This window comes from Saccostrea cucullata, unplaced genomic scaffold, assembly GCF_032062105.1.
Source record: "Saccostrea cucullata isolate Sc308-1 unplaced genomic scaffold, CSIRO_AGI_Scuc_v1 ctg2295, whole genome shotgun sequence".
In the NCBI taxonomy this organism is placed as follows: Eukaryota; Metazoa; Mollusca; class Bivalvia; order Ostreida; family Ostreidae; genus Saccostrea; species Saccostrea cuccullata.
Window position 1 is genome coordinate 13,546 of NW_026941244.1, and position 72,089 is coordinate 85,634.

The 72,089-nt window shown below is 33.2% G+C and overlaps 3 protein-coding genes across 3 annotated transcripts; 1 reads left to right on the forward strand and 2 right to left on the reverse strand.

Moving 5' to 3' along the window:
• Positions 1–6,579: 6,579 nt before the first annotated feature.
• On the reverse strand, positions 6,580–29,927 carry LOC134257484 (uncharacterized). The gene is made up of 8 exons (XM_062740094.1): positions 29,802–29,927; positions 25,742–25,819; positions 25,385–25,613; positions 18,296–18,403; positions 18,082–18,187; positions 17,898–17,986; positions 16,450–16,590; positions 6,580–6,670 (listed from the first exon to the last, which is right to left on the reverse strand). The coding sequence occupies exons 2-8, from the start codon at positions 25,793–25,795 to the stop codon at positions 6,606–6,608; spliced, it is 792 nt and encodes a 263-aa protein (XP_062596078.1). The 5' UTR covers positions 25,796–25,819; positions 29,802–29,927; the 3' UTR covers positions 6,580–6,605.
• Positions 29,928–49,195: 19,268 nt separating this feature from the next.
• LOC134257486 (uncharacterized) lies at positions 49,196–56,197 on the forward strand. Its single transcript, XM_062740097.1, has 3 exons — positions 49,196–49,401; positions 55,452–55,695; positions 56,048–56,197. The coding sequence occupies exons 1-3, from the start codon at positions 49,354–49,356 to the stop codon at positions 56,170–56,172; spliced, it is 417 nt and encodes a 138-aa protein (XP_062596081.1). The 5' UTR covers positions 49,196–49,353; the 3' UTR covers positions 56,173–56,197.
• A 3,859-nt stretch (positions 56,198–60,056) lies between these two features.
• Positions 60,057–61,343, reverse strand: LOC134257487 (uncharacterized protein K02A2.6-like). Its single transcript, XM_062740098.1, has one exon. The coding sequence runs from the start codon at positions 61,341–61,343 to the stop codon at positions 60,057–60,059; it is 1,287 nt and encodes a 428-aa protein (XP_062596082.1).
• Between the last annotated feature and the right edge of the window lie 10,746 nt (positions 61,344–72,089).

The following is a 72,089-nucleotide window of genomic DNA, read 5'->3' on the forward strand; positions in this document are numbered from 1 at the left end:
ATACTCATATAAAGAGTCACGGGATCTGTGCATTTGTTTAGATCTAGGTCATATCCTTTAGAGAATCCCCTTATGTAACTGTGGATGCCAAATGGTGACTGAAACCAAACTAACTTCACATTGCTTTACATTAATGCTTAGTTTTAGAATTTCAAAAGTTAAAAATCTTATATGAATGTGTCCATTTACTTTCTGTTGAAGATTAACACTCCATGCTAGTTTTTAATTAAGATTTTAATGATATTGTACAATTTTTCAAATTTAATCTAGTAGCTAAGTTTGCACAATCTGAGAAAGAATTTAGTTTAAATAAAACTTTCACAAGCACAGTGATGTCACATAAAATATATACTATAAGGATTAGCAAAAGTCCAACTAAAGTCATTCAAAGAACCTAAACTATTGCATCATGTTCATTGTCAACATCGTAATACAGAAAGATCATGAAAATTGAAAAATAGACTTATTTATTCTAGATTACACTTACTGCATTTAGTTCAAAAGTGAAGAAATTATCCAAGACTGACATAAATACAATTCCAACTGACAACTATTAGTTAAAAATCCTTTAAATAGAGCAAAAAGACACATTGACTTAGCTCATGACCATGAATCCCTCCAATCTAATATTCAAATAAAGAAAATTATCATTGAGCATGCTCAGTAAAAAGCCGTGAGATATAAATAAATAGTTCGAAGCAAAACCCGCCTGAGTTAAAAACCGTCTCCCTTGGACACGGATTCCGTGCCTCCTCACGGGTTTCTGTGAGTGAGGATTCCTCACTTTCATACCCGGAAGCCGTGTCCGTGTCTTTGACATGCAGAACCCGTGCGGCTTTTTAAAAACCTGTGCGGATTCCGTGTCTTAGCCGTGCCCAAGCCGTGTCTATTCCGCCTCGTACTTTCGTACGGGATAAGCCACTGGGAAATTTTGTACAAACTTTTCATATGTAACAATATTGCAAGTTCATAGTATTGCTCTACATGTAAACAGCATGGACATCATTTACTTGATATACAGATGTGATGAAATAATTAGGTACTCTAGTTAGTGTACGGTTAGTTTTACCCCACATGTATATATGTTTTTTCTCATTAAAAAAAAAACTAGTTAAAAACATCAAAACTTGTATATAAGGTAACAGCTAATAGCTATTTAAAACGACTTAGTGAAATCATTATACACAAACATATTTAAGTAAAATATGAAAATTAATTTCATCAATACATGTATTTGATACCGAATGGTACTGTTTGATACTTTTTGATAGATTTTTTCCTGAAATGTGAAATACTTTATTAATAAAGTATTTTACCTGTGTGTGAAATTCTTATACCTTTACAATTTTAGTAGCCTAGGCTTAGAGTAAAATAACGCAGGTGCATTATTGTCAAGTTTTGGTTGAAAGTTTAATACCCATAACATGCAGTTTTGTAAAAAGACACATGAATTCCAAATTGGAAAATTTTGTAAAAACACTACCAGATTACAAATTGAAAGATATTTTTAGCTCATCTGAGCTGAAGTAGAAAGGGAGGGGGGGGGGGTTAAGGTGGGACACAATAGGTGATAATTTTTTTTACCAAGAAATATTAAAAAAAACCTTTTTTTTCTCAAGAACAGAAAAGTCATGTTTAGTCATATTAATTTGGAGGCATCATAAGGTAGTAAAAGTTGTACTGGTTCAAATGAAGGCCCCCAGGGGATGGGCTGGACCATAAGATGTGAGGGGTTGTCAAATTAATAAATAAAAAAAAAATCATCTGCTCAATGACAGCAAAGCCAGTTGTAATATTGATATGGAAGCATCATCAGGTTGTTTAAAATTCAAGCCCCCCCCCCTCCCCCCAATGTAAACTCACAATATTGAAGTGATTTTTGCTTTTTATTTCTCTAGCCAGTGTGCTAAGGTGAGCAATGTGGCCCATGAGCCTTTTGTTTTTCTGTACTATTTTCGTGATGAATGCATCAGTATTTGAATATTTGATCATAAAGTAGAGCATGCATGTAACGGAAAATCAAAAACACCTATCTTGATACAGTCCCTTATACTTAAACTTTTACTATCTATGCTTATTTCTAATTTGACAAACACTGTATCGTGTACAAGTATTTGAGTTAATTACGGGTATGCTAAGAATCATTAACTTTTGAAATAATTAGGCTTTCAGATATTGATTTGTTTCACAGTGTCCCATGGGACGTGGGTCATAAAAATTGTTCTTTGAGACAATCCCTAGAGTATTATTTGCATATATTTCGCATAAATCCTACTTTATCACCATCCCTAGAGTTTTAAACAACTTTAAATTATTTTATTTATTGTAAAAGTAAATTGAAGAATATGGAAATAAAACAACACAATTTATTTTGCCGAGGTATTTTCAATGACCCCCCCCCCCCCCCCACAAAAAAAAATGCCATTCACCAGAGTTTGACACACACCCTTAAAAAATCTAGGCCGATGACCTATTTATTTTTTGGCATTATTTGCTACTAAATTATCTTGTTAACATTTTATCTTAATATGAATAAAAATTCTATTGTAGAATTTTTTTAATTATCACTTTAATTCCACAAACTCGCTATATCCCATTACTTCCTATAGTAATAATCGATTTCCGTTGCCTACTTTTGAAACGCTCCCTAACAAAAATCTATATCGATGACCATATACATGTATTTTTTTATCGATTCTAGCTCATAAAAAGTCACTTTACCTCATATTAATGTTAGAGTAAAATTTCTATTGTAGAAATGAATTAGGTCCGTAGTCGTTAACATATAAAAACTCTAGAAAAATATATAAAGTCAAAAGATGTATTTTATTATAAATAAATATTTATTAGTTTAAAAAATATGTGTATTGCAGAAATGTGCTACTATATGTAACAAGGGAGACAACTTTAACCACTGTAAACAAAGCTCTTTTTAATTTAAACAAGCATATTAAAATTAATAATTCAATTTGTAAACATTCCAGGATTTACATTTCACTATTTATTGAAGATGTAAGATTAGAAAATTTAATATATATACATGATTTATGTTTAAATGTAGTGTTAACTTCTCCTTTACAAGATGTTTGAAACAATAGAGGAAATAATCTATGGAGAGTAGTTTTATTGCAACATAAAATATCTTATTATCTAAAAGTTAAACTTTTGTTGTTTGACTTTGTTAAAAGATTTTTTTCTCCTTTGGTCAATATTGATTCTATTAGTGCAATCTACTTCACTGGTAAAAATACAAGTAATATAGATTAGAACAATTTTAAAAAATGTTTGATTGCCCTCTCTCGACCGACTGACTGAAATGGGCCGTCTCAAAACTCTTTGTTTTACATTCCAGGACATGAAATTTTTTATATCTCTTATCTCATCAACAAATATGTTAAATTTTCTTGGACAAGGATTTTACAAATAAATTTACCCTGAGTCTTGAGAAGCATTATTTGTTTATTAAATTGCTTATTTGCAGTAAACAAGCATTATTTTAAGGTGGCCTTATTCTTGACCTGTGTACACGTGTGTGCATTAAGAATTGAAAAGAAAATTTTTTACGAGGTTTTTTTTCTCTGAGAAAAGGTATTTTTCTAATAATTTCATGAATTTCAATAATGAGAAGTTAAGTACTTAATTCACATATTGAATAAGATTTCTTAATATCTGACGCTATAAGCATTCTGCCCGCCTTGTCCCCCATCTTCTTTACTAACCGAGATATTTTTTGTTGTCGATGATTTATTTAGCAACTTTCCGTATGAAGTAAATTAAAAAAAATGTTTGTGTTTTTTTTTTTTATTATTTAACTGCATAATTATATTTATTTACATGTAATGTTATATTGTATCGTGCCTATAACTGCAATACAAACATTTACCAATGAAAAAATCCAAGCCCTGACAAATCAAAAACTCTAGCGTTGATTTTAAATCGATCTTTAACAAACTCGAAACTATGTTGTTCTTAACAAATTAACCAATTCTTTTATTCTTAATTAACATTTATAGCTGCGGATTAGTTTTTCTTTTTTCAGATACTTACTGTATTAATTTTTTTTAAAGAAAACATTAATTAAATTTTTTTATTACATTTATTTTAACCTTTGAAGTGAATCCTCGACCACAATCCCTGTTGCATTTACATGCAGTACATAAAATCTAAGTTTCCTAGATAGGAAAAACTGCATTGGAATCCGTTTATATCCATATATTGAAGAAGAGGCGGAGTGCCACACCGTGAACATCCTTTTTCGTAATAAATATAATAAATCATAAATGAATTTGTAAAAAAAATTCTTTGTTTTTAGATTGGCATTATTAAAAAAAATATAAGAGTTTTTTTAATTTAATTTTAATAATCGTGTAGTACTAAGGCATTCACAGTTTTCACAGTTGTGATGGCGGATGCGTCACGTGACTAGTAATGGCTTCGCTCAGCTATTGTGACGTAATTGCAGGAAAAAGTTGTGTATATATTCCTATGTAAAACTTTGATCGGCCATGTTGGCCCCACCCTAGGCCCAGGGGTCCTGATTTGAACAAACTTGAATCTACACTACCTGAGAATAATTCCACATGAGTTTCATCTTTTCTGACCCTATGTTTCTTGAGTAGAAAAAATTTAAATATTGTTCCTATATATTCCTATGTAAAACTTTGATCGGCCATTTTGGCCTCACCCTACCACCAGGGGTCATGATTCAAACAAACTTGAATCTACACTACCTGAGGATGATTCCACATGAGTTTCATCTTTCCTGGCCCTATGGTTCTGGGGAAGACTTTTACTGGATAAGAAGATTTTTTTTGAAATGCCATTAATTTTTCTCTATTTCATAATTATCTCCCCTTGGGAAAGGATGTGGCCCTTCATTTGAACAAACTTGAATCCCCTTCACCCAAGAATACTTTATGGCAAGTTAAGTTGAAATTGACCAAGTGGATCTTGAGAAGAAGATTAAAATGTAAAAAGTTATCGACGACGACGACAACAACAACGACAAGTTTTGATGGCCTTCGGCTCAGGTGAGCTAAAAAGTATATAAATGAAACTGATATTTTTTCAAGTTTAAAAAAAGGAAAGAGGGGGGTGCATGGAGTGTATCTTTTCTACATTGTTTTCTTTTGAAATACCAAGGATTCTTTAAATAATACGATAGTAATCTTCCTTATAAAAGCGCATAGTAAATTGTCAATAGAAGTTATTATATATATCATAATCTTTGGAATTCTGTCAGCAGTTGATTCCCCGGGCCCGCACGGGATTTAATCTAGTGCATTCCTTTGAAACGGCGACTTTAAATGTCAATTACCCAGTCTCAGATATGACCCTTTTAATTTCACACAGACTTTCTCAAATACGTTGATAATATGACAATATGCAAATACAAAGTAACCCCACTAACATAGTGGAGCGCCTCTACCGAATCGACCCGAATTTACCCAATCAACAGGTTACCAGTTTCAGGCGCGGATCAAGGAATTATGTAAGAGGGGGCACCAAAGTAGGTAATTGGACTCTGGCACCTGGATTGTAGAGATTTTGTAGCATTAAAATGAGGTCTTCCAAGTAGACAAATTTACATTTTCTATACGAAATAGTTATTTACATTAACTTTGACAATTTTTGGGGGGCGCCGGGTGCGCCCCCATAAATCCGCCACTGAGTTAAAACGTAAGTGACTGAGTATTGTCAACTCGTACACAACATTTCAGGGTTTATGTATGTGTTTGTTTGATTATCCGTATTTTCCAACGTCCTTCTCAAGATGTTATACAAAAAAAAGGTGAATATCAGAAGAGGAAAATCCACTTTTAACAAAAACCAAAGTGCATATCATCCCGGTGGGGGCAAAGCATGCACAACTGGGCAATTTTTCTCATTTCTAGCAGGAAATATATCATATTTGCTCTAAATTACAGTAACTTGCCTATATCTAAGTAGACTTTACAGTTGCATACGATATACACTAAATCCGAAAATGTCCAGATCAATAAATACACCACCTTGCAAAAAAAAACTTTGCTCAAGAACAGGGAATCCTATAAGTCACAATGTTAAAGAAATACCCACATGTATTGACGTTTTAAATGTGTTCACATTTAAGTTGGGTAGATTTGGGTAACGGGAGATAGGAATACATTAGGGAAAAGAATCCTTCTGTTGAAAAACAGCAAAGTTATGGTTACAATGTAGTAATATTGATATGGAAGCACCCTGAAGTAGTGTAAATTTAAGTGTGTGCACACCTCCCTACCACCTGTTCAATACTGAACTGGCTTCTTCCTAGTCAGGGAGCGTGGTCCACTTCTTAATAAATTTTAACCGAAATCCCTTCTTTGGAGTAAAATCTCCTGTATAGTGAAGTAGTCTTTACGCCCACTATCCCGGGAGAATAAAAGAATAAAGAACTACTATGTATAGAAGTCAACTATATGTATACATTTATTAAGAAAATATTCTTATGGTCTTATCTTAATTCCATTGAATTAAACTCCATGATAGTACATTTAGATTAATATCAATTTATGCTTGTCATATTAAGTATATCTTAAAGTAAACGCGTAGAAGCAGAAAAAAACTCTTTTGCTATATGATTGTTATATCAACACTTTCTCACCTCTAAGAAGCAAAGGAACCTCTACTTTTTCTTCAAAATCTGAAACTACGTTAAAAAAATAATAAAAGATGCTGAATGGTATCTACAAGAAATGTTAACTAAAATGAGTATGATTCAAAATTATGTAATTAGCAATCAGCCTGATAGTAAAATAATCTTAAGTAACGAGATTTGTTTGTTACATGAGGCATAAGCTATCATTATTTTTATTCCGCCGAAATAAGGCTGAAATACCACTGACTCCGCACAAAACACCAATAATCAATCAGTCAGTGCGGTCTCATTAAATCATTGAATTCATTTCAAAAGGATGCAAAGTCGAATGTTAAACTATCGACACTTATGATAGAAATACCCTAAGCAAATATTTTAAAGAAGAATTTAGAAATAGTTATTAAAATTAAAATAATCATCCTTTCATTCATCAATACCTTGTTTACTTATGTATTCAAGGACCCAATATATTTTTACTATGTAGCAGATTTTAAGACAACATTATCAAATCAAAGAATAAAAACTAGAGGTAATGTGAGCAATGAGCTTACTGAATGATACCCCCACCTCATAGTTGTAATGACAAAGTCCATGTTTACTGTGGCCGGAAAACCAAAAATATGTTTCGGATCAAAAAGTAAAATAGGAGGTACACAATGGCAATATGTGAATAAGGGAGTTGAGGATAAAAGATGTGTACCCCAAATCGTAACAGACAGGCTGACGATCGGGCGTACAGCTAGACGGACGTACAGAAGGACGAACGGACGGACCGATTACAGTATACCCTCCCACTTTTCAAGCAGGGGTATAGAAAACCAAAGATACTTAAAGCATTGTGCTCACTATTAAATGGTAACCCCGCCTACCATATGAATATAGTTGGAGTGTCCATGTTTTGTTGTGGGAAACCCAAAATATGTGTCAGATCAAAACGTAAAATATAGAAGGTGAACAATGACAATATGTAGAGAATAATGAAGAATATGTAAAAGTTTCATCAAATTTCATTCAGTTGTATTAGAAGAGTTGCGGATAAGAAATGGGTACCCCAAGCGTAAGAGACGGACAAAACCTCGCGTTTTTAAGCAAGATTATAATAACAGTGTATTACCTTTCAATCCACTTTTATTCGATACAACTTAGAATCACGACGAATCAATTGGAAAATAAAAACATTTGACGTCTCATTTTGAAGGGAGAAGTAAGTTGTTCTTATTCCGCAAAAAGTACTAAAGAGCTTGTGGTTAGAAAACAATTGTAAGCGAAAGAAGATCGTAAAACCCAGTAATTTTTTTTCGGAGGCAAATTAATGTTAGTAGTAATGATTTTATATTGATTTTGATATAAAGTTTTTTTTCTAATAGATGCTTTTAAAAAGCTTAAAATAACTTTAGTAATAAACTTCATTTAAAAGAATTGTATGTTTATTTAGGGAAGAACAACAACCAACCCCTCCTCATATTCTTTTCGTTATTTTTTTGTATATTTTATACATGACAATATCTAGTATCTTTATACGTATGTATATTTTGATCAAAATCCTTCAAATCGAATTGGGAAGGAAGTTTTGAAAAGTTATCCCCTTTTTGTTGATATCGAATACAAAATAATTTCAACAGAGTAACTATAAAATTTCTTATTCCATCAAAATTTTCTACATGTTGCTAAATTACCATTTACTATTTCAAGGACAGAGAAACGAATATAAAAACATGTAGATAAACTGCTGCCTTTCATATTTTAATGTCGTTTTGTACAATATTGTTTTCATAAATAGTTTTGAATATTTGATTGTACAGAGATCTTTCTTTAGAAATAATTTAATACTTTTTAGTCTAATTGATCATAAATTTTTAAGTTTCTAATAATTTTTTCATAAAGACACATTTAAAAAGCAAAATAATTTTGTCATATTGTTTTAAACATTAAACATACAAACAAAGTGATTGTGTAAAGGTACAAGTTGAAAATACAATTTTGGAGGGTTGGAAAAGAAAAAAAATATGATTCGTTTTTTTTGATTTAAAGTACATGATTAAATATTGACTTCTAATATATTCTGTTACCAAAAGAAATGTTTTAGAAATAAACAGTAAAACTGTTTGTCCACTTTATAACCAGTTGTACACCTCGTCCCAAAGGAAAAACTGATCCTGGGGCCTCCAAGGAAGTTAATTGTGTTTGTGTAACGTTATGACGCTACATTTTATCGTTTACGTTAACAATTAAAGGTCATTAGTTAATACTTTAATTTTCTGCTTACATTGAGTTTCTCGGACTATATGGAGTCATTTTGGATAAAAAGATATCCACAACATATAATCAGAAAAATTAAACGTATTTTTGAGATGTGACCCATTTTCACCCATGGAGCCCTGTGTTTTTCTAAAATACAAAAGTGATAAAAGAAATTAAAAATCAATTTTTAAAATTAAAAAATTAAAAATCAATTCTTTCTGAATCATAAGGATCCCCATTGTCTCAAGCCACGGTTCGGAGTCTCTTCTACTCGTGGCTGCTTGATCACAAAAAGTGTCGTAATCTTGAATATTTACGCCTCTCTTCTGTGACGTCATGTTGAGTCAGCAGCAAGTTTTGTTTCCATCGCAATTGAAATCAACAACTGACATCAACAGTATACAAGAAATATTTCCTATACTGTGATTTGACATTGAAAGGTCGCAATAAAGTTCATCATCCGACTATGCTTTACTCGCATTGGTCAATTTTTTAATGAGCTACGAAGAATTTTCTCCTAGTTCAACCTGGGCGAGAATGGGAGAAGGTCATACAATTTGGCCGTGATTTGCGACGATGAAGGATCCCATGCAGTAATGAATACCCGATTTATTTTCCTCATATGACCTACTAAATGCTCATTTTGACGTCATTAGTTCATGCATTTACTGGCGTATTTTTTTGACAAATTTGCAGAAGACAAATTTTCAGTGAAATTTTTCCTTTCAGAACACATACTCTGCCGCCGTCGCCCACAAAGATTTTGCGATATGTGATTTTCCAAAGAGGTTTACATAATATATCCAAAAATTGTAGTGGGCGGCGGTGACCGATACTATTACTAGTATCTAAAGGAAATTAAGAGCAAAAATGAGTCCTTCTGAGGCTTTTCTGCGAGAAACCTAGAAAGATACCAAATTTATGACGTCATTTTTCCAGAACAGTCTTCCTTCATGCCAAAGTCTTTAATGATTTATTGTATCAATTTATTCAATTCCTGTTAAAGCCAATATTATTACTTTGATCTAAGATTTAAGATATAAAACTCAAAGATATACAAAGACTTTAAAACAAAAATATCACTCAAAATCTCAAGAAAAATGGGGAAAAATATTGCAGATTGAAAGAATTTTGAGTTCAATTCATGAAGTTAGATTGAAACAAAAGATTCTATAATTTTAATGGAAATGTTTGCGTAACATTTTATTCATGAAGAAAAAATTAATTAGAATTGATTTAACAAATGGTAAATGCTTCTTCTGTAAATAAAATATTGAGAGTCAGAAACATTTATTCTATGAATGTAAATATGCTAATTTTAGAAGTAGTACAAAATATGATGTAAAATGTACCTGTGGTGAATCCAATCAAATTTGAAGTATGTATTGTTTTATTGGGATTCGCTAGAGAACCCAAAATGTGCGAATCTACATGAACACATGATTTACATTCATATATACAAGTGGACATTATGGAAAACAAAAAACAGCATCATGTATGCAAATCAGAATACTACTAATTTAATATTCTTGAAAAAAAAAATCAATAGAGAAAGGAAATTAATCGATAAACTCTTAAGATTATGATGTAGCAATTTCAATAAGGATTTAAAATTAACAGTTCATATGCTACAAGGCTTCGATTGACTGTTTTCTGTTTTTCTCCACTACACTATTTAAATGAATAAAAATACAATTTGCTCTTGTGATATACTGGTTAATTGAAATACCTGCTCATTATATTAGATTATAGTGATGTGTGACTTTGAATTTAAAAAAATAATAATAATAAAGTTCCCTACATGGGGCTGTAGGGCTTATTATTGTGTATTGTTATAGAAAGAGCTTAGTCAGGACCCCATCCCTGGCAGCTGCCCCACATATCTGCTGTTCGTAGTTATAAGTCTGGGAAATAAGTGTTTTAAAAAATTGATTTATTTTAAAAAGCTACTTTTTGCGTGTAGAGATGGACTCCTTATCTTGGCCAAGCCGACATACCTACACTGTAGGGTTTATAATTATAATGAAATATGAGGTTAAAGCAATTCTTAAAAGTAAAACATCATCATAAATCTTCGATAAATTAGCACCAAAAATGGTCTTAACAAATCCTTAAAGGGAAGAGGGTATGATTTTAACAAACTTGAATCTACACTAACTGAGATTGCTTGCATGTCTTTTTGACTACCTGTGGCTTTAATGCTCTTTACATTTGAACTTACATTACGGCTACTTCCCCAATATGATCCCAGGCAAGAGGGAGGGGGTCATGATTTGAACAAACTTAAATCGACACTACCTGAGGATGCTTCCATATAAATATGACCAATCATGGCTCTGTTATTCTTGAGAAGAAGATTTTTAAAGAGTTTTCTAATATTTTTCTATATAAACTATAGTAGGCCATAATATGGCCCCGCCCAACTCCTGGGGTTCCTGATTTGAACAAACTTAAATCGACACTACCTGAGAATGCTTCCATATTAATATGACGTATCATAGCTTTGCTATTCTTGACAAATAAGATTTTTAAAGAATTTTTCTATATATTTCTATGTAAAACTTTGATCCGCCTTTGTGGCTTTGCACTACCCCTTGGTGTCATGATTTGGACAAATTTTAATCTGCGCTACATTGTACGTGAGGATGAATCCCTGTAAGTTTAATATTATCTGGAAAAGTAAGTCTTGAGATGAAGATTTTTAACAATATCTATATCTATCTATATATATATATATATATATATATATATATATATATATATTGAATAAATTCGCTTCAATTGAACAAGATTGAATCCCTTTACTCAAGGATGCTTTGTGGCAAATTCGGTTTAAATCGGCTCTGTGCTAATGGAGAGTAATCAGACGGTGACTGAGGCCATTTTGGGAATCTATGGTGTCATTGGTAGTAAATAAGTTGTAGTTAAGATTCAGCGATGTCTCCAACGAAACCCCACATCGCTCATAATCGGTAACCCACCCTTAACACATATTTCAAGGATTGGCCGATGAATGTCAGAGCATTCGTCAATTGTCAGTTGAATCTGATGTCATCGGGGGTTGCGAGGTGGGGGAACAGACATCGGTTGATCATCGGTTGATGTTCGACCAAACCTTGGCCAATAGTCGACCGACTTACGATCGATGTTCACCGATGTATGACCAACGTAATATACATCGGTCGATCCGATCACCCTTAGGCTAGAAAATTATTTATGATTAGCAATGGCATAATGGCTTGTACGTCCGACCGGAAACAACGCCATTTTTTTAAAATCAAAAACACGTTGGTTTTACACCGTAAACCCATCGCTAGATTATGTGACTGATACTTTTAGGACTACTATGCTGATGTGAACTAACGTTGGGGCATCGCTCACACCACGGATTGTCACCGATTACAAATGGTCTAGGGTCACCGGTCGGGGAATGTGATAAGGGCATTAGCTATATATCTCTTACTAATAAAAAATAAAAAAAAAATTAATGGGATTTAACCAATCAAGGTTAAAGCCATTTATCAAAGTGAAATACATGTACCATATTTTATTATTTTGATCGGGTTCGGCTGACAGTGTATGTTTGCCAACCCGTATAGAATTATTCCTCTTTTTCCCGGGGTTATTAGTGTTACATTAATAGTAAATTTTACGTCACACCACGTTGTGTCATCAGCCGACACTGAAACTTTCAAAGGTGAGGATGTGTTTTTGAATCAGCAAATAATTTTCATTGTTTTAGCTGGCCTGTCTTAGAAAAAATATTAATCTTAGTTTTATAAGTTTTGGAAACGGTTCTTTGCACATTTTTATGCTTCGATGCATAAATATTTGTAATAGTTTCGACAGATTGGTTCAAACAAAAAAATCTGGGCTAAAAATGCCGCGATGCGACCATGCGGAGCAGCACGTGTTTATATATAATTTCTTAATAGCCTAATAATTACAGTCTTGGTTCTAAATAGAATTATAATTACGGATGATTTGAGCTCTTGCTGTTTTTGAAAAGGATATTTTCTATATTTTTAATGCGAAACGACTACAGATAGACAGAATGCCGAAGCGCAAAGCAGACAGCAATAGTCAGCTCACGCCAAGGAAAGGTCAAAGGAGAGGACGGGGTCCTCGATCGGCGAATGCTGTTGCTGCAGCATCGGCTGTCCCCTCATTGCTGTTGGATCCTTCAGCACATGACCAGTCTCAGCTACCAGTTAGCAGCCTTCCAGCATCCCCGGAACCAGCGGTGTTGACAGCAGACCAACTGAGACAGGTCACTGAGAGCGTAGCAGTTTGATAAAAGAATCACAAGGGGGGGGGGGGGTGTAGTAGAACCAGCATCCTCCCCTATTTTGGATGAAACATCAGGTGATACAATTATTTCTAGTGCATGTAGGGCAGCTGTACCCAGCTATGACAATGAGTTTGGACATAACGTCCCAACCAATGTAAAAATAAAGATTGTCAATTGGGAGTACATAAATTTAGGTATACTGCTTAATAATGTCCCAGAAACTGACCTAAATGATGACACCAGAAATTGTTCTTTAAAAGACGGGAAACTTGCAGTCACGAATAAGCCTAAAACAAAACCCATTACAGACTTACAAGTATGGACTGACGCTTTCCTTATCTTTTCAACGATTTATGCATCCGCTCATCCCCATGCAGCAGCATCTTTGTTAAAACATATGCACACAATACGGTTAGGCGCCAGTCGTATTATGGGGTTGGGCTAGCTCGACTATGGCATCCAGTTCCGACTTAAAAAAGAGCGTAATCCTGTATTATCATTTGCAGTAGCTGACCAAGAGTTGTGGTTGCTCTATATGTATAACAGACCTATGACGATGCACACTGTGCAGGGATCAGAACGCAATCCCCCTTCACTCAAGTGTTATGAATTTAATTATAAAGGCTCATGTCCAAGACAACAATGTCAGTAAAGTCACACTTTTATCCTTTGCTCACAGCCACTCCCACACACTAAGCACAATAATATAACTCGCTCTCTATCAAATCTTGTGTCGGCAAACACACAGTCAGCATGGTGCTCCTTGCCCTCAGAAACTCAAGCAGCCCCAAATACCTATAACAGACCCGCATCGAGTTCAACCCAGTCTTTTAGACATCAATAGTATAGCCCCATCCTTAAAATTGCGAGCCTTGCAAAATGCTCAACAAATGATCCTCTCGACACGTTTTGCACCTGAGTTACTTTGAAGGTTTTCATTTTGATTTTTAAGCTCTGTTACAACTTACAAGGGCCCTAGACAGTAGACAAGCATACAATTGTGAGAACCCTGTGTCTTTAAGGTTTATATTTTACAGACGAAGCCATTCAGCGAGTTACATGTAATAAAAAAAAACCCTGGGAAGAGTGGCTGTCCCTGTTTGACACCCCCCTCCCTGCTTAACCTAAAATTTGTCCAAAGATCAGAATTTTGCTCAAGATTGACGACCCTCCTCGCTTAGTTATTAATTGTGGGGGTAGCACATACCTCAATTTGATTAAAATCAGATCCTGTGATCCACTCACATACCTGTTTCTGGAAGGGGTAAGTTGGTAGATTTAAGGTTCCTCTCTACATTGGTGCAAACATTTTTTTTTGACATTGAAAAACTCTCTACATAGGTGTAAACTTTTTTTGGGAAATTTATATTGTGTACAGGAGTTAATATTGAGCGTATTTATTTACTTTTCAATGTATGGTGCATTACATTTGCCGCCGGGATAAATGTTCAAAGACAAAACAGTATCAATGAATAAAATTACCCGTTAATTACTTCTATAGAAAATATACATGTAAATAACACGCTTAATTAATTTATCGTGGCCTCTTTAAATGTTAAGAATACTTAATTTGATTACAAATTGAGTAATATTTTGTAAATTTTTATTTTTTAGAATCAGATATAAGGGTGGAGAACTCAAATTTTGCGGAAACTGGTATAATGACTATTATAGTATGTTCTCAAATCTTACCTCGGCGACATGGGGGGGGGCATTAATCAGCAAGGTGTGATGCAGTTAAGAAAGCGCCTCAATGGCAGTGTCTTAATAAAGGCCGGGAGAGATTTATTAGGTACCCTGAGATCCGCACCAATCGTCCAAAGTAGATTTTAGGTGACAAGGTGCAGTCGACACTGAAACTTTCACTCACCCTCCCTATCCCTGTCAACCAATGGTTGAATTCTATAGAATGGTTGAAGTCTATAGAAGAACACCTCATCATGGTCGCCCTTTTGTGGCAGCCTTTACCAACAGTCAAGGTACCTGCGGCTATTAGGCTCACCAGTAGGCTTGTTTCTTTTATTAATGAGTAAATGTACATGCACTATGAATCTATGAAATTACAAAGTATACATTTTACTAAGGAAAACTGCTTTATTATACTCCCAGCTTGAAAAGATGGAGGGTATATAGTAATCGGCTGGTCCGTCCGTCTGCCACACGTCCGTCCGTCTGTCAGTTTCGCTTCGGGGTTCCTATCGCTTATCCGCAACTCCACTTACACGCTGTACCACTGAGTGAAATTAAATTACACTTTCACAAAATCTGTATGACATATTGCCATTGTGCACCTCATATTTTATTTTTTGATCCGACAGGTATTTTAGGATTCGCATGGCAAAAGATTAACATTGCTTTAATATTCTTACCTATGACGTGAGATATGGCGGCTTCTGAATAACATTAGATACCACAAGTCATTCCTCTTTACACGTTTCCGTAAAACAAAATCGCAAAACTTGGACAGTATAGGAGATGGGGGGGGGAGGCTGTTAATATTTATTGAGCTCATTGCACATAGTACCATACTTCTAGTTTTATTTTATTTCATAAAATATAAATCATAGACTATCCTTTCATAAATTATAACTTTGACGTTCATTTTGATTTATTCTTATTTTGTTGTATTTTAATTCATAATATATGTGCTGTTTGTGTTTTGATGCCTTTTATCGTAATTTTAAATGTATTATTTGTGTATATCGTCATTTATTTATTTATTGTTTATGTCTTTAAAAAATTTTCAGTAAAAAGCTGTGGGATTGATGAACCCATACTATTTGCAAAATTAACTAATTGACGGCAGGCCCTTTTTTGAATATTTTCATTTATTAATGTCATAAATTGTGTGTGGAGATGTATTTTCTTAAAAAAGTTTTCCATCAATATCAAAAAGACCTCCGAAGTCATTTGGACACAAAGATAAATAAATCGAATGCAAAAACTGTGAAATTAAAAAGGAAGCTTTCTGAAAGCAAGTTTTATCCTTTATATGAAAAAATATGAAACCATTTAATTTTCTGATTTATTTTTCTGAAAATGTACAGTAAGAAAGGATGTGTCGTGATAAGACTTATCAGTGTCATGGTATTACGTTCTAAATTTAATTTCCACATAACTCTTTCATATAATATGAACCACTTAAGTCTAAGTTTTGTGTACTTTATGAAAATGTTTTACAGTAATATTTTTCAGAAATGGAAAGATCGATAATCAATGATGAACCCCTATTTTCTTCAAAGGAATTCATTAGAATACACATGTAGAATGTTACTGTTGGTCTTGAAAAGATGCTTACCTGCTTTTCTTTGACTTTGGACAAAAATATGTCGTTCACTTTTAGATTTATTGTCTGTCTCATTTTGTTCACTATGGGCATAATTCGTAGCAATTAATTGTTCGTGTTCTTCTTGTCCACTACAGCCATCTGTTTCTTTTACTGTATTGAAATTGAAATGCTACATGTATTCAAAGCTTATGAAGATCATTCAATATGGCAGTGTATTGATAAATGAATATCGTTTTCCGTTGCGAAACTTTCGTTTGAATTATTTCCCTTTCTGTTACATGTACCTGGCTGGTATGTACACAGAGGAGAACAGTGCTTGAACGTTCATGTAAGATCGATAACAGATATACAGATTCAGACATTTCCACTGCAACTTCGAATAAAATGAGTAGGAAAAATGCCTTTTCAAACAGAAAGAGAGAAGGAAATACCGTCACTGAATTGCAGGAAAATTGTTTGTCTGTGTAAACTACAGGGAGATGCACAGCTAGGTCACACCCTCTAATATGTTACATTATAATGTATTTCCATTATGTTTCAGCTTCAATTTCACATATCTGTAAAGCTTGTGTGCTATTCAAAACCCAATATCTTGCGGAAAATAGATCATTATACATGTATACATTAACTAAAGAAAATTGTCATCAAAATTACTTATTATTTTTTATCAGAAACAAACGGTCTTGTCTGTGTTACTTATAAAACTGTGCAGCTTGGAGGGAAATTTACTGGACACGATGCGACACGGAGGACTTTAGCTGAGATTTTTTTTCAAGATACGGTGAGGCACGGTTTGCGAACCAGTATATTTCAAATCCACACACACTGTGCTACACATTATGCTCGGTGTAACGCAGAGCAATTCACACGGTGTTTTTATTTACCGTAAGTTGAGGAAAACTCGGGGTCTTTACTGTAGCACGGACGAACCTCCTGATAAAAGTCCTCTACGGAAAACAAATATTCTGTTGTGATATGTAACAATTCACTGATTTGTTTTTTTTTCTTAATTCCAATAGCAGTTTCCTCACTTTAACTGTCAATTACCAACACTTATAGAACTCATGATTGCCTTTACAAATATATCTACTGATCAACAAGCACATGTAGATACAAGTATATTTATTAAAAAAAACTTTGTCTTAGTTTTATCAAGGAAAAACAATATATATTTTAGTTTAAATATTAACTTTTTTTTCCTGATGTAAGCCGCCTTTTTGCTGAATTTTATCTAATCTTTTGCACTTAAATCAAGTTATTTTTTTTCCAACAATGTAATTGCTGTGAAGCATCCACTAACTGAAGAGAAATGCGTGAAAAAGTTATTCTCAATGATTGTTTGAAAGTGTCATTAATTTCCTTTTCCATCCTTTATTTGTAAAGAACTAAGGAAAGTCTATAGTGATTCCCACCTTTATCTGTTTAATACATTTCTTATTGAATATTTATGTACTAACCTCTGCTTTTCCTTTTTCGTCTATCTTTCCATCTTTTAATGATGAAAATGGCCAATCCAATACAGAAAAATAATATTGCTGCAACCAATCTAAAAGATTAAATGAAATAAAATTCAATCAATCAATCTTTTTATATACACTGAAAATTGAAATGCAAGTGGAATATGTCATTTAGTGTACTTACATTGCCACAGTAGTATACACTTCTGACTTATCTTCAGGAACAAAAGTTACAGTTTTATTTGTTGATGGAATTGTTGATGATAATTCGATCGTTTTACAAGGTTCGTCTACAATAGCAATACATTATTATTCTTTATATACTTATTATATGTTTTCTTTTACCTGTTTTAAAGATAAACATACAGAATGTAGGCGATGGAATTATTTCTACTTACACAGATGGGCTTCTGAGGACAGAAATCGGCCAGGGCACGAAGAGGATTGGCTACAGTTTATGTTGTTATCTGTTTGAAGTTGTGTGTTGTTATAAAAAACACATACACCTGTTTCAAAAAAATAGAAATGTTTTACAGAAAAGTACTGAAAACTGCTATATGGTAATAAAAAAAATTAAAGTTAGACTCTAATATTTTTGTTATCTTCAACATGATGAGACTAGATTACGCAGCTATGTGAAGGCTACTGAGCTTTACAATATGACATCAAAGTAAACTTTATGTAAAATCTAAATAGATCTATTTATTTGAGTCTTTATTTTAATAATGATTTGAATTAAACATGTAAAATATAATGAAGACAAAAAAAGAGTGGACGAAATGTATTGGTTACGAGCGCTTAAAACCGATGACATCATATTATTTGCAGAGTAAATGAAACGTAACGACAAATCGTATAAACATGCATATAAAAGAGCATCTGACTTTGGATTTATTACATACAGTGGCTGGAACGTTATTGTTGACAATTTACACGAACGATCACGTTACACGAACGATTCCGCACGATTAACGCACGATTAAACCTGTTACACGAACGATCTTTCACGTTCACGATTCTACACGTTACACGATCTTACACGATTGTTAACGCAAACGCACGATTCTTCACTCAAAATAGTTCAAAATATTTAGGATTCAATATTTTCAAAACGAAATACGGCTTAATACTTATTTAAGATTTCAAAGAATTATCAATATTATTTCATAGACTTTGAAGAAAAAAACGGAAAATGATATTTCTGTAACTAAATATATGCAAGACTTAATATTTTAGATTAAAAATAATTATTCCTAAGGTAATTCTCCGATCAAAATAAACATATTTTGTTCGTTCTATTAGACGATGTACATGAATGTGGGTCGTATAATTTGATTGAATTGGATATCATGATATGCAGCAAGGGGGGTACGATTGAACAGAAATGGCAGCATGGAATGACTTAAATTATAATTACAAATTTTATCCCTATGTTTTAAATGATTCAATGTCTGATAAACTTGCCAATTATTCAATTTTTTTATTTGCAGAAATTTAAAATCAATTAATTACAAATAGGCTCAAGAGATAAACACAGATAATCAAAACTCCCGAAAATCATGCCTTGTCCATGTTTATTTGTCGACTAACTAGTTATGTAAGAATTGAGAAATGTTTATTTCTTTGTAAAAAAAAATATTTATTTTCAATGAATTGATTTCAAGATTATCTTGTCCAAAATAAGAAGAAAATAATAATTAAAATCAGCTTTTTCAAAAAGGCGTTAAAGATCTAAGTACGGTTTATCATAATATTGATCGCGCTATTTGACGAGAACTTAATATTGTACGACTTACTATATTGCTTGTTTACAGGCGATAATTAGTTCGTTCTGCATTCTATAATGTAAATCGCGCTTTTTCATTTTATTTGGATTTTAATTAATAAATTAAGAAAAACAAACAAGGGAAATCCTTATTTTACAAATAACATTCCGATAAAAACTTACAAAACGAAATTTACACGATTTTAAACGCACGATCTCGCACGATTAAAAACGCACACGATTGAGTCTGATACACGAACGATCTCGCACGTTACACGAACGATCACTCACGATACACGAACGATTCTACACGATTGGTTTGTCAACAATAACGTTCCAGCCACTGTATCTGTAACCAGTTATATTAAGAGAAAAAAAAATGAATTTCAATAGATCAAAATGATTAATGATTAGGATTCGAGAGCAAAATTATTATGAAATTTCAAAGAACAAATATAGTTACTGTAGAAAATGTTTGGCCTTTGTATAATAGATGCAGATGACATTTGCTAATAATGTTCAAATTAATTTTTTTTAATCGATTTTAAACTTAAATATCGCCACCTTTCTATTGGTTAAATTGACTTTAAAGCTAGATATTTTTATTCGAGTAGGAAATAAATCGGCCACTGTTTTAAATCTCGGATATCTATGAAACGTGGATAATTTTAATAGTGCAATAACAGGAGAGCCCTATCTTTATATAAAGTAACAAACCGAATCGATCAGTTTAATTCTAATTTGTCTAAACGTATCACAACTACTTCATGTATGAAGTTAAAGTTTGACATGGCTGCATGAATTGGCCAAGAAAAAATATCAAAATGAGAAATTAACGATAAAGTTTCACATAAGATTTTTTTTTTTGTTTTACTTGAGGACTGCAACCCATGTGAAATCCCGAATAGATATTCATTTTATAGGTAAGACAGATGGGAAAGTCAAATGCAACAAATGCAGACTTAAATACTTATCTATGCAGAAAAAAGTCAGCTACCTGTTCAAAGGGATTAAATATATAAATTCCTTCTTCAGTATCAATACCCAGCAGCCAAATCAGCGAACAAGAGCAACAAACATACAAAGTAAACCTTAGTTTCTCTGCCAATATACAGCACTGTCATGAGCCAATTTTGTTCTATTCAAGAAACCATGACCAAAGTTAATAGTTGTATCAGCGGAGGGTATAGGTTTAAAGTGTATTTGTCGCACAAGTAATAGCTTTTCAAAAAAGCTTGCCTGACTAATGCAATCAATATCTATAGAACCTATAATCATGATAAGTTATTTATATAAACGTTTACATTTGGGTGAGGGGTAATTATTTCATTAGAGTAAATTATGAAGACGTTGAACAAAACATCATGCATTAATTTTAAGTTGTTTGCTACTTATGAGGCAATGGACAGCCTCGTTCTTGAAAGTGTGTGTGTGTGTGGGGGGGGGGTCTAGAGAATTGAATTTTTTTTCATTCACCTGCAAAAAAAGGAATATGCCCAAAGTTGAAAATCCCATTTAGGGGGTGGGGGTGGGGGTGGGGGGGGGGTAGGGGTCGTGACCAACTTTTTTTTTAGTGTAAAGTTCTTTCTGTATCAATTTTTTTAGCATTAAATACTGCATTTCTATTTAATAAATTTCCTGTTATATACAGAGGGGGGGGGGTGTCCAACCTTTCAAGTAACATTTCCTATATATAGTAAAAGTAAGGTTGGGAAAAAAGTGGGGAGACAGCCTCCTCCCCCCTCCTCTGTTGCTACGTGTCTGATGGAAAAAGAACAGTGAGATTTTATTTAAAAGGTATATTTTGTATGTGTTAAAAATTGGTTTTGATCTGTGTTTCGTTTGTTGTATAAGGACGCATGTGGAGTGTTACAAATACTTCGAACTCAGGACCAATGAGCAGTTTCATGTAATCTTTTTCGTGCTAACACCTTCTGCGACTCGGGACTTGGTTTAAAACGGTCTCATCCTAAGGACCGATCTCCACGTCCTGCAGTGGATTCGAACGCGCGACGTAAACCTCATTCCGCAACTCTATAATGGTTTTAGAAGATGTAGTAATTAAATAAGGGAAATAAACTAATGAATTAATGTATGCTGAAAAGCCATGCCTATGTAAAGATTATATATTGATTTTAAAATTAAAATTTAGAATAAGATTCAACTGCATAGACTACCAGGAAGACAGCTGATAATATGATAATTACAAGAAATAAATGAATCGTTATGATTAACATGCAGAATATGTTTAAGTACTAGATTGTTTTGTTATGCCAGAGCATCAACGATTGTTGTAAACAGCCCGTTATACATAAATGACCCAACGAACTTGACGGTGATTCCTTACACTAGTATTCTTCAATCCTGAAATAGAAGGGACACTTTTCCTAAGTCTATTTTCTGTGTTTCATATAAGAGGAAGAGTTTTATCTCTGAAAACTGGGGGGGGGGGGGGGCTGCGAGTCCGGGCGAGATATGATCAGAAATATTATTTATATTTGGCCAGTTTTCCTCTGAAGAACATTTTTTCCGTTTCTTTTTATTTACTTTAATTGATATAACTTCTAACTTCTTTCACAATATCACCGATATGTTTTTTTCCCCAAAGTTCGAAATTCCGATAAAAAGAACAGACTTGAAGTTTTCATTTCCATTCACCGCAGTGCAGTAGAATCATCCAGGAAAAGGGCGCGAAGATATACTTGTGACAATTGGCGCAAAATGATTGTGACACCCCTTACCTCGAAGACAAATGGACTCATCCAATAGTACAGAAATGCGGAAAAAAGGTCAAAAGGACATGTCCGCATATGAAATCGCATGAAATAAACAGCTGCATGCAAAAAGACTCAGGGAAAGAAACACATCAATATATTGTATCAGTAAGACGGTGATTTTTTTTCTTCTAAATGTTTTGTTGAAACAGAGGTAACAAATTCCAGTCATAATCAGCATGCACAAAATTCTGCTGGCTAACTGTGACCTCTTCTCTTCGCACCTCGGAAATATCAATCCTTATACAGCCTGACGCCGTGACGTCAAGCAATAACGTATCAATTCGAAATGGAGCCCGATGCTGTCCCTCACATTACACAAAATGATTGATTGATTGATTTATAATTGATTTTTTATTGTTTCACGTCTCTCTCTCGAAATTTTTTTTCACTCATATGGAGACGACACAACTTGCCAATGGAGAGCTGCAATTTTTTTCCCTATGCTCAGCACTCAGTGCCATTGAGCAGGAAGGGATCTTTTTCTTGCCAGCACTTACTGCGACAGGGGACCTCGGCTTAAACAGTCTCATCCAAAGGACTGGTCTCAACATCCCACAGTGGGATTCGAACCTGCGACGTAAGGATTGACTGCTTACTTCGCAACTCTAGAGCAGAATCTCTAACCACTGCGCCAAGCGAAACATTCACTCACGAATAATTAGAGATCATACCAGGTAAAAAATATCACTCGTTCGTAAAGAGATCAACTATCATGGAGCTCTCCAACAACTACGAGACGAGCCAATCTTAAAGGAAGAAAATGCCTAGATTTTGACGCAGAGGGACTGAATGATGATGTCTACCACACAGGTCTTAGTAAAGTAAACTTTGACAACATTTAAAAACATTTGAAATACCTTTTGATCTATAGTAAAACACGGATATAACGAAACTCTGAGGACCTCTATATTTACTTCGCTATAAGCATACAATGTACTTGGTTATATTGTTTATAATAAATTTTAATAAACTAACAACAACATTCGCTATAAGCAAAAAATCTGTACTAATTTTATCGAGGTATATGTATTGTGAAACTTCCCCTAAAAATTTCGCAGAAAATAAAAAAAAAAAACACGTTATAAAGTCAAACATTTTTTATAGTCATTAATCATTTATTTATTTTGCACCATATTTCTCAATTTTTGAATGCATTCATCGAGTAAGTTGAAGTTTTTTTTTTCAAATGAACGCCATTTTTAAATAATCACAGTCAATTTTCAACTCGCGTTTCCAGTTAAAAATAAACAAAACAAATCTTGCATTTGTTTTCCTTTGACATATTTTTTGAATAATGAGTTAAATTTTCTGTTGTTACAACACAAGCTGGTCCCTTGTTTAGCTGCTACCGTAATGCGCGACCATGCGGAAATGTGTGAAACTCTAAAGTGTGAAAACTAAAAAAAATCGCTATAGACATTGGAATTTCAGTGGTTTTTTTTTTTTTTGCCAAAGGGGATTAAAAATTACTTCGTTATATCCGTAAAATCGCTATATTCAACTTCGCAATAAACGTTAATTTTGGTAAGACATTTATAGAAATTCGGCCGGCGAATGACAAATGATTTGTTATAAGTGTAAATTCTTTATAAGCGCGATCACTATATCCTTGTTCTACTGTATTTGTAAAATTGCAATTGTATTTAGGGAAACAAGTTTTTTTTTTCTGTTCATATTACCAGAAAATTGATCATATTGATATGTATACCTTGTCTGTGTTTTAGATTTGCTGTATCAACGGCAAGACAAGCTTTGTGCAACATAGTTCTCCACAACACCTGGGATTCCATTAAGAGACCAGAGATATCATCAATCAAAAGCACACAAAAACACTTGCAAAAAAACTTTTTGACCCAAGTTTTTCTACTGAGAAAACAATATTAGTCCTTGATGGCACATATGTATATTTTTAGGACAGTACAAACTTTGCATTCCAGCGACAATCTTTTAGAATGCAGCAGCAGCGACATCTTTTTAAACATATGATGATTGTTACAATTACTGAGTACATCATTGCAGCTATTGGGCACTACTTGGATGACTGCAAAAATTCTAATGCCATCTTTGCAACTAATTTTCAAGAAATAAAACCGTGGATCAAGGAAGATGACATTCTGATTGTAGACCGCGGTTTGAGGGACTCGGCTGGAGTATTTTCTGAGGTCAGAATCAACATGGAAATTCCTCTTTTATCGAAAAGTCTAACACAGCATTTAACTGAAGAAACAAATAATTCCCGAATTATAAGGAGGGTATTTTCTCATAATTATTTTGAAAAATGTGAAGGGATGTTACTATACCGTTCCTAATGTAGTATTTTGAAGAAATGAAAATATATTTTATGGATCAATTTTATGTACTTTTCTATTCTGTTTTCAAAAACAGATCCAATGGGTAGTTGAATCAGTGAATACACGAATTATAACATCAAATGGAGACACATTGGAAACAGCTCCCGAATTCTCAAATTCCATGCACTGAAGACTACGTTAAAATAGTCAGCGCCATTTATAATAAAAATAGGTAAATATAATGTTTCTACAACAAAAGTATCATCATATACTGGTACATATTTATTTAAATTTTTTTTGGTTTATACGTCCTATCAAAAGGCTTTTAAAAAAAATCTAGCAAGGTTTAAAACATGTTAAAGACACTAAGTAAAATAGTATAATGACGGAGACATTTAGAGTCATTTCTATAATTCAGAAATGACAAACACACTTGCATACACATACACACGCACGGGTAAAAAATGAATTTGTATGTATTATTTGCTTATCTATCAACATATCTACTGTTAAACATACATACTAAGTCTGTAACTTTCCCAGTGAAGAGTTTATCTGAAATCTAACTGAAGACCTACTCATTGTACGCTACAAAACCCCATCAAGTCTTCCCTCTTTTTGTAATATACTTTTATTCATATTATAAGTCCTTACCATAAATGTATTTTTCAACGGCGCAGACTTCAACTAATGTTCCCAATCGATCAGTAGGAAGGCAGTGATACGTGAATTTTGATGAATTGTTACAAGTTTCCCCTTCAATCCTTTCACAGCCTTTTATTTGTGCTCTTTTCTTTGTACTTTCTTCGTTTTCTGGACATTGTGCAACATTGTATTCTGTCCTGGCGGACGGAGGACAGCGCTGAGCAGACGAGACGGTGAGCTATAAAATTTCAATAGTATGCATTATTAGATAGACGTAAATCTCAAAGTGTATTGTCTTTAAGTTAACTTTGAAAAAATATTAAATATCAAACAATTTAAATAAAACCATGGTAACAAAATACTTACGATAATAATAATCAGGCATAATTGAACAAAAGGTAAATGATCTATCCATCCCATGTCACAGTTTATATATCATTTCATCTGGAAGAGTTCATAACATATATTGAATTTGAGTCTGCAAACACACTTTTGAAATGCATTTACCCCACAATAAATCTTGAAATATCGTTAGATTTTTTTCAATGTGAAAGTATTAGGCACCCTAGCCCGTTGGTTGCATTGTCCGTACCTCTAACGAATGACCTCAGAATATATACAGTTGCAAAAAATTGATTTCAGGGAGATTCAGACAATTAAAAAAGTTTATGTATCTGACAGATAAAACTTCAAGTTTGTGGTGATGTGTAAATTACAATAATTAAATTGAAATCATTTCTCAGGTAAATTGAATTAAAAAAAATAAGTTTGTTAATTCCAAAGCGACTGATAACTTTTATAAACTATTGCAAAAAGAAAAAAGAATTCGTTGCAAAGAAGCTCCATATCTATGTGGCGATATTTTAAAATAGCGAAACACATATATTCCTTTAAACAAAAGAAAACAAAACAACACTACCTCAAAGCATACGGTAATATCTTCTACGAATAAATGTTTAAGCTGAATAACATATTATGCCTAAATTTTGCTGCTAGAATCCCATCGTTCTGTCAGTAAAATACATATTCCATGAAATCCAAACAGATGTATTGAATTTGATACAGGTAACCCTTGTTATTCCTTCAAACCATGCTTACCTCACGATTCTAGCAACATGAAAGAAGGACAGTTTTTGATTTGTACAAATCTAATGTTTTGAAGCATCCAGCTGAGTGTTGTTCTTTTGTAGTATAGTTGTCACGATTAATACAGGAAAGGCTGACCGGGATTAGTAAATAATTTAATGTCGTTAACAGACACATACTAGTGTATTGAATTGAAATAAATTTCAAATATCATAACTCCTAAATGTTGGCGGACATTTATGATATTCTTAATTGTTGCACAAAAATTGCATTGGCACAATTGCTGAACGTGCTAAACAGAATTGTTGTTAATACTTTGGTGACTAAAAACGTTATTAATTTACACTTTTAGGTAAAGGAATTGACTTTGATGCCAATCAAGGGTTGATCAAGGGATAATCCAAATATTTATAAAGACTTCTAAAGGATGCAATGATCTTAGAAGATATATCTACATACTGTTATGAGGAGAAGTACGTTAATTCTAAAGTAGTTCATACATACATCAAAACTAAATGATACAGATTTACAGTTAGCAATTTAGAAAATGGTTGGGGTTATCTCTATGATTCAATGTTCTCTTACAGACCTTTCTTTCATTTTATTTTATTTAATGTTTAAATAAAGGCAAAATGTCCACAGAACTTACAAACAAAGGCCATAAAATCCACAAGCTTTCTTTGTTAGATTAATACCCAGAGGTAGATAAGAGTATCAAGGGAAAAATGTATTTCCGATTTATGACCATCAAAGTGCATACCAACCCCAAAGAAAGCACTTGCTCTGGGGCCACATATTTCGACATTTTGCAAATTTCATCATAAATTTTCTTTCACAATAAATGGTTTATTTATAGCAAAGAGAATAATTCAAAGCATTCATATATTTTCAGACTATGTATAACACCCCTCCGCCGGTATCCCTGACCCTGGGGCCATATGCATGAAATTCACAATTTTGAAAGAGACAGGCCTTATTCAACAAAACTATTCACTTGGCTAGTTTATTTAAAGCCCAGAAGCAGAGAAGAAGAATTTCTAAGAAATATACATTTTCACGTCATAATCTATTTAGCTCCACCCTAGCACCAGAAGGCCTGACCTTGGGGACAACAATTCATCAGATGTAGCAGTTTTCAACTTAACTATGTAGCTATCTTACTGATATGTTTTTTAATACCCAGGAGCACGGAATATTTGAAAAGAAATAATTCATTTTCATTATATAATCTATAAAGTTCCTTCCTAGCACCAAAAAACCCTTGACCCTGTGTCCATAAAATTTACAATTTAAGAAGAGGCAGCCTTTTTCAGCATAACTATTTACTTGGTTAGTTTATTTAATTCCAAGGAGTAGTGAAGAAGAATTTCAATAAAATAATGCATTTTCACTATATACTCTATTTAACCCCACCCTAGCATTAGAACTTCTGACCCTTGGTCCATGACTTTCACGATTTTGGTAGAATTTTGGTAGAAGACTTAATACTGATTACAATCATACCAACAGTTTGAGTGTTTGATGTCCAGGACTTAAGAATATGATTGCATTTATTTTAGTAGTTTTGGCCCAACCCTTCAGGCCGGGGGGGGGGGGGGGCATAAAATTAACAATTTTTTTTCCCCATCACCATAGATGCTTTGTGCCAAATTGGTTGAAGAAGAAATTACGGTTTGAGCACAATTGTGCCCAAAAAATTTAATGTCCTTAAAAGTTATGAAACGGGCTTCAACAATAGTTGAGTAGATGAATATAATGAATCATAAAAGAATATAGCATGAAGAAGGACCTTTCTGGAAAAATAACGTCATTGATTGGTACATTTCTAAGTTTAATTCAGAAAAGCTTCAAAATGACACATTTCTCTACTAATTTTCCATTAGAAAAAAGTGTCTGACACCGTCGCCCACTTTAATTTGTGGATATATTGTGTAAACTATGAAAAATCACATATCTCAAAATCTTTCCGGTCGATGAATAAAATACTAGAGAATCAATAACATTTTAATGTATACATGTATTTTTTCATGCATAGCTACCTTTACATTCTTAAAAACTTCTTTCACCTCAATCCCTATATACCAAAACTTTAACATGTAAGTATAGAGGAGCCCGGTCCTCAAATTTAAAGAAAAATAAACATAGTAATTGAATTTTTTTCGACTTATCATGGGTCCACGGGGAGTTTCAACGTTGGTGTTACATATTCTTATATCCGATGTCGTAACTACGCCAGGTGCCCTTACTGTACCATTGACACATTATGTAACTCTGAAGAGAAGAAATTTAATATTTGTAAAATATTTCTTGCTTTTATAAATTATTAATTTCAAACGCACATGCAAATTTTCACTGATCGAGGTTTATCTAAAAGAAAAATATAAATAATGTCTCAATAATTTCCGAAAGGCCCTCTTATATGTATGTCAAAAATGAGCTAAACATACATGTATTTAAATTGTATAAACAGTAAAATATAGTTTACAATCAGTAAACTATAGTTAACAATTCCTTAACTATAGTTTTCATCTGTAAATCTATGTTTAACGGTTGTTAACGATAGTTAACGAATGCTAATCTTAGTCTGTCTGTTGGTAATAAAACTTTAACAATAGATTTGGTTGATAATCATATATATCCACGTCTGTAAACTATAAATTACAATCATGAACTATAGTAAAGAGTTTTTAATGATAAATTTACAAATCCTGAAACAATGTTTATCAGACCGTTAATTATTTTTGGGAGTTGTAAACCATAGTTTACAAATCGTGAGAGTGTATTTATCAGATAATCTCTGTTTTGCAATCGCAATGCTTGTTTTCAGTGTTAAGTATAGTTACATTGTAACGCTTCTGAAACATAGATTATCGCGGTAACTATGGTTTATAGATGTAAAATATAGATTAACGTTGTTACCTATAGTTTACAGTTCGTAAACTATAGTTTACAACCGATAAACCTAGTTTATCGATTTTGAAAATATATGTGTTTAGCTTATTTTTGTGAATATGGCCTGCCATATCTATGTACTTTTATCTGATTTGCGTATCCATTCGTTTTATATGTGTATTAAGATATTACAGAAAATACGTTGTTTAAATATATTCAGAGCTTTTGTTTATCTAAGTTTAATTTCAGGGAATGGGTCCCTAAAGGGAACATGGGGAGGGTTTGGGGAGCATCTGTAACGATATTCCTTACAATTAGATCATGTTTTTAATAAATCGAAAGTAGAGTTTTTAATCTACTTCTTTGTTTAAGAGGAAATTACGGTATTACAAAAGAAACGGGTTTGTATTTATGTTTAATGTAACGGTGATTAAAAAGTTTTTCTTACCTTTACTTGCATAACTAAATTCAAACCTATGTTGACCACACCTGGAAGATTTTTAAGTCACGCTCAGATGCTTTTGTTCCGGTGTGGCATAGAATTTTAACCTAAGTTGAACAGGTATGGACGATTACCAAGTATGGAAGTCAAGAACAATCACTGAAAGATTCAATAAATATACATCATGTACATGTAATTATTTGTCTGTCCAAGCAGATACCAGCATTTTTGCATACATAAAACATATTTTAAAAGAACAGAAAGAAAATACGTGCTTTTGTTTCTTCATTAGACAGATTTTTTTAACAAAAATTATTTAGAAGTAAGATTAAAACATTCGAAGAATATTGCATTCCCCACACATTTACTGTGAAGAACCTTGACATTTTTTAACTCGGTAAAGAAAGAAAAAAAACAATGCACATGATACAATGTAATAGTTTACAGAGGAATCAATTACGCCACTAAGTTCTTATCCAGTTCAATTATAGTATTTACCAGAATATTATGCTATTTGTTGGTAAATACATGTACAGTTTTGCTTAGTCATCCGATGTTCATACTTGCATTGCATGTATAAAGATCCACCTCCCTTATGTGTTTATCGTATGGACTATTTATCGTTTTAGAATATCACGGATTTCATGAGCGCCGAACACTACGCTATGCAGACGTTTTAAAATTGGGCATAAAGAAAGTTGTAAACATGTAATATGTGATGAAACAAAAATAATTATACACGAATGCGTTTTATCTCAATATATCAAATATATATCTTACTAATCATACCACAAACTGCATGGTTGGTTTTGATTTTTTTATAATTTTATTTTCAAAAAAAAAAAAAAAAAAAAAATAGGACTGTTATTCATTCGAAAAGATTTTTTTTATGTCAGGGTCTTAAGCCTGAAAAATTTCGTATTTAGATGAAAATTTTTAACGTAACCTAAACTTTTGGGATTGCAAGCTCCTACACAGGCAACTTAGCCACATATGATTCTCATATGATTCTCATATGATTCTCATATGATTGTATATACATATGATTCTCATATGATCCACATATGATCCTCATATGAAAGGCAATGTATATGTGGATCATATGTGGCTAAATTGCCTATGTATATTTAGTGACACAGTTTTAATCCCACTCAAAACTTTTATCTAAGCTTATCAAGTTTCGTATTTTTAAAGTTGAGTTATAATAAATATTATATTCTTCCTAACGATGCATAAAGTTTACAAAAATTGTTCCAAAATATCTTTTGATCAAAAAACAAAAAACCATGTATTTAGTTTCTAAAGGGTTTGTATAAATGTGGTCTGGTTGGTCAGAAGGACTACCAATTTGTTTAAACTGTGTATTTATAGTAATTCAGGGTTATCGCTCTTGACTTCCTTATTTAGAAATTGCCCAGAACTTTTGAAATTTGCTAAATGTTCTCGGGGAGGACTTTTCAACGTTGAATAATGATAACAAAATCGTTGAACGGACACCTGATGAAATATTTCAACATCCTGTTATTCTAGTAAAGATTACTTTTGATTTAATTGTAGGTTTTTTTTTTGGATAAATTTCCAGAGTCAGACTTTTTTCAAACACATTGCACATGCAATAACCTAAAGAGAAAAGAAGTTTTGGGGAAATATCGTTTTTGCCTTGTCTGTCTGTCTGCACGAAAAAAGTGATAATTATGTTTATTAACTAAAGTATACCCTCGTTACCTCTGTGTTTGCTAAAACGCAGAACGGAAAATTAACAACCTTTACAATTATCTGCAAGAAAAGTGTATCCATGGTATTTGCATGATTTCCATTAATGATCCCTTGACTGCACAGACATTCATTTTAAGATATCAATGAGTATCCGGAGTACCCGGAGTAAAGACGAATAATGACCCCCATCGAATAATGACCGGGGGTAATTTTTCAACGACAAAAAATGACCCCTACCCGTAGGAAGAATTCATTTTTTGTAGAAAAAAGAGACCTAGGGGTCATTATTTTATATTTCAGTCCTAAAAAAATTGACCCCTATTGAAAAATGACCCCCTTAAAGTGATACGAAATTTATGATAGGTGACACTTATTTTCACGTTTTCTGTTTCTGGCGGATTCAGCAATTTTTCGGAAGGTCGGTGCCCCATCACTCATGCATAGAATCTTAACACAACCATTTGAAGTCCGTTACTACATACATTTATAAGAAAGGGGGCTCCAAAAACAGTTGAAAAGCAAAAAAAGCAACAACAACCAAAAAAAAAAAAAAAAAAAAAAAAAACCTTTGCACCACACTCTATAGTCTTTATTTGGGGTAGTGGAGGCTTTCTGTAACTTTTCTCTTTGGACTGCATTATATACTGTCATTTAATGCTCGAATCTGTGTATTTTCCGGCAATAAAAACTGTAGAGGGAGTCTCCAAATCAAAATATTAATTTAAACTACAGCAAAGATTATTCTCAGAAAAAAATGAATCCCCTCCATCTGCATTTTTTTTTCTTCGTGTTGCTTGTGAGTGGTCGGAACTCTTAGCCGGGATTGGGAAGGTACACGGGGGAAGGTAGGCAAAAATCTACAGATCTACAGAGCAGAGCGGACAAAGATTTTTCATTTTTTCAAAATATTAGACTTATTCTATATAACAGAATTTTTTCTCTCTATGTACAAAAATAAAAGGGGGTTCAAACCTCCGGAAACCCCCGCCCCACCCCCCTCTGGATCCGCCAAAAAATTTACACTGTAGGGCTACAAGGATGAGACTTTATTGTACTCCTGTACAAGGTGTGGTGGCATCTTTGCCATGGTATGCGCAGTAGACCTTGTCCCATGTGCATTTTGCCTAATTTTTTCGAGTCCGAAAACAGTATAATCGATGTCCTACATTACTTCACCTTATTTTTAAGCCCCCCCCCCCCCCAAAAAAAGGATATGGATACACACATCTTGCCTTAATTTCTTTTCATTATAAATAATCTAAAGTACTCAAGTCATTCCCTAAAATATACACTGGGTCAATCTAATAGATGAAAATGGGTATATAATGAACTATATACCGGTAGTATATAATCCCTTATTATATGTATTCCGATATACTAGTACAACTAATTTCTATACCGATAATATATTCTATAATACATTCCGAGGTTTACTAATTGGATCCTGAGATATGATTTCTCGTGATTTACGTTCCTATGAATGTACAAAAAGTAATAATTACATAGAAAACCTTGCGCGCCATCTAGCGTTAATTCAGGTAATATAGGTTTTGTACGCCATCTAGCGACAATTCAATGAATAATCGTTGGTTTTGCATTGGTGATCGTTGGTTTCGCATCGGAGTCTGTTGGTTTTGCAAATGAGTCTGTTGATTTTGTTTTTAAGGTTGTCTGTTTTGTATCTCATTATGTTTATAAAATTAATTGTTAGTTTTGCATTAACGTCTTTTTTATTTACCCTTTCCGCCGCCCATAAAGCTCTAGATAAAATGTTGAAATGAAGTTAAGCCTTCACACAAATAAAATCATTTCATAATTTATTTTGCCATGATTAAAGCATACTTTAAATGTTGGTGGGGGTATACTTGAAAGTATTGTGGTGAAGTTACAGTTGAGAATTAGTAGAATAGTACATTATTTTAAGCTTATTTATAGTCCCTCCTTATAGATAAATAAAGGTAGCCCTAAGAGTATTTCTTGTTGCTTTTGTTGATAATCGACCTTTCAATGACAGCGCCATATACCGCGGGCTCTACCTGTGGGTAGCCGTCAGGTAAACAAATACGTCACACCCCCATTGTTTTATTAGATTTATACACAGATAGATTTCACATCTTTAATCGTACTTATTTACACAAAGCAAATTCTAAGGAAAAACAAACACTTGCACAATAATTGCACAATAATTGTGGCATTATTTTTTAAGAAGTTATGGTCCAAAACGGCACTGCTTATGGCACATTAAACGAGCAGATTTTTGTCTAGAGATACATGTATGTTGTACAAAAAGTAAAACACAACAGGGTACATCCTTCTTATCATACAGTATAAACTGATTTTCTATAATTTCATATGTTAAAGTCAAGATTAAATTTAAACATTTTGCACCACCCGGACCTTAAAACGTGGAGGGACATTTTCTTTTACCTTTTCTTATAAAAGACGGACCTAATATGTAATTGTATTAGGTCCTGCCGGACCTTTAAACGAGGCGGACCAAATATAATGCGACAACTGACATCCTGATCACTATATACCCTCCCGCTTTTCACGCGGAGGATATAATAATGTATAATACTGCTGATTTTTTCTGTGCGTACGATGGTTTCCACCTTCGAAAAACAATAATTACCTAATCCTTTAGGCTCGATAATTTTTTTATACTCCTTTAGACTCTGAATCATCACATTGACCTTAAATTATAGCTATATTTGTATAATGATATGAGATCAACATATCCTCAATTTATTCCCAATTAGATCTGGTGAGCATTTTGGCCAATATGCTTCTTTATCTTCTTTTTGTCCCCCCAAAAATTCAGCTTTAATCCGCAGGGAGTCATTTTTCTAGGGGGGTCATTTTTCTGTACGTGGGTTCTGCAAAATTTTAGGGTGGTGACACTTTTTCTACGGGCAAAAGGGTCATTTTTTGACATCGAATAATTACTGGGGGTCATTTTTCGCTGTCAAAAAATGACCCCCGCTCATTATTCGATGGGGGTCAGTATTTGTCTTTTCACCGGCACACCATTAAAACATCACTTGTTGTAGAAATCTGTTAACTACTGTAAAATCACTTATTTTTGACGGGTCAAATTTTCCTGCTTCGAGGAGAATTTATTGGTTCAAAGTGATTTGATTTTTTTCGTGGTTGATAAAACATGATAATCTAAGTTTAAATCTTGATTTTAAAATGTGATTCTAGAGTGTCTTGTGATAAAAATCAAACATGTCCTATGTTCCAAATTGACAAGTTAAGTTGATGTTATTGACATCGCCTTCAAATTCTAAAGGCATACGTCTTAACCAATCAGTATGTACTTTGCGACCTCTCAGCGCTAGTTGAATTCAAATGTATGGAGCTGTGCACAAATACCAGCTGCTCTCGGTCTCTTGCGAACAATTTGTGCGGTTTATGCTGATTTAAGCAGTTCGTAGAGCAGTTCTGAGTCGATTGCGCAGATGCTGAAGGAGGATCTGACGGACTGTCTGGGTGTGGTTATCCGCACTCGGCAAGTTCTAGGTCCATGTTCCTGACTGATAGAGACGTGCGTTTAACTGCTGCAAAGCCGAACGTCGTTCACCAAATGCAGTTGCAAATTCCTGTTGCGTGACTGCAGCTAGTATCATTTTTAGAGTCTTGTTGCGTTAATCCTTGTTAAGTCGTGGCATTGCAACATTAACATTGCAATCAAATCTTAAATATAGGTTTCATGGGAGTGCTTATCGTTTCTCTAAATCCAAACTCTCATTGAAAATAGACCCCCGATTTACAAGAAATCATTTAAAACACTATTTTCATAAACATGATTAACCAAGGGAAATAATTCTACAATTGGGGTTTAAAAGTCATGTACTTTAAATAGGTCATATATATTCATTCATAAAAAAACAGTTCTTCCATATACTTTTTTACCATTTCTTTGATGAGAAAAACAATATGCGTTTTATTTTCTGTTGAAATTATGTGCAAAAATTCATTGCATAGAGGACATAGTTTTAAAATCTTTGGTTGCTTTATATCTTGAAAACCACGAAAATTTAACCCCCACAAAGACTATTGAGTTTACAGTATTTTTTTTTATTATTTGGAAGTAAACAAGATTAATTTTTGAGCTGTTAAAGGTTTGTAAAATTGATATGTCATCTAATAGAAAAATTCATCTAGTCTTGTTCATGCCCAGTGGATAATACAAGAATTAAGTAAAAAATTTTGCATATTTTCAAAAATCAGATATCGTATATACTCGCCTATAAGTCGGTCCGCCTATAAGTCGGTTGAATTTAATAAGCTTATATATCAGAGGGACTGGCCTCATATAATTCCAATTATTTTATACCTCGCCTATAAGTTGGACACAGAGTTTTGGAACAGAGATTAACTGCCAAAATCCGATTTATAGGTGAGTATATACGGTATCTCAATTTATTGCTTAATTATCAATAATAACCTAGTAAATCAATGATACAATGAATTTCTTGTCAAACACCAATTCTGCTATCTATTCAATTCACATCCCTTCTAGATTAAGCAGTTTTTTTTTTTACATTATTGACCTATACATGGCTGTAAGTCTTTCATACATATTGAAAATAAAGAAGGCCCTGGAAAACTTCTTTAGGGAACTCCACCTGATATCAAGTACTCAAGAATCTGTGTAACAATTAATGTATTAAAATTAACATTTTTTTTTCGGTTAAACAAATATGATTTAAACTTTTCAATTGATTTGAAACAGATACCAAAAAGTTTTTTGTACGATATATGATGGTCAATTGTATAAAATGCTTTTTGAAGATCAATTATAACCATTCCTGTAAAAAACGAAAAGTTTTGCTATTTTACCTTTTTGTATTTTGTTAAATTTATAAGAGGAGAATTCGTTAAAAATAAGCTCCTATTGACCAGATGACACTTTTTTGTTTACTACGTGTTTGATAAATAACACTCGTATTCGGAATGTTTTGACATACTACATTCATAAAATTTTCAAGATTCACTATTTTTTTCAATTCAAAAAGTCATCGTGTGCTATAAATTACAACTCTTTCGAAATCATTAAACACGCATTCTCAATTTATAGTCTCAATTCGCTTTAAATAATGTACCGCGTTTTAAGTAATATAATATTTCAAATAAATTTTATTTTCTGCCAGTCTTACGAACCTTTGTTGGTTGTTGATTAAAATACAACAATTGTTTGTTGTAGCGTGAATGATTATCACAGGAGAAAATCACATTTTATAGCAGAAATCGATATTTACGTTACTGTCGCCGATCATCGTGTAGTTTTTATTTTAAACCAAAAAGAATTTTTAAATCATTAACATATCTTTTTCTTAGTAAGATTGTCCTACATTTGAGTTATACTTTCTGAATATCACACCCTTCACACATATGCGTGTCACAGATTTTTAAAAATGTTAATATATTTATCAAATTTTGATGTCACCGCAAAATTATTTCTTTTCTATTTGGAAATTCAAAAGGACTGGAAGGAATGTTGAACTAACTCAATAGGACTAAGTTGTAACTTTTTAACATCATGAGCACCCTTTCTATTGCATGGAAAGGTAAAAAAGACACTGTTTATCTGTGTTTATGAACAATAGCCCCCCTTTTCTTATAAGTCCAATGGTTAAAAAATTCAACGATATTTACTTGTTAGTATTTATTCACAAATTAAGTAAGAGAACTACACAATCCCCTATGGGCCAAATTGCCTTACACTCAAGCACTAGAATATGCCTTTAATTAACAGTGGAATAATTGAACAATGGCATTAAAATTAACGATAAATCTCAGAAAGATATTTACGTTACCGATATTTACTTTACCATGTTTTAAAGTAAATAAGTATTAATTTCTAAAGCAAATTTGCGAGTGAATCTTTATGATGTAAATACTAAGAACATGAAGAAATATACAATGTTTCTTAAAATGTCATTTTTTCTGTAACAAGAGTGCAGAAATGCAAACGGAAGTGCACATGCAAAAGTGAACATTTTAACTCAATATCTTGCGCATCCGTGTGATTTGAAAATTGAATTGACATATTATTCACAAGTAGAATCATGGTTTAATGACTGAATCTTTCCATTTTGAGCAATTGGTTAATATTGCATAGTTTCAAGTGTAATGCACGTTATCATTCGGAACGTAAATCTAAAACAAAACTTTCTTCGAGTCTGTATTTTGCTGTTTGTTTGAACTGATAGTGATCGTCAACTGTAAAAAATGGTTATATACACTTGAATTGTATACCAAGCTAAATATTTTTAAGAAAAAAATACCATTTTTGTAGGAAATATAATTCCAGAAAATGGGCGCTGCGTTGCATGCAGTGGGGGGGGGGGGGGGTGTTCTACATCGGGTAAAAAAAGGAAGACGGCTGTGGATGTTGTGTGTCAAGATACTGGATGAAATTGAATCCATTTCCATTTTTGTTGCTTTGCAAGAAATACATTTACTAAGATGTATAAAATTTGCACCTAATTTTTCCCATTTGCATTGTTGCATAGACATATGACGCAGGAGGTATGCGTCTATGCTTTAATGGTATTGAAAATTCAATTTACGTTATATGAACGTAGAATGTATATTGCTCTATAGAGCACATGTGATGTGCAACTGTAATTATTGACAAACTTTTTAAGGGTGGTGGGCGATCTTTGTTTTATTTTTGAGATTTGACGATAAAGTTTTCACAAACAATTAAGCATTTCTGGTATGTAGCAACAAGGGGGGGGGGCAGTCCAACCTTGCCCCCTTTTTTCTTCAGCCTTACTTCAACTTCAGTAAATGTTCAGTGAAAGGCTGGTTGCCCCCACCCCCACTAATAGTGATGTAGGGAAAATATATTGTAATAATTGGTACTGAATGTAGTTGGCATTGAAAAAAGTTCGCCTCCCCCCTCTAGGATTTTCGACTTTGAGCAAGTTTTCTCACCCCGCCCCCTTTTTTTTGCCTTGTCAACTTTCCAGGTAAGTAAAAAAAAATTCTCTGGCTACCCCCCCCCCCCACACATATTCACTTTCAAAAACGATGCTATGTAAATGACTGTATTTAAAAAAAAAATCAACAGATTAAATGGTGGAGGGGGGTGTTATAAATTACATGAGTCCTCTATAGATAAGTCATTTACAACTTGAATTTTCAATTCAACCCTTTGTAAGAACACAGATTAGAAAATTCATAAAATTCAATAATTTAAAATAATATAATAATTTTTCCCCCGAATATACTTTTATTTTTGTATGATATCTATGTGCGATATTTACGTGATATTTATCAAACACTTCGTAATCAGGTAATGGCGAAATATTCAACCTTTTAATATTCTAAATAATGTGCGTTTCTTTGAGCAGATTAATAAAGAATCAATCAATGTAGCATTTTAGGGAATATCATCATTATTAAGCTTATCATCGAATGTGCTAAAACTTGTTAAAATAAAAAGAAAATAATTTCATTTAAATGAAAATTATGTCCGTTTTATTTTTACTAATAATTGAATCAAAGATTGTACACCCCTTTTACAAATGTGCTTAAACGTTTCATAAATGTTTATAGTTAACAAAATTTGATGTGTATTATATTAATTTGTATTTAAAAAAAAAGTCTTTCGTTTCCAAATATAGCTTTTCAACATCACGTAAATATCTTGGTGTAAAATTAGCCCTCCAAACGCTTTTATTTCGAAGGAGGCCAACAAAACAATGCATGAAGTATGTAAATCAAATTGCGATTTTTAATAACTATACACTTTCATGTTTCAAATGACGTATAAAAGTGTTAATTTCAGTTCACTAATTTTTTTGACTTTTCCCAAGATCGATTTGTGACTATAAATTGAGAATGCGTGTAAAATGAATATATTCAACACAAGTTAAAAGCATATGGAGTACCTACAAAGTACTATATATCTTTAACAAGTCCGGTGATGGATCTGCAGTTTTTTGTTGTTGTTTATTACATACAATTCGCTGTTACTTGGTACTAAAACGAAAACAATTTCATATTAATCATCTGTTTAAATCAAATTAGAAATTTAAAATATGATTTAGTAGTTGGTGAATTTATTTGCATTTAGCACGATAAAGCCCCCATCAAATTTAGCCCCAAAGTTCTATATTTAAATTGAAGTAAGCGAATTTCATCTGAATGTTGTGTAAAAAACAGCTTGATTTTAAATGACACATTAAATATGCAATATTGTTTTCCATCATGTTCGTAACTGCATAGTAAAATGAAGATCAATCAATTTTAATTGTGAAAGAAATTTCGAATTTCCCCTATAAAAACTGTACAATGCCTTTGATTGTTTGGATGCTGTTCCGGCAGCAATGTATACAAAATGTGTGCAAAATACATATTCAAAACAGCAAATTTAGATATTCATAAAGATTTACAAAGGATAATTCAAGTGAACTTACCTTACTTAATTGTCAGCTGAGACGAAGGAGGAACAGGGAGGCTGGAAGATACCCAATACATATTTTTGGGTGTCGGAAAGCATCTACAATATACGGATATTTGCAAGAATTTGTGACAAGCGACTATATTTTCGTGTTTAAATAGAAATTTATACGTTATTGTCTTATATATAAAATAGCATGCCTTTAGAAAGAAATTCTTTTTAATGTGTCGTTTAGCTGCAGGGGGCTTCAACCAAGCGCTTGCACTCGATGACTTGGAATGTTGTTTACATCTAAAAACGTGGCGACGTCAGCTGAGATTTGCAGTGCAGACAATCTTTAAAGTAAATAGGGATGACAATAAGAGTCAAAGCATTGTTTATTCCTTTCACGAGAATTTTAGGACATAAGGCTATTTCGGAAAATAACGGAAAACTGAGACGATCTGCACCAGCTCCGTAGATCATCACTGTAATTTCAGGCCAGGTGTGTACATGTCATTGTGTAGATATTCAATGTGTAGACATACATTTGTCAACATTAAAGAAAAAAAACCCGAGCATTTGCAGTTTCATTTAGATGTAATATCACAATCGGTGAAGAACCGTAATGCAGCGCCTTGTGTGTACCCACCCCTCTCCATCCCCATATTAAGTTGCACACTTTTCAGAATTATTGAAATTTGATTGCACTAAATGAATACTTAGATCCTGTCAATTAACTCATTTTCTTTGAGACAATATGTGTAGTAATAGAGGTCATCAGTAATACAATTTTAGACTAAAATTTGATGTTTTCAATGTTTCAGTCAATGATTCACTAAACATGTAATGATATCTTTTGACATACAAACATGCTACATAATAAAAAAAAACATAAGTACCATTATGTTGAAAACATACATGTAGAACCCCAACTTCAGAATTAGGGTTTTTATTTTGAAATTTTCTGGGATTTCTAAATTAAAGAAAAAAATATTCATTTTTTGTTTAGACTACATGTACATTGAAAATATTTAGGCCTATATTTAAAATGCTCTTGCCATTGTAGCTTAAAGGAGTTTCAGGCTATGTGAATGAATAAATAAAAAATGTATTAATTTTTCCACAAGTATAAATACTTCTGAAACATTTCACATCTTTTAAAGAATAAATTTCCTTTATATATATATATTTTTTTTCATTTTTTGTAAAGTTGGAACTTAGAATTTTTTTTTAAATATTCTAATAATAGCTAACAATAATTGTTGTAAATGTCAGAGGTTTCAATTTCCCATAAAAGTTTTGTAGCACAACTTTTTTTTCATTTTCATTTTAGTCTTCTACCTATATTTAGTAATAACATGGTATATTAGACACCTATTTACTGGCTATGAGGACAATACCAAATTTATCGTCCCCCAAGACAGCAAATAGTTTGCTGTCGAGGGGGGCGATCAACTTGCTATTGTCCGAATAGTCAGTAAATAGGTGTTTTATTATACCGATGCTAACTTAACTTTTGGGAGTTCAGGGTACACACAATTATGATATTCCATATTATATCGGTTCTGACTTTTGTTACGTCATAATATATACGCGTCAAAATCCATGTAAAATCAGAAGTTTTTCAGAGATGAAAAGCGAGGGAAATCGAATGCTGCCGTTGAATAGTTTGAGGACTATTCACCATGGGCAAATAGCACAAAAACTATTTCACGGTAGAGACTGTTTAGAAAAAATAGCATGTTTATTCGTCTTATTTTTATATAGAAAAAATAAACAGAGGTATAATAAATATAAATATAAGTCTTTTTTTTTTAGTTTTCATGTCAATGAAGGACATATCTATAATATTTTTTTCCGATCAATAATATAAAGGATAGGTTATTTTTTTTCCTCTCCACTGAAAAGTTTTGCATGAAAAAAAACTCTGATTTGTTGGAGGGGGATTATTTATTTTAAACATCTTAAAGGAAAACATATTTATTTCTAAGATCTGCCCCCGCCCCGTCAGAATGAAATGGCCGTCCACTTAACAAATACTGGAGTATACCAAAATCCTTTCCAATTAGTTATTAAAACATATCACTATGTTTGAATCCTTTAACAGGTGGGAAGTTTGATGGAAAACCATCTTATGCCGAAAATCCTTTTATTACAAGTGCAAGTACAGTAGTGAGAGAGGGGATAGATATCTAATTAATTATTGATGGATGCTATAGATGAATATTAATGATGATTGTATATTTCAATTTTTATTAACAATCGGTGTTTTACATGAGGAATAGTGTGGCAATCTTCAGACCAATGTTTGTGTAATACTTTACACATCTTTTAATGTACATACTCTTCATGATAACTCTAAGCTATTTTAACACGAGTGTCTGCTTAAAGATAAAACTGTGGTATATTAAATGTATCAGATTCCGTGACTTTTTTTATAGAAATTGTTGTCTTTACTGTACTGCAGAGTCTTAAGATTTATGGCTGGGCTCGCACAATATATATTTATATGCAGAAGTACTTAGAAACTTAGAAACGATTTTCACATTATATAAATTATTATTGTAACTTATCTGAAAAATCTCATTACAGCAACACGTATAAAAATGACATATTCTTTCACGCAATGGATTTTTTTGTATAACTGATTTTATATCAGTAAGACAAAAAATGATGATGAGGTTTGATTATCATACTAGATCTATCGGGGCAGTTTGCAAACTGATTTATGCCCTGGACAACACTTTGCACAGGAGTCCCATAGATAATCAGCTAGTGCTCTTAACCCCAGTAAAACGTAACGTCTTTATTAATCCTAGGTTATTTTGTTTTAATATTGATAACCTAAGTCACTTGATTCAGAGATCACAAATAGCTGTCAGTTTAAAAAAAATTGTTTATACTTGTTTTTAAAATCATTGGATATAATGACGAGTGATAATTCTCACAAACACAACTCTATAGTGCTGATAAACGCACATGAATTATATGCATTTCCTCATGAGAGTTCTACTAGGTTGTTCTAAGAAAATGTACCTTTTTAATATCTAACAATGCATTCAATCATTCTAAAGGTCAATGTACAAACAACAGAAACAAACATTTACAATTATATCGACTTTTATTTCCTGATCCTATTAAAATGTTTTCGTAACTTGTTGCGCCGAACGTTATGTTTTACTTCCCTATTTTTGCTATTTTAAAAGATGACCCCCGGTTGAGGGTTAAAAATTTCCACAGGAATGACAAAGATCACCAATAGCTGCATACCTGTTAAAAAAGCAATGACCGAATAGTAAAAGATACATGTGTATAACCATAATTAATGTGAACAATCAAATGAAATGAGTATTTAAAAGCTATCGTGGGCAAAGTCAAATTTGATTCATAATTTACGCTTTTTTTTAGAATGAAAAGAGGCGGTGGTTTGAAATAAATGAACCATTCAGCCTTGATTTTTTTTTATATAAATCGTTTGCCTTATGGATGTTCTACACACATGTCTTACATTTATATGCTTCCTTAAGACAAATGCCTTGCATACTGTTTGTTAATATATATTGCATTTAGTGCATTTTTGTTCTATGTAAACTTTTTAAGAGCATACATTTAATTCAAAATTATGCACTGTTCTTTTTGATATCATTTTTAGGTCGCGATCAAAGAGACTTTCTGTTTCTTTGCATTGTCCTTACACCTCTCGATGAAAGAAAGTTAGTTTCATGTAATTGTCTAATTCTGATAAAATGATTTTTAAAAAGAAAATTTGCATTGTTCTGTTCCAATTGATAAAAATATTAAATAAATGTAATGTAAAAACATCATTTTTTAAAAAGAAGAATTGAAATGATAAATTCAGAAACAGCTGCTTATAGATGTCATCTGGTGACAAAACGGGTCATCACGATTTTAAAAATTGTGAAAACAGAGTGAAGCAGTCTTGGTTTTTGACCTCTCTTTTCAATTCACATGATAGATTTATATTTATGAATTTACACGTTGTTGCTCGAACAAAATATTTATACTAACGTAAACATGTATGCATGCTTTAAAATAACGATTGTCATCTGGTATAGATTGCTAATTGACATTATCCGATTAAAAAAAGTTTCGTTTTAAATGTTTTGTATGGTTCGAATGAAGAGAGGCAGTAGTTTTAAAAATACATGTGCCATTCAACCTTCTGTTGTTATGGGGTTTTTTTCGTATAAATGTTTAAGAGTTTTGTGTAGCTGATGTTCTGCATGATTTTTTTAAAAATTTAACTATAAACTCTTAGACACGTTTAATTGTAAAATTTCACTGCTTTTTGAGTGTTGTCTGTGATAACAATACGTGTACATGTAGAAGGGGGGATACATTATTCCGAATACGCCTTTCTCGTCTCGTATTTACTTCACTTATAGACTGTCCTTTTTAAATGGAAACCTAATTCTTTCAATGAAAAGACGATTTTTACACCTGTCTTCCTGATTTTCTAACAAAAAAATGCAATTGAAATAAAAGAACCCATAAAAAAAATATTTCTGTTGATCATTTATTTATTTTCCTATTTTGATATTCTCCGAAAAACTGGAAGTTAAATCTAATTCAAAGCATAAAAAAATTAATTTGAAAAAAGAATCATTGCTAAAATAACATTTAAACTTTTTTTTTTTAAAGTGAACATTGGATGTTGCTTAACAAACTCTATTTAGATACCAGCTGAATATACTAGTCGTACAAAGATACGAAAGGGGAAAAAGTCACATTAAATTTCCGCAATCAATATTTATTCTGAGAGAAATCTGCATTATATTTCAATATTGTACTAGAAAGGACGTTTAAAATACTCTAACGGAAAAAAAGTTTATAAAAACACGACTTTTATTTCTCTATTGATACAAATGTAACTTCTCTCGCTTATATATAGATCCAACTTTTTCACTGGCATATGGGACATTTGTTTCCCAATTGAAATAATACACAGGAACATACACAAATATGCTCTACGTACATGTAACAACAATTTATTAAACAAGATAAGCTTTTGACAAACAATTTAATTTACGCTTATCATAAAAAGGTGTTTTTGTAATTTATCGACATGTACGTGCTAGCAAAAGAAAAAAAAGTTATATTAGATTAAATGCTGTCTAACATTATTTTTGTACTAAGTGTAAGACCATTATTTATACAAACTGAATTTTCAACAGATTTCCTGTCGCCCACGTGGCACAGTGGTTAGAGTCGCAAAGTAAAGAGTTGATCCTTACATCACGGGTTCAAATCCCACAGTGGGATGTGGGGACCGGTCCTTTGGATGCGACCATGTTAACGGAGTTCCCATGTCGCTGTAGGTGCTGGCACGACGCAGGGGTAAAAAGGAAGCATTCAGAATTTTCTAACAGGACTAAATCAGTGAAGCATTATGACCTCATTGTAGGCAAGATGACTTCAAATTTAGAACAAATGTTTTCTTGCTCTTAGAGATCTAATATGATACCAGAAAATAAATAGAGGCATTTTCACATAAACAATTATATAGTCTTTTTATTATGTTTTGGTGTATATGTCATTTGGATTAAAATCTACTACTGATGATGTCATAAGTGTACATCAAGTCATTTCTGAATTGATCATGTTGCCTAGAGAGAATTTGGGTAAGGCGGCGTGTACAAAGACACGTACACGTGAAATGGTTTAAAAGCAAATATCGGAAATATCGTGTAAAATTCATATGGAGTGAAGGTGTATTAAACAATAGGGTAATTTACTTTGAATTTTTGTTTTTAAAGACGGACAGCTATTTTATTTACCCCGGTCACCTCTATCGTCCATGACAAAAATAATGCAAAAAATGAACAGTTACTTGAATTTTTTTAAAAATAAGATTTTTAAAGAAAGTTGGAGGTCTACAATACTTTAAAAGTAGTGCTAGAATCCCTTGGAAATTGTTGCTAGAATACCAAGGTAAGCATGATTTCCAGAAAAATCTCGGGTTACTTGCATGAAATTTAATACATCGGGTAAGGCTTCGATCGAATGTGTTTAAATTTTTTTTTTGCTTATCGGGCAGTGGAATTCTTTCAGCACTTTAGGCAAAATAGATGTTTTTCAACCATATTAGACTGTTCACGATAGTCTAGCGGTAGAGCATTCTCTTCGTGATCGGGAGGCCCGGGTTTGATTCTCCTTCACGGCGCTGCGTCAAACATAAGACGTAAAAATAGTTAGTGACTGTTTCTTTGCCAAGCGCTCGGCATCAGAAGTGAAAGTTGCGGGTCTTTCGGATATGACCTTAAAAACGGAGGTCGCGTGTCACAGTAGACGCTGGCACGATAAAGAACCTTCACTGCGCAATGGTTCTGAGTGCCGAGTATAGGTCTAAATTTAAAGCCCTTCACCGGTATACGGTGACGTCTCCATCTGAGTGAAAAATTCTCGAAAGGGACGTTAAAAAATATACAATCAATCAACCATATTAGTAGGATTATTTCCATATTTAAGTGATGGTATAAGTGAAAATAAATTTGACCGTTTAATATTAGAGACAAAGTCAGGTCAAGGTCATTACATTTTCATGTAAATTAATTATAAAAAGTTATTGCTGCCGATCATGTGATCACTACATGTATTTCAAAAGATTGAATATTTTTCTTTTTGTGTAAAAAGATACTACCATAAGGGGCCTATAAAATTATATTACCAAATTGACATAAATAATTTATCTAAAATGGATATTGGCTAATCAGAATTTGCTCTACTTTTCTTAAATTTTTAGGGTAATATTAGTTTTTTTTTTCATAAGCTTCATACATTTAAATTTTTCTCATATATGGTAAAGTTTTGGTTGTTAACTAAGAGAGAAAAAATACTTTTTACTAATTTTTGGCCAAAATCTGCTCTCATATTGGAAGCTTATAAAAGTTAACATAGTTCTAGTTTGTCTGAAAAATCATATTTATTTGATATATTTAGGAATCTTAGTCCCTTCTTATTAATTAAACTTACATTTGAAAAGTTCTTCAAGTCTTTAATTGTGTAAAAATATGACTAAATTCATTGTTCTATGATAATTTTGAGAGGCAGAAAAGATATTTTCATACGCTAGCATTCCGCCCAAATTATAGCCCCTGCTAGTTTTCAAACGCAGTTTACAATTTCTACTTATAGTTGTACACTTGTGATGTGTAAAGAAAAGCATGGTCTTTTAAATCTCTTACTCCTAAATATAGAAGACACAAAAGCAAATATACTTTACGTATGTCATCTAGTCAGAAACTAGAGAAGAATCCTACCGTAAACTCTGGGGTACTGGTGTTCTGTTAGATTTTCTATTAAGGAATATTTCGCTGATAATAGAAGTCACGAGATGACATGATGGTGGTGCACGTCTTTGCATTAGACACTCTTATCTTAATGCGATAGTAAATAATAATTTACTTTTTATCTGCGGTTTTGGTAAATAATTAACCTTGATATTCTTTTAAAAAGCTCAATTTTTCAAGAAACGATATGTATACTTCCTTAGCATACCCGCCAAGAAGATCCCTCTTCACTCGATAGCCAGGTGTACGAGCGTAGAACACAGTTTGCAGCTCTCCATCGGCAAAAGCTGGCGTCTCCATATGAGTAAAAAATTCTCGAGAAGGACGTTTAACAATATATTCATGTTTACAGATTTTCCGTTTTCCAAAGCATGACAATGAGAAAAAAGCGCACATGACTGGTCGACATGGGACGCTAAATCCCATATGGGACTTGATTTCTATGTAATCTATCTATCAACTAAGTACTTTGTTATAAAGTGTAAAGTTCTAGTGTATCTGGCATCAAATACGCATGAATTATCAACTTCAATTTTCAAACAAGGGAAAGGGGTATTCTTAAATGTAATTCGGTGTTATAGGAGTATTTGCAGATAAGAAATTGGTAATACCCTTCAATATTAGAAAGAGTAGCAATATCCACGTTTTGCTGTGGGAACCTACAGTATGTGTCAGATCAAAAAATAAAATAAAAGGTGCACTTTTGCACTATTTAACAAAGGCTCTGAGAAAGCCTCATTAAATTCTGTGAAGCATTATTAAATATTATTTAGTGGTAGAAGAGGAGTTGCAGAAAAGAAATGGGTACCCCAAAGCGTAACAGACAAACGGACATAAAGCTAGACGGACGAGTGTACAGACGGACGGATTGAAAATACCCCATCACTATATACTAGTGCCCTTTCCTCCTGCTTTCCAAGCGGGGGTATAAAAAAGTCACTTTTCAATTAAAATAAGGAAGAATGAATATAGAATAGTGTTTGTAATGGGTAATCGGAACATGAAAATAGTCCGATATCTTCCGGTGTTCTAGATATTTATTTAGATTTTTTTTAATTTGTTAGAGTACAAACCAAACAAGCTCTTGATGCCTTTAATGAGGTTTTATGTGCCCTACAGAGGTTTTTTGCAGCGTGGTGATTCAGATTTGTTGCATTTTAAAAGTATGTCAACAATTTGAAGTACGAGAAATCGAACTGAGGACGAAATATCAAAGTTTCACATTATTCAAACTCTAATTAATAAACCTTCTTGGTGTGTTTATCAATTTATTTTTTACATCTTTAAATTTATCAATTTTCAGTTTTTAAATTTATTATTTTTCCCGAAGGTCAACATTGGAACTGTCATTTTAAGAATGTAATAAAAAGAAAGACGAAAGATCAGCCGAAAACCTTACGAATTTGAATTCCTGATTTACTAGTGTGCAAAGCATGAAACAAAAATATCAACAGATGGAATCTGCATTGTCATTTGAGAAACGGTCGTTTTTTTCATCACAATTTAGAATTTATTTGATGAGAAACAGGGATTCAGAATTTTATTTCCTTTTTTTCTATATAAGTATCATTACAATGTAAAATTAAAAATGTGATTCAATAGAAATACGTCAATTATCATTTATTTTTTCACTTTTCTTATAAAACAGCAATTTGAATAGTTAGTTCTGAAGGAAAAACACGATTTTTGAATTAATTTCAGCTGATCTATTTTAAATCAAAATCGTCTATATATAAAATATTGAATTAAAAAAAATATATTCAAGGGGGAAATTAACCCAGATTCAAATCTTTATAATATATATTGGAAGTGCTTTATGGAACGGTTATTTATAGACTAAAATAATATTAACTTCCTCAAGAGATATTGATATAAAATTTACTCTTCCAATTTACAAAAAAATAAATATAGATATATAATTTGGTAACAGAACCGAAAGAGACGTCATTCTCTAAGCCACCAGAAAACAATATTATTATTGTGAAGGTCTTACTGTAGAAACTACTTAAAGTTGGCAAGTGTCAATGTTATTCGGTATTTCATTAATTTTTTTTTTACATTTTGTATCTACTTGTCCCAAAGTTTTTAGCTAAACGTATAGCAACCTGACTGTAAGAGGAAAAAAAAAGAAATGTGGTGCATTGAACAACTTTCCTTTTTCCTGCTCTGGATTTGTATAGTGAGTACTTTTAATTGATATTCTATGACTCTTACTTTCATCATATGCATATTTATTTTAAAAAAAAATATTTTGACAAATTGCCAGAAACATTTATTTTCTTACTTCATTTTGAATTAAGATAATACATTTGATAACTGTAAAATCAGAAGCATACTTTCCGCTCGTACTAATCCACGGTCTAGTACGAGAGCATGAAAAGCCAACGGGTTCAAAATACATTCAGAGTCTGTAATTCTTAAAATGTACAGATGTTAACCTGAAATTGTAAGTTGTAAATCTGAATTTCATGATCTTCCAATTCTTCTTTCACATTTTTTTAGTTGTAACTATCCATGCGTAATTTCACAAGTGTAAAATGTAAATGCAAGTTTTGCCGATGCTCTTATGTAATTCATAGACTTATGATTTGTCATGTGAATTGTACTTTCGTGATTAAATCATTTTGCAAATTGTTCAAGTTTGTATTGTGCTAACACCTATTAAGACGAACGGGGTGCTATAAAGATGGCAGGTTTATTCATCTCTTAACAATTTAATAATTTCCTCAATGCGTCCACAAATACAGTACACCAGACCTGGGGATCATTGACGCGGCTGTTTATAGGCCAGGTTAAACAATTTTGAAACAATACATGTACTGACAGCAGCATTCATGTCGCTGTAAAGTACACATTAGTTTCTATTTACAGAAAAAAACCTAAATTAAAATTATTTCAAGTTATATTAAGTAATCATGTATGAAGCGTTTTTTTTAATCCCAAATAGATTACTACCTTGGCGTTTATATAGTCATTAATCTAATGTATAATATACCTTCAGGTTTTAGACTAACACACTACTAGGAAGTGGGGTCTTCTTTGCACCACTCATTGGCTTTGTATACATTAATCAAATTATTTTATAGAGCCAAACACATCCCAAAAGGTATGTTCTAAGAATCATTTGTTGGCTTACGTATAGTTTATTCCATGCATTCTCATAAGACAAAAATGAAGTTAAAAAAGGATGCTTCTTTGTCTTGGGCCCAACGATCACACACACAATAGAGCCTGTCTAAAATCTCGTCTTAATGCATTTGGCAACGTTTTTGAAAGGAGCACACATGCAGAAATCATTGACACTTTTATCTGAAAACCCTTGGGGATGGTGCGTAATTTTTTTTTTATTTTTCACAAGATCATTCGATCCATATTTATTAGGGATGTCAACGAGTACCCGGTTAACCGGGTACTCGATCGAACGTCCTAGTATCGAATACTAAAATAGGTACTCGGTTACTCGAATGTATATTTATAAATATTTCTAATCGTATTAATGCATTAACAAATCGGCTTTGAAACGTAAAATTTTCATTGCACATACAGTAATTAGGGTTTCCTGAGCTTCTAATTGACCGTTATCGCCTGTGGCAGTGTTTATTTAGTAATTATCCGTGACAAAACACATGCTACCTACCTGGCTTTTCTCACCTTCGGTTGTCTTCTACCCTTATGTTTAGTTTGCTCTAATTACGAGGGTTGTCCAAAAAGTTCGTGGACAGGGACGTTTTTGTTAAAATAAATGGTTCTCTATTTATCGATTGTATCTCAAAATATTTCTCATGAAAAAATAAGTCAGAATGATTTAATTTTTATTGAAGAAACTTAATATTTTTGTAAAATTCGGAATCTCTAAAGATCGCAGTTTGTGCGCACGGACCAGTCTGACCTTACGCTAATTTCATCATAACGTCAAACATTTTGATTTTGACTTAACACATGTTCGATTCATCGACACACACTACATTTCTTTCTTAAGGTGCAACGCACTTCGAAGTGCTAGCAGTAATCTTAAAGTATATATAATAATTTATTTAATTTTAAAAATTCAAAATAATGCACTAAAATTTACCATCATCATCTAAATAAACAGTTTGTATACTCAAACTGCACAGTCCAGTCCGGACGACGCTGCGCTAGATTTATAACAACGTCATGAATAGAATTCTCCATTTTCAGTAAACTACCTGTGATTTTAAATTCTTGTAGTGTCTTCAAAGTTGTACACACCGTTAAAAAAAATCGTATATACCAATCACAATTCGATACACTAAATATATTTCAATAAATCTGAGTTGTTTTAACATTTTTTTTTATTTCTTACGTCGTTTCAACCGTTATAAACCTTACTTTTTTTATCGGACGCTGCCCCGTGCGGACGACCGACGACGTTTTTTTGTTTTGATACGTACTTGTTAGGGTTTTCTTTTGGTATTTTCGTTGTCTATATAGTAAGCGATGCTTTTGATATCAAATCTGATTATAGACCCTTTATTTGTGTTACATAATTTTTTTTTATTAATTGTTGACTTGTTTTTTATAGAAAATAATCATTTTATTCCGGACACGTTATATCAGAGTTTATATCATTTTAACCTTGGTCCGTGCGCACTATCTGCGACCTTTAAAGACCCCGATTTTTAAAAAAAATGTTACGTTTCGTTAATAAAAATTTAATCATTCTGACTTGTTTTGTCAAGAAATATTTTCATATACAACAGGTTTATATAGAACCATTTATTTTCACAAAAACGTCATTGTCCACGAACGTTTTGGACAACCTTCGTATTTGTTTTCATTGAACATCGTTTAAGGTCTATTATGTTTAAATAAACTAGTGCTAATTGTAACGGGAACCGTTACAGATGTTCCCCAAACGCTCCCAAACTCCTTTTTGGTGCCATATTCCCTGTAAGCTTCATTAAATAAGACAAACTCTGTGCATTTTTGACTTTAACAACGTTTTCTCAGAAGGATACCAATTATATTCAAATTTTAGCATTGCACCCGTGCGCACATGAATGCATGTGTGTTATGATCATATCATCTTTTCTACACTATCTACATATTTTAATATACAATGTAGTAAAGCATTCAGTCCAAAAGTATGAAAAATCACTCTTTCAAGTGTATTTTCATTTCACTCGTTCCAAATGCACGCACGTGCGTGCACATGCATGATGACCATACCTTTTTGTAGGAGTCCCATATATCTATCTATATTCTAAATCCCATCCTGTTTGGTTGAAAAACAAGGGATTTATAGCCATTTCAAGTTTAAGCCAATCAGATTGCAGCACACGTGCATGCGTGTGATTTGATGATTTTTTTTCTATATCATATTGTAGGATATCCTAATGCATGACTATGTTTTCAATTTCAAAGCATTTCATCAAAAAACAAAGGAGATATAGCCATTTAAAGTTTCAGCTAATCAGAGTGCAGCACGCGGGCATGCGCATGCTTACATGGAAATTCTTATATATCATGCTGTAGATCTTCATAATGTAGGTCTATGTTAAACATTTCAAAGGATTATGCCAAGAAACAAAAAAGATATTGAGACTTTAGTTTCAGCCAATCGGAGCGAAGCGCACGTGCATGCGCGTAAGATCTTTCTTTTTTTACCATGTCATTTTGTCTATGCTTCCAATATATACTTATAATATGAGTTTCAACGCATTTCAACAATAATTTAAATAGTAACGTCTGTATCAATTATATTGGACATTTCTCGTGTTGCACGTGCGAGCTCTTGCAAGCACACGTGCATGCACATGCTTTCATGATAAATCTTATATTACAGGCTGTAGATCTCCCTAATGTATGACTATGTTCAAAATTTCAAATGATTTTATCAAAAAACAAAAAAGATATTGAGACTTTAGTTTCAGCCAATCAGAGCGAAGCGCACGTGCATGCGCGTGCGATCTTGCTATTCTGACCATGTCATCTTGTGCATACTACTAATATATCCTTACATTATAAGTTCCAAAACATTTCGTCACAAAATAGAAAAGATACGGTTATATCCATTATATATTGGTCATTTCAAGCTTTGCACGTGCGCGCTCTTGCAAGCACGTGCGCGCAAAATGACATTGATTCCGCAAATCTACATAACATGCCTACTTACCCTAAAAAGGTTTCACCTAAGTCGGATGTCTAGTTTACAAGATCACTCGCGTACAAAATTTTCCCAGGAAGACAAATAATAAGAATAACTAGATGAGATCTCGTTGCGAGCAACGAGTAGGTCTTCCGTTGAATTTCTAGATAAGATGAGATGTGATTTTGACTGAGATAATCGTTAAAAGAGAATGACTTTAAGTTTTCCCTCATTAAATTTAAAATTTCTCATTTTAATCAGCGTATTCTGACCATCTTTTGTTCAATTCTCCCCCTTTTTTAGACGTAAAGCATAAAAAACACAGCATTTTGTCCCTTGCAACCCTGATTACGTAACATATGATCAAAATGTTATCATATATTGATGCAAATCGTTATGATGAATAATTTTGCCCCAGTAATGTATAATAAATATTGATCATTAAAGAGTTATAGATACAAGACTATTGGCCCCTCTGAGCCCCTATTGTGAGGGGTCAGCCCCTTTTTTCTTGATATCAAATGAAAGGTCCTGTGATTTTGAAGATTTTTTGTTCAACACTTATTCAGAGATTTCTACTCCTTGTGGAGATATGCTAAATGGAAATATTTAAGGGCCACACCTACAAGTCCTTAATGGGGCCGTTTTACAAAAATTCAAAGTATGCATATTGTTAAGAACATCATTCTGGCCATCTTTTGTTCAATATTGCTTATCAAAATATTCCCCCTTTTCGAGATATAAAGCGTTAAAGATTGTATATTCTGACCCCTTGTGACCCCTTATTACGCAGATATGCTTAAAAGTTTATAATATATTGTTGCAAATGGTCTAAAATTAAAAAATATCGAAAAAGCAAGCAGAAAAAATGATAAAATTTTTTGGTCACACGGGGGATCGAACCCGGGTCGCCCGCGTGACAAACCAACGCGCTAACCATTTAGCCAATGGGATCGCCGCTTCGCGTTTTCAAATGCAAATATCTCGAGATTGGCTTTTTCGATTTTCAAACAAATTACATATTTGGCTTCTACAAGGGGGTCTCTATTCACATCAAAAACAAAAATATTAAAAAATAAAAGTTGAAAACTTGCGTTTTTTAAATTCACTTCCGGTAGTGACCGGAAGTATTGATGACACACGGAAAGGTGATTCTGCAAAGCTATAAGTCATAAACTATCATCTCAAAAAAGTCTCCTGTTCATATCTTAAGCAGTTTTCGCTACTAAGTTAAGACAAAATTGCATTTTAAAATCAGGAAATTTTAGATAACTCACGAACGGAAGTGACGTCATCAACAACAAAAATTTCCAATAAGGTTCAGATCAGTACCTATCAGATGTGAAAGTTTCATGAGAATCGGCCCAGTAGTTTACGAGAAATCGCGTGCACAGAATCGGTAAGAATAGGGAAAAAGAAACCGAAGAATAACAAGAAGGTCTTCCGTGAAGACCTTAATAATAATAAGAAACAGAGTAAAAACAATATGTTCCCCAACTTCGTTTGGGGAACATAATTAGATAACTTTGTCCTCCAGAAGCCGTAAATTCTTGAAGAAAGAGACGGACGATATTGCACGCGCGATTGTTGATATGGATGCATTTGTTTACTTGTCAATTAATACAAATTGTTGAATGCAAAGATTTTAAAAATCTTATGTCCACCGTTGCACCAAACTACAACATACCGTCTTGTAATTTTATGAAATCTAGGATCGAAAAGTGTACGAAGATCGTAAATCCGCTCTGTAAAATTGCTCTTTTGTTAAATAAAAAAGTTAGAAAAAAGTCTACGAACTTTTTGAATGTCCCTCGTATTTTTGAACCACAAAGTATCGCATAAGAATTCGTACTTTTTTATTCGTAAAGTAAGAGTACGAAATCTTAATACTACATGTATCTTATTATTCCAAAATATGTAATTTTTAATAAAGAATGTTTGTCTTGAGAAATGTAGCAATGTGGATAAACAATAAAACATGTGATATGCATGCTCTTTTGAGTTATCCATTTTAATGGTATTTTGCCAATAATATATTTCTAAGTTTTGTATAAAAGGTTGTTCATACAATTGTCATTTATTACGAATTCTCATTACATTGTTGATGTTTCTTTCTTAAGGACTACACTTTCCCATCACTGTCCTGTGGTGATTTGTCACTGGAAACAATGAAGGTAGTTGCATCCTGTCCATCAAATGAAGATGAGAAAAAACAATTTGCTACAAATAAAAATTGTGAGAGATATTGGAACCTTTATAAACACCAGTGCATTGAGGATCATTTAAAATTTCAATACCACTGTGTTATCAATAACTATAGAAATGAAACAATTGAAGTATGCGCCATCAAAACCAAAATCTATGGTATATACGCATGTATTTGGTATAAATTATTGCAAACTTTTTTGTTTAATTTGATAAGATCCGAAAATATTTTATGAAATTGATACATAATTAGTCTTCACACTACTAATTTCACTGATGACAAGGAATTTGCAAAACCGATTCAGATCTATCAGAGTAAAAATACCCTAGATAGTTCAAGTAAAAGCAGTGAATTCTCTTGCAAATTAAAGAAAGGACATTAGATCTTATTTATAAAAAAAAGCTGTGCTCATCAAAAATTATTCTCAGATTTCAGGAAACTTTAAGTCTTACAAATCACCAAATATCATTCCATTGCTTTTTTGTTCAATGAAAAACATCTTTTTTTTAGGTTACTGCACAGAATTCAACGTCGTTGGTGGAATTATCCAAAATCATTTAGGATACGATTGCACAAAATTTGATCCTCCATGCAAAGATAATTATACTTCAACAGACGCTTATCTGTGTATGTAAATTTTCTGCTAAATTGTGTTCTAAAATTTAAGCAACACTTTATCATATTCTACATATATTTAGAAAATATCATTACTTATTGGATAAAAACAAGGTTACTTCTTCTGCAAATTAAGCAAACCCTTTTGAGAAACAACAGTGAAAAGAAACTTATCTGTCGCCTGCTTTTTAGCTTCATTTAAATATAAATAAATTCAAGAGTGATCAGCTAACTATAGGAAGATTTATACTAATAAAACTTATCATTGAGACAAATGCTGACTGACGTTTTACATACTTATTGCTATTCCATTATTTATACACTGAATTGACGACGGATTTTTCCGTTATTTCCCGATCATGACAAGGAGCACACAGAGGGTGTGCCCGGTCAGTAGGGGATGCTCACTCCTCCATGGCACGTGATCCCACTTCTGATATTTCGGAGGTCCGTGTTTTCTCTGCTCCAATTTTGTATTGTTTTATGGACTTTGGTATTGAATACTGTTCGTTATCTCCATATCCTTCATCTGTCTCTAATTGAATCACCACATTGCACGATCTGTTGTTGAAAAAAGACCTTGAAAAATTTTCATGATATCTATTTTTATGCTTTAATTAATAAATAACGCTTAAAAATCGTTTATGAATATAATACATTAGAGGCAGCTTTATATATTGGAAGCGCTTTCTCATTATTATACCAGCAACTCAATTTCTAGCGACTGCGCTAAATATAAATTCGTCAATAATATACACTAACATTTATTTTTGTAAAGGTGGTCCAAAGTCAAGATCAGTCGAATTTTATTGTTGGTATTTTGGTTGTCTTATGACAAAAATAACACATGCTTTAATACATATGATTGCGCCCATGTGAAAAGGGTCCTTATGGCAATTTTTATGCATTTTGAGTTTTTCACGGATTCTGATAGAGTAAGATTAGAAGTTGTCAAATATGAATTTTTATGGTCCTACGTCTACTCTAAGTAGGTTTTTTCTTCATTTTTATCAAATATACTTTAACAGGTTAATAATGACGTCATGTTTTTCAACAACGTCAAACGTTTTCAGAGTGAACGTTAAATGATTTTCTTCTGTAATTTTACTACGGTGATTAATAGTTGTATAATATTTAATTTTTTTTCATGCACATTATTTTTATCTCATTGTCTCTTTTAATTAATAATTATTTTATAGTTATATATAGTATGGATTCATCAGTGGTGTATAGTATTATTTTTGCTTTACATTTCACTTTTCTATGACACCAAGGGGAGACCTGAACAGCGGGCAGCATCCATTCATTTTTTTTTTGGAAACAATTATTTTCTCAAACAAAATATATACTGGTAATCCATGCAAGAGTCATTTGATAGGTCTGTAGAATTCATTTGAAAATTATTTTAATTTAAACATTGCTCTCGATAGGTCAAGATTACAGCAAAACGATATATCTTTAGTTACCAAATATGTGAAAACTATTTTTTTAAACAACATTACGCTACCTAAATGCTACTGCGAAGTGAAAATTTATTTGATTGTTCTTTCTTCCTAAACTTTATATAAAGACAGAAAAATTGTGAAGTGTGGTACATGTAACATGCAATTACGATACACAAAAAACAGTAAATAAAAAGGAAATTCGGTTGATTCACTGCATCTATAAGGATGTCTGTCTGCATTGAGTCAATAATGACACTGCTTTTTTTAAAATATAAAGGATACACGAAATATTTTTTTAGTCTAAAAATATTTTAATATTAACCAATCAAAAGGTGGAAATTTTACAAACAAATGAATGAGTTAAAATCTGAAATCATTTACACAATAGATAAACCCAGGATTAACCCCCCCCCCCCTTTCCCCATGAAATAGGATTTTCGATTTTGTGCAACATTAACCTTTTATTTTTTTGCTTGTCAACTTTTCAGGGAAGTAAAAAAAAATCTCTGGCTGCCCCCCCCCCCACCCCCCTACACTTTAAAAAACGATGCTACGTGCCTGGTGCCAGAAGCTTGGATATGCTAAGCCTTGTAAAGCCTACATGTTACAGAAATATATAAGGACACCCCCACACCCATCCCCTGCATAGCGGCCAAAATAAAACAAAATGCAAGCATATTGCTGCGGTTTTATGTCATGTATTTTCAGCATTGAATTTTATTTTCTGTTAGCATTAACATGTAGAAATAAAACTCGACCTGAACTTATAAAGATTTTTTTTTCAATCAAAACAAATAAAATAATATCTGTGCATATCCATAATTTGATGGCAGGTTAAACAATATATTATTCCACACTGATCACTGCAATGAGATTATAAGTTCAGTAATGATTGAGTTTTTAGCATGATAATTGATCTGTTAAGAGACATTCAATGCTGATCGAACTTTTATGAAAGACAAAGTTCGTCATGTCTTAAGAAATTAATTTGCAGATAATGCTTCAAACATTTGAATTCCTTATGAAAAAAAAAAAAAAACAACAACACGTAAGTACCAATTAAAGAGTTACATGTATATTAAATTTGGAGATCTTGAAAATAAATATCTATACATGTATATATAGTTTAGAGAACAAAAATGATATTTTCTTTTATTTATTATTTCATTTGTTTTGAAAACTCATCTTTTTCAATAGAATTTCACATTTCTCAATATTAGAAAAATAGATTCAATATAAATATTTTTATCTACCCTCCATCCTCTCTCTCTCTCTCTCATCAGATTTACTTGACCAGCTCTATTTAAGTTGAACATTAAGAACTTTTTTTTTTTTCATTCGGATGTTTTTGCTTGTTTTAATTTCTCTAAATTGATGTGTCTTTGTGCAACAAGAATAGAAGGCAAAACAACAACTTTAAAGTTTAATTTATTTAATCATGATTATAAGGTAGACGCTTTACATGTTTATTATTTTTTTTAAAATGAAATTCGTCAAGAAATTATTTCATGAAAAAAAAAAGCTTTAGATAAGAGATTTGAAAAAAAAAAAAATTAAAGTCTGTTCAATTTAACAGTTTTCCTTTTTTTGTCCTTTTTTTCTACATTAACCTTATTCCACGAGTACAACAATATATTTTTATTTAAAAATTCATAATTATGCTGACGATTAAAAGTGTTTTTATTTGGTCATAAAATATCTCTTTTATAATCCGGGAGCAAATTCATGCGAACATGCAGCTGAAATGTGAAAAAGTACGCAATTAAAATGAATGTCCCTCTCTGGTACCCCTGTTACATCGATTTGTTGACATCAGAGTTATCTCTCCTATTTTTATTTGTAGAAAATACAAATAATCTTGACTATCGTTCTTACACTTTCTTGCTAGATTTGTAAAAAAAAACGTGGAAGATGTATGTTTAGTTTCCACATTTGTATTAACAATTTAACAACAGTTTAAGCAGTATACACCGAAGAACATGATGAATCAATGTTTACATGTGACTGACGCGATCGCGATGTATATTGAGAGTGGTGGAGCGGATCTTACAGAAGTATAGGAAGACAATTTTCCTTTGCAATAATTTTTTACGATATACCCTTGTATCAATACCCATATAAGTCTTTATCTGGAGTGTAATAGTGTTTATTCAAGTAGGTAAGCACATGGCATGTTTACAACAATGGCGGCAATGTGTAGAACGGGGCCGCTTAGGTGATATATGAAATACATTAAATTTTACCGAGGCCGCTCATGTACATAAGAATGAATAGGATCTATATTTAGCAATATTCAATTGACATACTCTAATATTGTTACATCTCCCTTTTTTTAAAGAAACAAAAATCCTATCAGGGACCTAAACACTTAAACAAGAATGAGATCAAAGTATATGCAATTTCAAACACAACAATATTACAAACTGACTAGTCTATGAAAATAATGCTGAAACAGTTCATTACACATAATACACTGCATGCACATAGTTCTCTAAATATTGTTGCGTCTTAACAATGCGTCCAGAACGAGTGGTTCGCGGTTCATCGGGCTTCGGTGGCACATCTCCGCTCTGAACGACTAACGGTTTGTCCGGTATGGATCGATCACTTTCACTGGTTTCGGAACTAGGTCTCGGGCAGTTCCCACTCGGCGCAGTCTGTCTGGAATTATCACCTGACTGTTCGTTCGGAGTTGCGTAGTCAGGAATAACGCTAAGGTCATTTGGTTTCTCACACGTGGCCTTCAGATGAGAGCGGTTTCTCCTATAGGTACCGTCTTGTGTTTGTACATTGTACGATCTTATTCCCTCTTTGCCGATGATTGTTCCTTTCTTCCACTCCTTTTCCCTTAGTTGTGTTGGCTTCATGCGCACTGTGTCACCATGATGTAACTCTCGCAAATCTTTTGCTGTGCGGTTGTAATAGCGAGCTTGTCTGTCCTTTTCCTTCCTCATGTTCTTGATGTTATCTTTTTTACCACATGGTGATAGCAATGTTTCCTTCTGTGACATCAATGTTTTTGTTCTACGGTTCATTAAGCACTGGCTTGGACTTTCTCCGATTCCTTGTGTTGGCGTATTTCTGAAGTCAAGTACTGCAAGCCATGGGTCTTGTCCACTGTGCTTAGCTTTTCTCATAAGCTGCTTTGCGGATCTTACAGCATTTTCCGCTTTTCCATTCGAATTAGGATATGCCGGACTGAATGTTTTATGGTCGAATTCCCACTTGACTTTGAAGTTTTCAAATTGCTGGGAGGTGAATTGGGGACCATTATCACTAATAACTTTGTCCGGAATTCCGTGTCTAGCAAAATGCTGTTTTAACTTGCTGATAACAGTAGCTGAGGTGGTAGACTCCAGCCTGTCAATTTCGAAGAAATTGCTGTAGTAGTCTACTGAGATGAGGTATTGGTCATCACTAACATGTGATTGGAAGAGATCTACTCCTACAACAGACCACGGGCGGTTTGGAATCTCATGCGACATGAGAGTTTCTTTTTGCTGTGATGGCTCATAAGTTCGGCACGTTTCACACTTTGATACAAGATCTTTGATCTCGGAGTTCATGTTCGGCCAGTACACACACTCTCGAGCCCTACGAAGGCATCCTTCAGCTCCAATATGTGATTGATGAAGCTTTCCCATAACCTCAGCACGTAATGCTTTCGGTATAACGCAACGGGTTCCACGGTACACAATACCATCTTGGACGGACAGTTCGTCTCGCACATGAAAGTATGGATGCATTTCCACTGGCGCACTTTCCTAGTTCTTTGGCCATCCTTCTAGAATAGTCTGCTTAAGTAAATCATGCGTTCTGTCACTGGTCTGCTGTATCTTCAACATCCTTGCTTGCGAAATAGGAAAGTATTCTACCATGTTGATATCTTCAAATACTTTGAATACTTCCTAGGTGCAGAGTTCTGTAGTCTGTTTCTTGGGATGCGCTCTGGACAGTGCATCCGCCATATACATTTCTTTGCCAGGCTTGTATGTGATTTCAATGTCATATTTCTGAAGTCGTAAGAACATACGTTGTAGACGCTTTGGAGCTGAAGCCAATGGTTTCTTGTGTATAATTTCCAGGGGTTTGTGGTCGCTCTCCACAAGTACCTTGCGGCCGTAAGTATATTGGTTGAATCGCTCCATTCCGAATACGACAGCCAACAGCTCCTTTTCAATCTGCACATAATGTTGTTCAGTAGGTGTCAATGCTCTGCTGGCATAAGCGACTGGTTGTCCCTTCTGTAAGAGGGATGCGCCTAGTCCTGTGCTCGATGCGTCACACTGTAGTGTGGTTTCTTCTTTCGAGTCAAAGTATCGTAGAACTGGTGTTCGCGAAATTGTCTCTTTGAGTTTACGAAATGCTTCTTCCTGCTCGTGTGTCCATTGCCAAACTACCTCTCGGTGGACAAGGGAACGAATTGGTTCACACATATCACTCAATTTGTCCATGAACTTGGACAGATAGTTCACAAGTCCTAAGAACCTCTGCACACCAGCAACATCCTTTGGGGTTTCAAATTCCAAAATAGCCTGTACTTTGCGAGGGTCAGGCTTGAGTCCACTGGGGGTCAGAACATGTCCAATATATGGCATTTCCTTTAATCGCAGTTTAAACTTGTCTTTGTTCAACTTGATTCCCTGCTCGCGGCAACGGTTCAAAAAGCTGACAAGTTTCTGGTCGTGATCGTGTATGGCTTCTGCATCACTGTCTCCTTCTCCATAGATAAGGATATCATCAGCAACAGCTTTGACTCCAGGTAAGTTTTGTATGGCTAGTTCCAAACGATGCTGGAAAATCTCAGGCGCTGGAGAGATGCCAAAGGGTAGGCGGCGCCAGCGATAGCGTCCAAATGGACTTTCAAAGGTGGTAAGGTAGCTGGACTGCTCGTCGAGCTCCACATGCCAGAAGCCATTCTTTACGTCGCACACCGTGAAAACGCGAGCCTTGGATAGATCAGGTAAAACGTCTTCGATCACAGGAAGAGGGTAATGACTTCGACGGAGCGCCTTATTCAAGGGTTTCGGGTCAATGCAGATGAGTAACTTTCCATTCGCCTTCTTGAATGCTAGTAGGCTAGATACCCAGTCTGTAGGCTTATTGACAGCTTGAATGACTTGTAATCCTTCTAGTCTTTTCAGTTCTTGTTGCAAAAGTGGCTTGATTGCAACTGGGACACGGCGTAAAGGAAGTTTCACAGGTGGGACAGTCTCGTCTATTTCTAGATGCACAGGTCCCTTAAAGCATCCATTTCCTGTAAAGATGTCTCCATAATTCTTCGTTATGGTGTCCATATCAAGGTGATTGTTTGTGCTGGGGAACTCTATAGTCATAATATTGTCATGTTGGTCTGATATCAAGTTCATTCGCTGACTTGTACTTGAGCCCAAAATAGGGTGTAAACCACTGTTCACCACAACAAAGTTCTCTTTGAATGTTTCCCCGTTTCTTGGATTAGTGAGGGTCAAATTGCAACTGCCAGAAGTCTTCATTTGCTGTCCATTGTAAACTTTCAATGTGTGATGACCCTTCAGTATCTTCACATTTTTTGGTACAAGGTCATCTGTAATAACATAACAGGTGGCCCCACAGTCAATTTGGAACTTTACAGGTTTCGGCTGAGAATTAATGTTCATTTGAGCAAACAGTTTTCTTGGATGTTCCAAAGCGCTGGTAGCGAAGATCTGTTCTACTGTAAGGATTTCCTCATCGGAATAACATTGCTCATACTTATCCAGGAAGTTCACTCTCTTATCTCTCTGTCGGCACACTGCCTTAAAATGGTTTTTCTTCCCACACTTTCCACAGGTTTTGCCCCATGCTGGACATGATTGTTTATCTCTGGAGTGCTGTTGACCACAGTAAAAACATGTATGAGTCTTTGTACTCTGTGGTTTAGGGTGTGTTCCTCCTCCTTTATGATCCTTATGCTTAACACCGTTTCTGTGTTTGGTTGATTTTTTCAATGTGTGTATTTCCTCCTGAGGATTCATGGTCTTAACTTGTGCGGCGGTTTTCTCTGCTGCTCTACAGATGTCCACACATTTCTGAAGTGACAGTCCAGATTCTTGCAAAAGTTTTTTTCTTATAGTGTTGTCCTTGATTCCACACACTATTCTGTCACGAATCATCTGGTCGGCTAACTGACCGAACTCACAGGTCAGTGAGAGCTTTCTCAACTTTGTGACATAGGAATCGATTGTCTCTCCCTTTTCTTGATGCTTGTTGTTGAAAACATATCTCTCTTATATCGTGTTTGTTTTCCCTACACAGTACTCCTCCATGAGTTTCAATATGGTTGCTGGGTCATTCTTTTCATTTTCGTCTTTAAATGGAAGTCCATTGTAGACCTCGAGGCCTTCAGGGCCTATACATGTAACAAAAGTCGCAACCTGGTAAGCATTGGTTTTCTCTGAAAGTCCCGTCACTATGACATACGAGTCCCAAAGCTGTTTCCAGCATTTCCAGTGTTGTGCAACGTTCCCCGCCAACTCCAACTTTGGCGGGAGCGGTATGTGGCTCTGCATAATCGATGCCGGTGCTGCTACTTGATCCTCCATTCCATAAAGATATCTGATACATGTATATTCACTAAAGTCACTTGGTTCACTACTCATACGCTGCAACTCGTATAATTTGCACTAACGTGTGACATGGACATATACTTGTCGAGGAAATTCGACCCAGCACGTTTGCACTCCCGAAACTATTTACTGTGAATTAACACACAATCACGTTAATTAAAACGAAGTTCGGTACTCACTTTACTTCTGACACCATGTATCAATACCCATATAAGTCTTTATCTGGAGTGTAATAGTGTATATTCAAGTAGGTAAGCACATGGCATGTTTACAACAATGGCGGCAATGTGTAGAACGGGGCCGCTTAGGTGCTATATGAAATACATTAAATTTTACCGAGGCCGCTCATGTACATAAGAATGAATAGGATCTATATTTAGCAATATTCAATTGACATACTCTAATATTGTTACAACCCTGTCTTATACAGATGTATTCTAAAAATGGTAGGCCAATAAATATGTAAATAAAATTTATCTAGAGTATAAAGGTTCATTATCCTATCAGAAAAAACACCTTAAATTGTCTACAGGTTCTATAAATTTACGCATGTGATGTAGGGAAACTATTTGTATTATAGAGACATATTTAATAATGTTTGTTAAGAAACCAGTTCTAAATGTTTTTTATTTAATCATATCTATTAAAATCAGTGGATTAGGAGATTCAGATATTGATTAAATTAATTTGTAAATGAAAATAAATTCCACATGTCCACAATCATATATTTTCAACATAAATTTCAAAATTATTTTTCAAAAATAGTCAAATATCAAGGTCAAGGATCAGGAGGACGGTAACCATGGTAATTTTCTATGCAAGCAACACGATAAGAATAATAGACGTAATGTCTCAGTTTTTTACAGTACTTTTAACCTGGTTAAACTCTTTGCCCAAAGAGTTTTTTGTAAAAAGAATCTGTTTTTATTTTTCCTCATTGTATGAAGTCCCTTGCGTGATGGTTAGATTGTCTGTTTTATAAGGAACTGATTCTCATATTGCGTATTCGAATTTAATGTTGGGCGCTTCGAAAAGTCTTTCAGATAAAACCGTATAAACAGAGGCCCTCTGTCGCAGTAATTGCTGGCATAAAAAAGAACCCTCATTGCTAAATGAACCTAAGTGCCAGTCATAGGTCAAAATCTGTAGATCTCCACTGACAAGTTGTGGCTTCTCAATATGACAGAAAAATTCTCGAGAGGGACAAACAAGCAAACAAACAAATCTTATTAATATCCTTCAGAATTATACAATTATTCTGACTGGTTTAGAGCATATCACATAAAGTGTGACAATTCATGGTGTCTCCCTCAAGCCAAAGGTGACAACTGTTGTCACCCTTCAGATGGCAATAAAGTAGTTGCCATTTGACTGAAATAACACTAGTTTAAGCGATCATAGCTCTCATTTTAAATAGAAAATTTACAATTGATGAATACGTGTGATCGGTACACAATAAATTTTAACGACGTAAAAGTTGTCTGTTGACATATTTTGAACGTATGAAATCAGAGCAGAGATGGGGAACACAAGAGGTTTGATTAATATATTCTACTCTTTTTAACTGATAATTTAGATTTTTTCGAAGTGGTTAAGCCTTTATGGACTGTTTTGACGGGAGACATCTGCCGTTATCAGTTTTTTGTCGTTTTCAATTCTCATTTCATTTAAAAAGAGAGCTCCATATAAAGATATACAAAATGATCAAATTTTAAAACTAAAATAAATGAATTTTTTCTTTGCCAAATGATAGTTGACAGCTAAAGATACCGTATCTAAAAAAATAAGTGAAATCTGGTGGTTAATTTGGGATTAATTTGTTGACCCACCAGCTTCCTTAAGTCAATTTGTAATGAATCGATGTTTTAGTTCTTAACGAAGCCCAATCTAGTTGAATATTACGAAAACAGAACGATAAAAAATTTTGATTCTTGGAAATAAATTTGTATGTGTTATGCTAAGAAAAATTTGAATGAAATTTTGTTACCTTGCCTTTATTGTAGTCAAATGATGGCACTTTCAAGATATGGACCATTTTCGTGTTTTTATACACAAGTACATGCTAAATCTCCCAATAAACAAAGGAATTGACAACTTAAAAAAAAATGATGAAATGTTTTGAATTTCACATATTTCATGCATTTCACATCCCTCTTTTAAAAAATGAAAAGTAAATCGGAGGTACCCTTTATTGCAGTGAAAAGGGGGCATATCAAAACACAAAAATAGGACTGATTTTATCCAACTATAGCTAGTATTTTATAAGTTGCAATAGCTTAACTTTACATAACATCAACAAACGATTGTAATACTGTATAAGTTTCTAAAAATTAAATCATTTTTACATTATGGCATTATTTTCTCTGTCTGCTCAATAAAAATAGTGAGTATAAACACTTCAATGTTCGAGGAGAAAGACTAAAATCGTTTACTTATGGTTGCAGTTTGTTTTTTTTTCTAACTCACAAATTGAAATAAAACAAGATAAAATTAATGAATCTGTTCCAAGAAATTGATACCTCAAATTAATTTTATGTTTCAAGGTGGTTATTAATTTAAGAGTAATAAAAAAGCCAGAATGAGCCAGCTTTCAACATGCAGTCTATAATGGAAGATCTGCAAAATATTTTAGCGCAATTTGACATCATTTTCATTGTGACGCTATTGTATTCAATTGTGACGTCAGTCCAGGGTACTGTGACGTGCCTTAGTCGACGCTGCGTTAAAATGTATTCGCAGATCAACTAGATCGGGCCTCGTTAATTTAAACATCTGAGTTTTTTTTCGTTTTTGTTAGAGAATTGGTTTACCGACTTTATTTAGTTTATCGATTGTAAATCAAAAAATATTTGCCATCACCGGGAACCATTTTTTTTGGAGTTTGAACCTGGAAAAGTTAAAAAAAAAAAATAAAGATATTTTTAAACGTATAATTTGAATTCATTGTAAAACATTGCACCAAATTTTGATAACATAAAAAAGATATGACAGAAGTCGACCAATTTCCCCAATAACCCTTGTATTTAGTAATTATTTTTTTTTTTTAATTTTAAGGAGAAGATAGGCGAAGACCCCTTTCCCCCTTCCCTATTCGGAACGTCTTTTAGAATGATGTAAGAGTTAAAAAAAACTATTTTATTATATACCTAATGTGTATCACCCAACTTTACTGTTGAATTTACGCTATCACGTGACGTCGTGATCCGATTTTCCGGATCACCAACATGTTGTTTTCTGAATCCATATCACCACTCTCTGAAACTGATGACGTAGTACGCAGAAATATGACATTATTTTTCTTGCGCATTAAAAAGTCCCTTGTTATTATGCTTTGTTTAATGGATTAATATTATACAATTGATCTCTAAAGGTTTATTCTAATATATTTAGCCAGTATATAAGGTGGTATATAATAAAATTATCATTATAACAGTAACTTGATCCGAAGAGCCATATAACGTCTCGTTGACTGGCACGGATCACCAGATCAAACTCGACGCTTTGCGTCTCGTTTGATCTGATGATCCGCGCCTGTCAACTCGACGTGATACGACCCTTCGGATCAAGTTACTGTTATAATAATATATATTTCACCCCTACCACAGAAAAAGTATTGATTCAGAGGGCTCAGAGAGAACAGAAAGTATGTCAATTTTCCATTTTTAAAATTCATTTTTATGCAATCTTGCATCGATTTTAGAACATATTTTGCTTTACAAAACCATAGAGCACCGGCTTACCTATCTACTTTAATATATATTTAGTGCACTAGTATTAGATGCATTTTACATATTGAATACCTAAGCTATGCAGCTCGTGCTCTGTTTTCAAAAAGGCAAAGTATCTCAAATATGACGAAATCCCACCAGACTTAAGGTACATGTACATGTAACCCTGAGCTGCACCAATGTGGCATCCATGTAAGAGTGCTGGTTTTAAAACAAATATCTTTTCAAGTGTTCTTATTAACAAGCTATCCCTATTTTAACAGTGTTTTAATAATTCAGTACATCAAATTAGGGACCGGACTCAGTCGTAACGATACTTTTTCATTTCATATGCACTGGGCTCAATTTTGAATTGAGTGAAAATCTTGTATTAAGACAAGATATATTTAAACTTAACAAGTATAAAAAAGAGTGCTTAAATAAACTGTTATTTTATTTTTAACAAAAGGTATGCATATTATGAAAATGATCAATATCTAAACATAAATATCTATTTTCGAGACATATGTTTAATGATATGCATTGATTCTTCCACATTTTTGTAAATGTAAAAAAAAATATATATATATATATATACCGGTAGTTATAACTCCAACCATGCGTCACCAAAAATCATATACTGAAAGGAAAAAGAAACGCAGGGTAAACTTTTGAGGTGAATTAATTTTATTTTTCTTTCAATTTTTTACAGTATTCCTATCTTACTTTTAAAATCACCTTTCAAAAAGATATAATCAAAATCTCATTTGATTTTGTCTAATAAGTCTTGAGTTATTGAAGCTCATATGATGGTGCCCCCCAAAAGTGAAAATCGAAAACTCTCATTGTCTTCAATGTCCCTCCTGCACATCTGTCATGAGTGTTATTTCTCCTTTGCATGGAATTCATCAGAGTGAGTATTTTTCAAACCCTGGCTATATTGGGCATGGGTAACCACACCAAAAAATTAGTCATGCGACGCGCGCATGCGCGAGTGAGAGGATCACAACAGTTAGTTGACATGCTAAAAAAAAAAACAGAATTGCAGAATTGTTTTCTTTCATTTTTTTTGTGTGAATGTAATGATAAATAGAGCCTACTGTATAAAAGGCGGTTTTTGTGGTATTAGGGTTTCGATTTAAGAGGTGGCAGGACAAATAAACCGCTCGTAACATGACTCTGTTTCGCGTTAACGTCATTGTCACGGTTGATTGAAAACCATTAAAGGCCCTCTCTGACAACGGATAACAAGTTTTATGGGGGAAAATTTACAAGAATCTTCTTAGTTAACCGTTGTTGCCTTTTTCATTAATTAGGCAAATCGAAAATCAGACCCCTTTGAACTTCCGTAAACTGTACCAAGGTTGCAAGATATTCATGTCGTCTCTAAATATTGAAAAACAATGTGTATACCTCAGGATCATCAAATGGTGCAAGAAGATTTGTTGACAAACTCGTCATCATCAAATTGCACGTGTTTTGGGGCTTTTTAGCGTTTTTCCTACATGACGTCATTCATTTTACGGTTGATTAATTATGAACACTGATTTCGGTGCAAAGTAACTAAATTTCTCATCTGAACAATTTTCATAATTTTCGATCATGTGGTCAAAAAGTTTTCAAATATTACGCTGCCCTGCGTTTCTTTTTCCTTTCAGTATATATGAAATACATGATAAAAGCCTTGATTCTTTGTATAACCGTTTTAAATGTATAGTAAATGTAAATTGTCTTTTTTCAATTACAGTTTTAATTTTATTACAGATAAACCATGCTACAATATTAGAAGCAAGCAAGATAAGAGTATGTTATGTATTCATCTACAGAGATTTGTCAAAATGAATAATTTTATATTCACTTGTGTAAACAATATTAACTAGATGCTGTCATGAGACAGCAATATCCGCACTAAGGTGTTTGCCTCTCAATACACACTCCTTCATACTGGACTTTCCAAGGAAAAGTCAAAATAATTCTATGATTTACCCAGTACGCCGAATCTAGCATGAAAATCTCAGGTGATCAAATACTCTCTCAGTATGACAATGTATTTCATATACTTACTTCATTAACAGTCTGAAATAACAATATTTAAATAATGATATATATTAGATTTTGATAAGTTTTTTGCCCATAATATTTGCACTTATTTTCTCAACAACAAAAAATATTATTTAAAGCCTAGTACAAGAAGAATATGGAGATAACGAAGAGTATCCTATCTCAAAGTCCATTGAACAATATGCAAAATAAAAGCAGACAAAACATGGATCTCCGAAACATTAGATGTGAGATCAGGTGCCATGGTAGAGTGAGTATTCCCTGCCGACCGGTCATACCCACCGTGTGCTCGTTGTCATGATCAGGGAATAAAGGGAAAAATCCGTCGTCATTTCAGTGTATAAATAATGGACTAACAATTGGTATGAAAAACGTCAGTCAGCATTTGACTCAATGATAAATTGTATTTGCTGACAAGGTCATTGTATCGACCATAAAACGTACGAAATGATGGATTTAAACGAGACTGCTGATATTTTTGTTTCATTACCTTATTTGTCAATAATTTACCTTGTTTAAGAAATGTTCATACGTAGAGCATGCTCTTGTGTTTCGAATCAACTGAGATGTATATACACCGTATGCAGGTGATGAAGGTATGTTGCTGCATAAGTAAGGGAAGTTGACAAGTTGACAAAGCGTTTTGATGAATTTATCGAAATGCTTAAAACTTTGTCAAGTATTTGGTCAGGCAAACAAACCCCTTGAAAATCCTACCCAATCAATTTTGTCACCTCACCCCCCCCCCCCCCACTCAAACATACACATACACACATTTTTTGAAATAGGCCTGTGTGGCAAAGTTATGTTAAAGCATCATTTGTTATGATACTTTAAAATTTGTTCTTGTACAATACATGCTTTTTGAAATGTCTACATCACATTGGGTTTGCGACACCCATTATCATGTTGATGAATTTATCAAAATGAACGAACGCTACAGTGTTTGAACGAAAAGCTGTATGGTTTACACGAAACGCTTTGCATGAAAGGCTGCAGAGTTTAAACGAAAGGCTGCAAGAAACATTTTCCACACGTTTCTCATACGCTTTGTTCAAGATTCTCACATGTTTTGGCCTTGATTTGAATTTTCTACTCAGAGTCTCTCGGACATTATTACGATTTTATTATCAAAACATTAATTACATCCCAGTCTCTCACAACTAATTTTACAGCTGTTTAAATTAAAATTCAGTATTACTAGTAGTATATAAACTGATAGAAATATTCAATACTCTGACATTTGTAATTAATTAATAAATAACGTATAATACATTATTTTTATTCGCTGGCTTAATCAGTGCACTATATAATATGGTTTTTTATATATGTGACATGTGAATGTGAATAGGGAAAGGTGTAAATAGGTAGTTTTTAATATATATTTTATTATCTTTTACATGTATCAAATCAACTTAAGTAAACGTAAACGTAAAATCTTTCATTTCAAAACCCGACTAGACGTATCGGTATGTATATATATGAGTAAATTAATAAACGCTGCATTTAAATACATGTATAGAATATACATGTACATACAATGTAGATCTAAAGTTACACATTCAGATAAATTACAAAAAAAAATGAAGATTATTTTGTTTTTAAAAATTATAAACCAATCAATATACAATGATTCATGATTTACTTCTATAACTTTTTAATGTTATTTTCATGCTAATAAGAGATAAAATCAGAGAATATAAGTTGCACCTAATAATATTAATTAAACTATTTATTTCATTTAAAAAAAAAATTATCAGGAGTCATTAAGCCGTGAATTAAGGCAACATGTACATATCTCAAAACAGGTTAGTTCAATTCCAGGCACTCGGAGCCCTTGAGATCTCTCGTTCGTATATGAACTTGATCACAGTTTAAAGAGCGGATAGAAGATTCAATATATATCAAAAGGGTGTGTCGGCGCACAGAATCAACAAAACATTTAAAAGAGAGTAGAAAAATTTATTTGATAAAACTATAATTAATTGTTAATTTAAAACATAGATAAACAATAATTTTAAAAAGTGAGGTCAAGATCAAAGGAAAAGTCAAGGTGAAAATAAGTTTTGCATTATTATCTCTTTGCAGTAAGTATCTGCATATGAAGTTTGATAGATATATCTTGAATTGTTAATTA

Excerpts from the sequence above, each read along its gene's own strand:
- LOC134257484 (XM_062740094.1), bottom strand. The coding sequence starts at position 25,795 with ATGGGATGGATAGATCATTTACCTTTTGTTCAATTATGCCTGATTATT. Across the intron at positions 18,188-18,295 it reads GTCCTCAGAAGCCCATCTGT|ACGAACCTTGTAAAACGATC; the intron begins GTAAGTAGAAAT and ends TTGCTATTGTAG. Across the intron at positions 6,671-16,449 it reads CCAAAGTCAAAGAAAAGCAG|TTTCAGATTTTGAAGAAAAA; the intron begins GTAAGCATCTTT and ends TTTTTAACGTAG.
- LOC134257486 (XM_062740097.1), top strand. The coding sequence starts at position 49,354 with ATGTGGTGCATTGAACAACTTTCCTTTTTCCTGCTCTGGATTTGTATA. Across the intron at positions 49,402-55,451 it reads TCCTGCTCTGGATTTGTATA|GACTACACTTTCCCATCACT; the intron begins GTGAGTACTTTT and ends TTCTTTCTTAAG. Across the intron at positions 55,696-56,047 it reads CATCAAAACCAAAATCTATG|GTTACTGCACAGAATTCAAC; the intron begins GTATATACGCAT and ends TCTTTTTTTTAG.
- LOC134257487 (XM_062740098.1), bottom strand. The coding sequence starts at position 61,343 with ATGCATCCATACTTTCATGTGCGAGACGAACTGTCCGTCCAAGATGGT.